The sequence below is a fragment of the Magnolia sinica genome, chromosome 6, assembly GCF_029962835.1.
Source record: "Magnolia sinica isolate HGM2019 chromosome 6, MsV1, whole genome shotgun sequence".
In the NCBI taxonomy this organism is placed as follows: Eukaryota; Viridiplantae; Streptophyta; class Magnoliopsida; order Magnoliales; family Magnoliaceae; genus Magnolia; species Magnolia sinica.
In genome coordinates this window covers 84,381,605-84,453,693 of record NC_080578.1, presented here as the reverse complement: position 1 = coordinate 84,453,693, position 72,089 = coordinate 84,381,605, and the positions used below count along the sequence as shown (strand labels likewise).

The window sequence follows — 72,089 nt, the reverse complement described above, 5'->3', positions numbered from 1 at the left end:
AAGCAAATGGGTTATACACACCTTGGACAGTTTTTATCATATCTCAACCGTAAAAATAGTTACTTGTGATAAAATACAACTATAAGACTAAAAAATTAAATATTATCCCAATGGTCTATCTGGGGTTTACCACAGGATGGAAGATACTGAAAATTCAGTCATTATGAGGTTAGATTTTATTTTAATGTCTATTTTATTATATTCTTCTCATAATTGGATGGTTTGGATTTATTTGAACATCATCATAATCAGATTCTAAGCATATGTTTCCCATGTGCGTGTGTACATATTTCCATAGTCTTCTCGTGTATCAATATTTTTCTCTGAATTAAAAGTGCCAGACGGAATACGAGGTTTGCCTCCGCACACACTCCCAGCATCGTTTACCTAGAATTTCTATGGAGATTCGCGCGAATGGAGATTAATGAGGTGAAACGCAGAATACATGTGAACTTATCAGACGTGTCGGAGATCTGGACTGATGGTTAGGTGATCCAAGAGTAAATATATTATCTCCAAGAATAAATCCAATGGTTACTTGTTTTAAGAAAAGTATAGTACGAAATAAAATATCTAACGACCAATATCCAAGATACAACTGAGGCCCACCTGATGACTGGACCAGCATGAATTTTTTTCAAAGAGTATTTTTAAAGTATTCCCATATCATACAAATTCTGCAAATGTATCCCAACTCCCCTCATTAATCTCTCGTCTTCTAAATCGCTTTAGTTTCTTCTTATATTCCCTTCATTACTTATCATTATCGCCCGTTGTGGCGACATAGGATTCGGTCGTGTGTGCAATGATCGAAACCGTCCCTACTCTGGATTATGCTATGCACGCCATCACGAGGAAGATACTATGGACGGATGAATTTAGAATAATGAAAAGGAAATTTTTAACGGCTCTCATTCAACTCCGAAAATCAAAGGATATGATCATCTGGGAACAGATTGCGTCCTACGACTGCCCGCCTCTAGCCGGGAACGGGCAGATCTGTGTGGAGGCCCACCGAGATGTATATGTTTAATTAGAGAATATGTACAGTTCCAATTAAAGGAAGATCAGAAGTGTGGGTCCCGCCATGATTTATGTTCTATATCCACACCGTTCATCCATTTTGAGAGATTATTTTAGTATATGTGGAAAAAATGAGGCAAATCAGAAAGTAGTGGGTGTTGAAGTAGTGGGATTGAATACCCACCGTTGAAACTTTTGGGGGCCACCGAAAGTTTTTTGGATCATGCTGATGTTTGTGTTTTTACTTCATCCATGCCTGAGTGACCTTATGAACGGGTTAGATGGAAAATAAACATCATGGTAGACACTAGGAAGGTTTAAATAGTGGACGCCATTCTACCCACAGTCTTCTGTGGCGTGGTCCACTTAAACTTTGGATCTAGCTCATTTTTGGGATAATTTCCTAGAATGATCTCATAAAACGTATGGACGGTGTGGATATAGTATATACATCATGGGGGAGCCCAAAGAACTTGGTGACGTCAACATACCCCACTAAGGTCGGTTTGTAGCATGTGGCCCAGTTGGCGGTGACACAAACTGGAATCTCAGTTAAGACAGAAGCAAAACGAACGCCATATCAACTTCATCATCAGCGTAAGCTCAGACCTCAGCATGCAGTACAGGGCTTCGGTGCATCCCTGACCATGAGGCCTAACATGATGTATGTGTCTTATATCTATGCCATACATCCGTTTCATCATACATCGGTTTCATCCCTTCATTTTAGAGCATTAGGCCAAAAAAAGATGTAATACTAATTTAATGTTGACCACACCGTAAGAAACAATGGTGATTTACCATTAAAAACTTCTTGTGGGCCACAAAAGTTTTGGATCAGGCTGATATTTGTGTTTTCTCTTCATCCAGTTCCGTGTGACCATATTAACAAATTGGATGGAAATAAACATTGCGGTAGGCCTTGAGAAGTTTTTAATGCTGGATGTTCAATCTTTACTCTTTCCTGTGATGGTGCACCTGAGATTTGGATCTGCTGCATTTTTTGGATCATGTTGTGAAATGAGCTGGCCAAATGGATCTACGGTGTGGATACAAACTGGCATTGATATAAGACACATACGTTACGGTGGGCCACACAATTAGTGATGGGAAAAAAACACACAAACATATTTAAAGATCCAACGGCTTTCATGTAAATAGACAGGTGAGAAGAAAATACAGGACCAGGACCAGGACTACTAAACCATCGCCAAGCATGCAAGTTCCTTACAAGAAATATTGTGGAGTTCCACTCCTCACGGCAGACAGGGGGTTAATCTGGACTGTGTTATCTGGTGGGCCGCCTTATAGATGGACAGCTGCTCTAACCGTTCTTTTGTGAGCCACTAATTGGTTGGACACTGCAATTAAAGGAAGGGTGTGAAATAATGGGACGAAGATTACCGTCTTTCGTAAGTAAACTAAACCTTGAATCCATGAGGTGATTCTTAAATTCACAAGTAAAAAAGAAAAAAAGAAAAGAAAACTCAAAATTGTATTGAAATATGGTGCTCAGACTTTTAAAAAGAATGACCTAAGCTCTAAAAGAAGTACTAATTAAGCTAAAATAGAAATTGATCGAAATAGTAAAATTTGTTAAAATATAAATGTATAGATTTATCTTACCGATGGATGTCTAGCATGATTAAAAGCAAAATCTAAAAAAGATGAAAATTCTAAACCTATAAAAATAAAGAGATACAATAAAAATATATATTACTAAAAATTTTAAGCTTTTCTTAAAATCGTAATTTTGAATTGGAAGGATGTGTATTCTCACGTTACGGATAGATCAATATTACACATGGTTGACCTCAAATGGCCTGCTACGTAAAGATTGATAGGTCATGTGTCATGTGACGATAATCGGATAAAAAATTACGCCTAATTTATGGTCCAAACTTCAAATGACAATTTTTCTTTTTCTTATCCGGAGTGTAATAACCTTAATCCCTGTAGTGATTTGCACACTATTGCACCCACTTAAATCTACAACATATGAAACTTAGCAGACACTTAGACACACCATTAATCAGGAAGAGTATCCTTACTCGTCCACATGTTGGGTGTGTTTGAATTTTGAGGACAAAATTCTTACAAGGAGAAATGACCTAATATTTTGGTATGCATGCATGCATACTTGCATTCATGTAAGCATTAATGCATATACGCGTCCATAAAGTGTTCAAGTTTTAATATGCTTAATTGATTTATTTAGTGTGTGTCATTTATTGATAATTGTATGATTTTGATGTGTGTGTGTCTGTGTGTGTATGTATACGTACAGTCTCTTTACTCGTAACTTAAAATCAATTGTTCATTCATTAAGTAGCTTAAATCTAACCATGAAACATACACTAAACCCAACCATTCATATGCCGTGTAGAGTATGCGATCACCCACTCATCCTTCCATTTTCAAGATTGTAGTTTAATCATCTATGTCGTTTATCCGACGATCCACCTATATGATCAACTAAAAACTCATCTTGCACCTACCTGAGTATAAAAGTAACCATTAACGTGTATATTAGATTAGACTCTTAATCATTTGATTATTTTACCTATATCTTATCATCCAACCGTACGTTATACCTAGATCCGCCAATTGACCCACCCAAAAATCACTGTGAATATTTTCATATTTATCTGGACAAATTTACTGAAATACTTCTTGCATTGGAACATGATTTAACAAGTTTTAGAGGTCCAACATCCTAATCCATAGCTCAAGTGGTAGACTGAGTGAAAGATACCTCGTTTCAACACTGAGGTCTTGGTATCGATCCCCAGTGGGGGTGGCTAATAGTGAAGTGTGAACTAACAGTGATGTGTACTAACAAGCCAACAAAAATTTAAAAAAAAAAAATTTAGAGGTCCACAAATCATATACATATTTTGATGACAAACTTATAATTTTTAAAGACAAGAATACCATATATGTATCTATACATACAACTGTAAATTCAATGCCTCATATCTCAGAACTGGATAACCCATTCATAAAACCAACTGTACATCTACTTTTTTACTCATGGAGGTACCGTATGATCCACTTAAATATTATTTTCAATACATGTCAATCATCCATATAAGGTATAACTCTCTAATGCAATATATCTTAAACATGTGTAGCATGCCCATTTAAGTTTTAACATTTTAAAAAGTTAATAACATATATTAAATATTATTACTTTTTAGTTTATATATGTGTGTGTGTGTGTGTGTGTGTGTGTGTGTATATATATATATATATATATATATATATATATATATATATATTAACGATAAAGTTATTATCATGTGAGTATTGGATTTAGGAAACAAAAGGCGTTTAATTATGATCAGAAGTCACTAATTTAGACCATCCATCACAATGACCAACCTAACTATTTCAAATCATCCAAGTTTTGTTATAAGATCAGTCAACCACCCATTCTTTAACTCAAACCAACATAATGAAACCGTTAAATTCGTACATAATATCAGCACCGTTCATAGAACTCCTCAACTAGCCATTCACCACTCGAATTCATCCATCAACCCACTCACATGATCAACCATCCATTGTACATTAATGATTTTACATGTACGCCTATGTATAAGTTGCTCATACATGAGCACCATGCACCATATGCATCACTTCATATACACACTTGATGCATTTTGTGTAATAGAAAATGGTTGGTGTTTTACTTACACGACGTGCCATTTAGAAAAAACGTTTTATTCTTTTTCCACATGTGTGCATTATGTATGGTGGGACCCCTCTATTATAAATAGGGTCATGTGCACAGGTACGAGAGAGTCAAAGTATAAGTAAAAATAATAAAAATAAAATAAAATAATGAGAAAAATGAGAAAAAAAAACTTCGCGAAGCTTTTGTCAAGGTGAGTGATCCATCGTTAATTTGAAATTTTTAGCATTATTGTTATCTAAAATTTTTTATCAGTATAATTAATTGATTTTAAATTAAATTTTGTATGAAATTATTATTTATTGTTGATATTTTTATTACTGGAATATTTAGAGAAAAAATGTTCAATAAGATTGAAGTAAAAAAAATCTAAATTAGAATTCTAAATTACTAAATTTAATACAAAATAATTTTAAAGAATCTAAATTATGTACGAATTAAATTCAAAATTATTTTGAATCCAAATTACATTTTAAATTAATTCCTTTGATGTATATCTGTTAGTTGACTTAAGTTATTAATTTCAAAAAAAAATTATTGAAGACTAATTAGAAATAATACTTCAAAACAATTCATGCTAATTATAATAATGATATTTATAATATAAAGTGTTATACGAAAAATATGATGGTTCACGAAAAGAGGTCGAACCAACAACCACTATAAATCAATGAGCCAAATTATACCCGAAAGAGAACTACTGGCTGGGAAGGGCCGACAATAAGGTAGGTCAACCCGATCATAGGTCGATACGACTATAGGTCAGCATGACATTTGACGAACTTTCCGGAACAATAACCTAATAAGGACTGTTAGGCTCAGCAAAGGAAGCCGATGGTTGCTGGGATCGACGATCATAAAGACATCATAAGCCAATTAACATCGGAATGATACCGACCCACTGATAACTCGGTACTACCTGCCTCTGAGGCGTCATCTGCCTCAACCATCCGATCTTGCCTAGGGGTCGAATGGACTTATTGGTTTCTGACTAACGTTTGGTCTTATCCAAAGCAAATGACCCGAATATCTCAGGAGATAAGGTCAGGATCCCTGAGATCTTGGACATCCATGATCTACGGAAGATCTCCAGTGTAGCAGGAGCCCTAAACGGGGAAGATCTCCGACGGTGTGGTCTTCCCTTTAACAGAGAAGATCTTCCACTCATGTGATCTTCCCTCTCGTATAAATAAGGGAGCCCCCAGAGAGATACGCAACTCATAAACTCAAAAAGACTGGTGACTCTTTTCCTTGGGACCATTTTCACAAAGACCCAGATCCTTGACTTTGGTATCGGAGGGTCCCCTGCGTTAGTTAGGGTCTTCCTTTCTTCTTTTATCTCTCGTGTGCAAGTGTCAAAGAGTTCAAGGAGGCTCCACTAGGAAATTGCATCAACATAAGGAAAATTTTAATAATAACTAAAATCTAAATTTAATAATTTAATGTAACTTATTAGAATTAAAAATAAATTGGGTACATTTTTAGTTTGGAAAAACTGATGTTCAATTGACTAATCTAAAATTAGATTTAATTTAACATTATTTAACTTAGTTGTTCATTAGTAATTTAATTTGGTTATGAATTTTATGATTTATAGAATTAATTTTGATTGGGTAAATTTAAATCTAAAAAAATAAAATAATTAATAATTAATACAAATTTTGATTTTTGATAAATTAGATTTTAGATATTAAAAATTAGTTATTAATGTAGATTTTGTTGGGAGACTGCAGAAGCACATAGAGTAGAATAAAAAGAAGCAATCCAATCGCACCAATCAAATAAAAAAAGAACATAGTAATTTAATGTGGAAAAATCCTTGCGGGAAAAAAAACCACGACACAAAGTGACGGATGATCACTATGAAAGCAGAAAATTACAAGAGAAGATAGCTTACCCGATTCGAACAACCTCGAATCAAACACTTGCTACACCCTTGAGACCTTATAACGAATTGGAAACCCTTAGAATATCTCCCAATCCCATTTGCACCCATATTTATAAGCTATGGAAGAATTCCAGACAAAATTGAAAACAAATATTGTAAAATCGCAACTATACATAAAATTGTATGGATTCTGTCGATGGCATCGAACAGTCTTCAGTGTCATCAAAACTAATCCTTTGATGGCATCGAAGCCACATCGATGGCATCAAAATAACACCTCAATTGTCTAGAGAAAAAACATGATTTTTTTGAAAATTCTCGATTGCATCAAGTTATGTTCGGTGGCATCAAACATCCTCTGATGGCATCAAACAAACCGCCTGATAGTCCAGTGACCAACTGGAGAAAATAAAAAAAATTCTCGATGGGATCGAGCATTGTTCGATGACATCGAACAGTCTCTCAATGGCATCGACATTTTCTGTATCTAACTTAATTTAAGACATCAACTACAAATACAACAGATTTTCTATATATGTAGTTATCTGACTTTAATAGGTTGAAATTTAATAAAATAGAAATTCAACTCTTAGGGTTTGGAAAAAAGAAGAAGTGATAATCCAATTAATATGTTTAGAATAGATCTTTCTTACAATCTATTAAAGGAAAACAGACTTTTTTTTTAATTAGTAAAATTTTATTCATATATTTCTAAATTAATTTAATTAGAAATATTAAATATAAATCATACATTAATTTATAGGGATTCGGGATTTAACAAGATTTACGTTTAGGAGTTTCTACGCTTTACTTATTTATAATTTTATAAAAAACTTAATTTTAATTTAAATAAAATAAAATAAATTTTAAATTAAAAATAATCATTATTAAGATTAAAAATTAAAATTTGAGTTTATTAAAAAAATTATGAATTTTCCTTAAAACTAAGAATTATCTCTATTGTGAAATTAATAATTAATTCTCATTATTTTCTTTCGACTTTAAATTTAAGAAATTGACGCAGGGATGAACGTGATGAAGATAACTACTCCGAATCCACGGAGCTTCTCTGGACTCCTCACAGAGACTTCTCGAATCCACGAGGAAAGAAAGTAGAAAATAGAAATAAATTCTAATAAATACGAAATTGATTAATTGATTATTAAAAACGAGTTTACAACCCTTTAAATAGGGCTACCAAGCAATGGAAAAGAAATTAGAATCAAACTACAACTCAAACTCTTAGAATCCGCGACTTACTATAAATAGTAAACTTATTATTTATAGACGGTCGTGATGTCTACTAGTGCGCAAGGTTTTCGGCCAAAAATAGTAAGTGTCCTATTTGGCTTCACCAAACCGTTCTCCTAATTATTCTAAGCTCTTTTCACGTTGGGTGCAACTCCTAAAGCCCGACGGATGAAGAGTTATAATCAAACTAAAACTTACTATTTATAGTAAAAACGAAATTATCCGATCTTGCCTAGGGGTCGAATAAACTTATTGGCTTCTAACTAACGTTTGGTCTTATCCAAAGCAAATGACCCGAATATCTCGGGAGATAAGGTTAGGATCCCGGAGATCTTGGACATCCATGATTTACGGAAGATCTCCAGTGTATCAGGAGCCCTAAACGGGGAAGATCTCCGACGGTGTGGTCTTCCCTTTAACAGAGAAGATCTTCCACTCATGTGATCTTCCCTCTCGTATAAATAAGGGAGCCCCCAGAAAGATACGCAACTCATAAACTCAAAAAGACTGGTGACTCTTTTCCTTGGGACCATTTTCATAAAGACCCAGATCCTTGACTTTGGTATCGGAGGGTCCCCTGCGTTAGTTAGGGTCTTCCTTTCTTCTTTTGTCTCTCGTGTGCAAGTGTCAAAGAGTTCAAGGAGGCTCCACTAGGAAATTGCATCAACATAAGGAAAATTTTAATAATAACTAAAATCTAAATTTAATAATTTAATGTAACTTATTAGAATTAAACATAAATTGGGTACATTTTTAGTTTGGAAAAACTGATGTTCAATTGACTAATCTAAAATTAGATTTAATTTAACATTATTTAACTTAGTTGTTCATTAGTAATTTAATTTGGTTATGAATTTTATGATTTATAGAATTAATTTTGATTAGGTAAATTTAAATCTAAAAAAATAAAATAATTAATAATTAATACAAATTTTAATTTTTGATAAATTAGATTTTAGATATTAAAAATTAGTTATTAATGTAGATTTTGTTGGGAGACTGCAGAAGCACATAGAGTAGAATAAAAAGAAGTAATCCAATCGCACCAATCAAATACAAAAAGAACACAGTGATTTAATGTGGAAAAATCCTTGCGGGAAAAAAAAAACCACGACACAAAGTGATGGATGATCACTATGAAAGCAGAAAATTACAAGAGAAGATATCTTACTCGATTCAAACAACCTCGAATCAAACACTTGCTACACCCTTGAGACCTTATAACGAATTGGAAATGTAAGCCCCGTATCCTAGACCGTACCGTTCCATAGGCTTCCGCGGTCTTCCCGGTCGAATTTCGGCAACCTTCGACCCTTAACCGGTATTTGCGCGCGACCTGGGTTCTCGTGCCGTCAACCTGAGTCGACTCAACCAAGGACTTATACCTTAGCGACCGCGTCGTCGCCGCTGTTCCAATGCCGCGACTTGCGTGCCGAGGCGATACCCCTGGTTGGGAGATGTGGGCCAGCATTCGGTGCGAGAAAAACACCGCGCATGCGAATTCCGAGGAAATCTCTACAAGGTGTCACATTAATCAATCAATCCCATCAATCCCATCATATCAAGTACACATCACCTTTCACCCTTTCCCAAGCAAACCCCAAAGTCAAAAAAGCTTCTTACACCCATCCCTCTCTCCTATCCATCACTCCATCACCCATCACTCCCTCTCTCTCTCTCCCTTACAAGTCTCTCTCTCATTTCAACTCTCCCATAAGCAAAAATCTCATACGTATGAGCCTCTCCCATTCCTCCCAAGCTACATGTGTGGCCCACCTTTCCATCCTTAGATCTCTCATCTCAACCATCCATTTCTCATCTTCCTCCATCTAAGAGAAGCACAAGGAGCTAAGGAAGCCAAGGGAGCAAGAAGATCAAGTGGTGGGTGTCTTGATAGGGTAGTTTTTGATGCTTTTAAGATGGGCCAAGTGAGGCCAACCGATCAATGGTTTGGATCTCACTTTGGACCCTAAGATGTGGCCAATGGCCCACTTGGATCATCATGATCATTCCATGATGGGGCCATTCTCCATGGACCCCATCATGATGTTTATTTTCTTGCATGCTTAGGGTCATCTAGACCGTCTATTTTAGTGGAGAAGGGATCTCCACCGTTGGATTTCAATTTCATGGACCCACATGTAATGGGACCCACTTGATGTATGATTTAGTGCAAGGGAGGGCCCATAGTGCCGGGGTCCCTTCATCACGCGGATCTCATTCTCTATCTCTCTCTCCTATCTTTTCGTTTCCTTATTTTCTTTATCTTGATATGATTGTGTGGCCCACTTGAATGGACCCCACCATGAAGCATGTATTTTGTTTAAGACATCTATAAGTGGGGCCCACCTTATATGTGTAGTACCCACACCATTCATTAGTGGTGGCCCACCTGAGCAGGACGTTTAATGGGAAAACACAAATACTAGCTTGGTTCAAGACTTTGGGTGGCCCACTCATGTAGGCCCCACCTTGATGTATGTATTAAATCCATGCCGTCCATTCCTTTCCCAAGATTGTTTTAGGCGTTGAGCAAGAAGATGGGACCAATTAGACTTCCAGGCGGGCCATAACATGGCAAACAGTGGGCATACCATTGAAACATCCCCTATTACTTCTATACACTGAAACAGGCCCAATATTGGGCTTGTTTTGCCTGTCGTGAGGCATGGAGAGCCATTGGACGGAGTGGATTTGCAAGATGTGGACCCCACCTGCAAAATCCATGAAAAAACTAAAAATAAAATAAAAAATAAAAAACCATAACGCTGCTGTGTCGAGGACGGCAGCAGGCGTCGCCTGCGCCCAGCGTCCAGCGGACGGACGGTCGGGCAGCCACCCACGGCTGTAGCTGTGGGCCCCACCTTAATGTTATCTACCATCTAAACCGTTCATAGGGTGGGCCACTACCTGACGTGGGCCCACCCCAAAAATCAGCCTGATCCAGGACTCAGGTGGCCCACACCGTAGGAAATAGTGGGATTGGACCTCTACCTTTGAAATCCCTTTTGGGGTCCACAGAAGTTTTGGATCAGGGTGAAATTTATTTTCACTCTTCATCTAGGCCCACATGGCCTTACCAACGGCTTGGATGGAAAGCAAACATTATGGTGGGCCCCACATGGAGCCCACATGGATGTGTGTATTTTATTTCCACCGTCCGCCTGGACGGTGGAGCCCACTGTGATGTGTGCGCGTGCGTGTGTGGGTGGGTGCGTGTGTGCGTGCGTGCGTGCATGCGTGTGTGTGTGTGTATATATACATATATATATATATTTTTATATGTATATAAAATATTATATTATATATAATATTATATGTACTACATATATATTATATATTATATCATATTTAATATACCGGTGGTGGGAGGCCCACCTCAGTGTACTTGTGGCCCATGGTTGAGGCCCACTTTGATGTATATGTAAGGCCCATGGGTCGAGGCCCATTTAATGCATTAGGGGCCCATGGGTCGAGGCCCATTAAGATGTAATGGGGCTAATGGGTTGAGGCCCATTTGATGCACGTATGGGCCCAATTGGCAAGGCCCATTTGATACACATAAGGCCCATGTGAGTAGGCCCATTTGATGCACTCTAAGGCCCACGAGTCATGGTCCATTGCAATGCACATAAGGCCCATTGGTGCGACCCAATGATGTGGCCCACTTGATGAATATAAGGCCCATATGATATGGTCCATTTGACGTATTTAAGGCCCAATGGGATGTACCTAAGGTCCATTGCAATGTACGATCCCAACATGGGTTATGTAATGATGTTTACATCGGGTTGTACCTTGGGAGCAATGGCGGTTTGACGTCCCCATTGCAAGTATAGTGTTGGTTAAATGTCCGCATTATAACTTTTCCTAGGGCCCATTGTTAGACTCGTACGTGTTATGTGTAGGCCGTCTAGGCCCATCTTCGTTATGCACATCATCCATCCTATATAACATGTTTAGTTCCATGATTCATGATCATATGCATCATACGTATGCTTGATATGAGAAATGATGTGCCTTCGGGCAGATTGTTTAGGGGCTCCCGTACAGGGGGTGTTGCCCTACATGAGCGCACGATACGCGCAGGATTGCTGCATGACTGAATAGTGTGATTCATGCATTCGTATTCTGTGATATGGTTACTGTACGCTCTAGCGACATCAGGGCCGTAGCCTCCACAGACGTATCGTGGTTGGCAAGATTGGATACCGGAAATACCGTTCTACATGGGGTGCGATAGATATCCCTGGGTGAAAGTCCCTAAACCCTTATGGTACCAGGAGGTTGCTCCAACGTCTAGACCGAGTGGATGCATGAGCGCTGAGTGCCGATTACCAGACGGTTGCGCTTTCCACTGTGTCGTGGTCGGTTGGAAGGGGGTGCGGCCTTACCCGCCCGAGAGTAGGGGGCAATGCTAGGCTGAGTCTGACCAGCTCGAGGAATGGGTTCGCTATTGACGAGCCGAGCCTGATATTGGCAGGCGGATAGTGAGGTCTTTTCCACTCACCTTATTGCGCGCGATGGGGCAGCAATCTGGCTTGGAGTGTACTAGACACCGGTGATATTTCAGATTTTGAGTTGTATTGATATGTGGACTTAGATGAGGATTTGCATGCTTGAGTTGCATTTCGCATTGCATGGCCTTGATATGGCCGACATCATTCTTTGCACCGCATGGCCTTGGTACGGCTAATGGTATTCTTGGCATTCATCAGCATGTTCCGCATTACTCTAATACTGCATAACTGCATTATCACCTTAAGCATACCTTTCACCACCCTCTAAGCTTTCTATAAGCTTATGCACGACCGTTGCGTGCAGGTGACGTTGGATCGCAGCAGCGCTGAGGCTTGGGCGCGTAGCTGATCTTTTTTGGAGCTTTTGGTCTATCATCATTGTATTTCCCTTATGCTCATTGTACTTGTAAAGTTTTTTTATTATAATGGAAATGTGATGGAGTTTTTGGTTGTTGTTTGTGGGTTATGCCTTTGGTTATGCTTATTATGAATCAAACTGATGTTGAAAATCCTCCTTGTAGCATCCCAGGATCAGAACCTGGCGAATGGGTGTTGGGAGCCGAGAATGGGGTTCTACGGAGGCTGTCGGCGCAGGATTCGGCGATCGAAAATTTTGTGAGCCCGGTTTCCGAGTTTGGGGCGTGACAGGAAACCCTTAGAATATCTCCCAATCCCATTTGCACCCATATTTATAAGCTATGGAAGAATTCCAGACAAAATTGAAAACAAATGTTGTAAAATCGCAACTATACATAAAATTGTATGGATTCTGTCGATGACATCGAACAGTCTTCAGTGTCATCGAAACTAATCCTTTGATGGCACCGAAGCCACATCGATGGCATCAAAATAACACCTCAATTGCCTAGAGAAAAAACATGATTTTTTTGAAAATTCTCGATTGCATCGAGTTATGTTCGGTGGCATCAAACATCCTCTGATGGCATCAAACAAACTGCCTGATAGTCCAGTGACCAATTGGAGAAAATAAAAAAAATTCTCTATGGGATCGAGCATTGTTCGATGACATCGAACAGTCTCTCAATGGCATCGACATTTTCTGTATCTAACTTAATTTAAGACATCAAATACAAATACAACAGATTTTCTATATATGTAGTTACCTGACTTTAATAGGTTGAAATTTAATAAAATAGAAATTCAACTCTTAGGGTTTGGAAAAAATAAGAAGTGATAATCCAATTAATATGTTTAGAATAGATCTTTCTTACAATCTATTAAAGGAAAACAGACTTTTTTTTTAATTAGTAAAATTTTATTCATATATTTCTAAATTAATTTAATTAGAAATATTAAATATAAATCATACATTAATTTATAGGGATTTGGGATTTAACAAGATTTACGTTTAAGAGTTTCTATGCTTTACTTATTTATAATTTTATAAAAAACCTAATTTTAATTTAAATAAAATAAAATAAAATTTAAATTAAAAATAATCATTATTAAGATTAAAAATTAAAATTTGAGTTTATTAAAAAAATTATGAATTTTCCTTAAAACTTAGAATTATCTCTATTGTGAAATTAATAATTAATTCTCATTATTTTCTTTCGACTTTAAATTTACGAAATTAAATTACTATTAATTAATAATGTATGAATTTTGATTAAATTAATATCTTCTAAATTCTTAAGTTTAACATACTTGAAACAACAAATTATTAAATAATTTAGATTCGAATATAAATCACGAAGAAATCTGGTAATTTGAATTGATATCTCCAAAACTACACCCGATAATTATATGTGATTAAAACTGCGTTGCAGTGCAATATTAAAAAAATTATAGTATCTTTTATAATTTTTTATATAAATTTAGTAAATCTTCTTGACTGTAAATTATTATTATTTTTTAATTTGAGAATTTTGAATTCATAATTTATTTTGAGATTTTTTACTTTGTCTCTTAAGATATTTGTGTTGTGATCCACTTTTTCTGTGCACCATTGTACGTTATAGTAAATCTCAAGGAATATGCTGTGACAATTTTTAAAAATTAAAATTTTAATTATTTAATTACAGTCATTACTAATTTAATAATTATCAAACTTTACAACGGTTTATCTGCATAATTTAAAAATAACAAAGAATATGTGATGTAATATTATATAGCTTGTAACTAACCTGCAGTAAGTTATATATTTAATAATTCCAATTTGAATAAATGGTGATCACTCATATTGTGTAAATATTTATTTTAATGCAAGTGTGTTGCCTCGAGGATGTCCTTAAAAGACATAAGCAAGTAGGATAATTATGTCTCTTAATGAAAGACCTTAAAGCTAACAAGTATGACGATTGTGTCCTTTGATTGGAAAACTCTAAAGTCAGCAAGTAAACGACTATGTCCCTCGAGTGAAACACCATATAACCCATTGGATCCTTTAAAGTCCCATAAAGTGCTTCACGTGGGCCATCGCCAAGGTTGTATATAGCTGATGGATGGCTGTTGTTCAAGTTAACTCAGACTCGATCGATTTAACCTGGGCCACCCCAGCTGCCCAACCATCAAGGAGCCTGCCTGCACGAGTCAGATCATTATATCGTGACCTATCAAGTGGGCCACACTGACAGCTCAATACACCTATGCTATCCAGTTTTAGGCATGCATTAATACAAACTGTATAAAGCTGATCCAGATTGAAAAGGATGGGTTTATTCAACAGAAGGATTGTACAATGCTCGTCTCCCAGCCGTCCAGTCTTTTAGCCTGTTCAAGTAGGGCCCACAGTGCAGTTATGCAACTTGCGAACCATCAATATGATCTACCCCACTGTGGATATCCAATGCGTGAAAAATATCCCAACGGGAAATCCTGACCCTTCAATCTTTGGCCGGAAATAATAAACGGTTATTAAAATAGGCAAAATATTTATATATACCGGATGCTATAATATGGAAAATTATAGGCATGGGCCATTCCAGGTGAGATCCATAACATCAACGGTCTGGATCACCAATCCATCTGGCCATTTGCACAAACCGAAAAGCCCGAATCTACTGTACAAACTCTCCACTTTTGAGTACGGGGAGTTGGTGAAATGTTGCAATTTATACCATTGAATGCAGAAGTTTCTATTCGTACGACATCAGACTCGTCCGTACAATTATGGCACATGGTTTGGTGATCTATGTCATTAATATTCTAGGCCCTATAGCTGAGGATCTAAACCGTTGATTCTAGGGGAACATGCACGTAGCTACGATCTTTGGGGAGATGATCAGAACCGTTCAAGTCACTGATCCAACTATGGACAGAACACCCAAATTCCATTGAGAAGATTACATTAACAATCTTACGTTCTCCTTCTAATTTGCGCCATGCACGATTTTACTTTTAGTCGTCCATTTCATAGCCATCAATTAGACGGTCAAGATTGCTTGATAAGCGTCATTTTACTACACATGTTTCATCCGCAACCAACAATTTGGTTGGTCCCGATAGCTGTCCATCAATGCCACGTGTGAGGAGGATATATCTGTGTATACCATGCTCTACGGTTCATCAATCGTTCACCTATTCAGTAGTGACCCCTCCAGTACCGATGTAGGTGCTGGAAAAGCTCTGTGGGCTCCACCATGATGTATGTGTTCTATCCACGCCATCCATCCTTGTTTTCAGCTCATTTTAGGTCAGAAGCCCAAACATTACGCAGGTTCAAGTTTCAGGTGGACCACATCATAGGAAACAGTGCTGATTGAACTCCCGCCAATAAAAAAATCACGAGGGCCTTAGAAGTTTTGGACCAAGTTGATATTTGTTTTTTTCCTTTATCCAGGGCAACGTGACTACATGAACAGGATGGTTGGAATATATATATATATATATATATATATATATATATGGAAAAGGTACTATGCGCTCGACCTCACAATTAGCTCCCGTGAGGTCGAGCTGTGTGGGCCCACCGTGATGCGTGTCGACCATCAATACCGTTTATTTGATGGGTACCCTCTAAATTATGTAATATCCCAAAAATCAGCCGTATAAGAAACTCAGGTGGGCCATACCATCTAAAATCATGTGAAACACCATTAAAATATATAAAAGCACTTGGTGGGGCCCATCTGAGTTTTGAATGCTGCTGAAACTTGGTCTGAACCCTAATGAAAGTGGTAAACACATAATGAATGGGCTGGATTGGTAAACGACATCTCGATGAGCCTAAAAAATGGATTATGAATGTTTTAATGGTGCGCAGCCCCTCCCCACTTCTGTATGTGGTGTGGCCCACAAAAGTCAGGGATTGACTTGATTTTTGAGACCTAGACTCACGATGGAATACTGCATCTAACTGATGGGTTAGATATTTGAAACGCATCACGGTGGGGCCCACACAGCTCGACCTCATGGGACGGACTCGTGAGGTCGAGCGCATAGTACCTTTTCCCATATATATATATATATATATATATATATACACACACCGCGGCGGGCCTAAGGAAGATTTCAATGGTGGGCATCATTATCGCTACTGCTTCCTATGATGTGGTCCAGTAAAGCTTTGGATTTGCTTCATTTTTGGGCTCGTGCTCTAAGATGATCCGAAAAAATGGATGGACGCGTGGATAAGACACATACATCATGGTGGGGCCCACATAGCTGAATCCAATCCCCATCAATCTAGACCATTCATCAGGTGGGATGGGTCACTGGCTGAAAATTACACGGTTATGATCATCTCTCCCCTCCAATGAATGCACGCATTACGTTGAGTAATGCTTGTTGCCACAATTATTTTCAGCCGTCCATTCGTAGGTTATCGGTTCCAAAGCGTCCAATCAATGAGTGGAGCATTCATGGGAGGGCCCTCCAACTCCGTATAGATCATGGAAGTAATTATGTCCACGTGCTACTCACATGTTAGAATCAGATATCCCTCGGACGGTGAAAGCCATGCATGCTGTGAGCAGTAGACCGTCAATGATAGGCCCATCAGATGGATGGTTGGATCTTGACAACGTGGACCATATGTTGAATGGCAAATTAGCACGTGCTTTAGAAGCGTGTGGAATGGTACAAGTTTCGAACTGGGCACATCTAAGATGGGCCCACCGATGGATGGTCGGATCTTTTCAACGAGGACCACACACTCAACGGAGATGATCACGTGGATGATGGGATGTCCACTGGATAGAGAGCAAAATACTTGGATACTCTGGAAGAGTGAGATGGATGATATGCACATACTTGAAATTTATGGAGAAATTGCATAGTCGTAGCATACAAATAATTTAAATTAAACCGTCTAATTTATATTTGCTAGTTTGGATGTATCATGTGCCCAAAGTTACTTTTAGTGGGCCATCTAACTATTACATTGGTGGAGACTCATTGGTCAGTTAAAAGATGAAGAATATCCAATTGTATTGTTAAAAAAATGTTTCCACCAATGAGAGGTTGGGATTGTCCAACTAATCTCAGTGGGTCTCACAATCTAATCTATTTGAGGATTATTACCCAAAAAAAAAAAAAAAAAGTCTACCAATAAGAGGTTAGAGTTGTTCCATCAATTTGAGTGGGTTCCACAATCTAATCTATTTAAGGGTTGTTAAAAAAAAAAAAAACTGAGTGTCTAATAATAAAAGGTTAGGATTGTCCAACCAATTTCAGTGGATTTCATAATCTAATCTATTTAAAATGGAATTAAGAGTAAGCGGGGCTTATTTGAAATATGATGAAAATGAGTCCCTTAGTATAAAATGCAATGAAATTTATTTTTGAGCTACTTTGGAGAGGCATACGAGTAAACAACGGTGTTGTTATATTTGCATTTGTTGTACGTGTGACATATTAATTGTTATGGTGAAAATAAATCAACCTACTATTAACGGCCAGGTCAACAATTCAACAGTTTGAGGCGATCCAGTGGTCCGACCACTTTGACCAAGTATGTAGAAAGGCCAAGCTCAACCTCCTCAACAAAGTATGGAGAAAAGCCGAGCTCGACCTTTAGGCACAAGGTTGATACAGTTATTAATCAACTGCGATCTAAAGTGAGCTAATGCACCTCAAGTCGGCAAGACCCGTCTTGAGACGAACGCACCATCGACTTTGGTTGTGAACCAGGTCGGACTACTTCAAGACAGCTAAGCCCGCCCTCTGTGGGAACCGACCTGACCTCAATCAGGTTTGTCCGTGTTCTTAGCCGAAGATCGCAGAAACCGACTCCCACACGAATCAATCCGAGATTCTAGCTAAGGATCTAGAAAGATCCGCCGCGCAAGGAGTCCGAACCTATTATAATCAATCCATACCAAATAGGGATAGATGCCCTCTATGACACCACCTCTCTTCACCTACAAATAAGAAAACCCCCAAAGGTGAAATGTACACACAATCTTTAGTCCTAAACCCTCAATATTCAAGTAGATCCAGATTCCTTTCTTGACTTAGGCATCGGAGGGTCTCTCGCACGGGCTAGGGTCTTCCTTGTCTGTCCTATGTGCAGGTTCGCTGGCTCAGGGATGGTTAACCAGATTTCTGCATCAACATTAACGATACTCCAAAACAATTTAATTATTGGCCAATAACTAAAATCATACCAATAAAATGATCCAAGTTGTCTAAATATTTGCCATTTAAATGGATGACTTAAATAAATGGGCAAATTGCTTGTTTGTGATCATTACGTGTGTGGCCCACCCAAGGCTTGGAAATCCCTCGTGGTTGGGTAAAATATATATTTCAATAGGTTTATTACAATCATTCCATCAAATATCACATGTGTACACTAGATTGGAGTATTTAAATTGAATTTAGATATCATATATTCTTATGTGAATATATTGAAAATTCCAATGCATTTAAATTCCTCACATTTACTCCCATAAATAAATAAATAAATAAATAAAAACCTTGAATTACAATTGTTTTTTTTTTTTTTGCTCACATCCAAATGCAATTAAGTTATTTATTATAAGCTCTCAAACGATCCCCTATTTTGGGTTAATATTTTTTATATTTACATTTTTTAAGTGCCTACATGTTAAGCCTTGCATGCATCTGAAGTATCAAATAACTTTGGTTATCTGTTACATAAGGGCCTAGTTAGCTGTAAATAAAAGTGCGGCGTGGTAAATAGGTAATTATGGCTTGGTATTTACTATCAATAAAGACGTTAACATGTACAGTTTAAAAAGTGTATCATGTAAACTCTACTGGGCGGCCCACCATAATGTATGCGTTTCATCCATGCCGCCTGTTGCAATCCAATTCAATTAAATAAGACAATTCGTATAACCGAGAGCTTATATTGGATACATGTGTGTGAGTAGGACGGGCGAGCATGCCAGTGTCTGCCTTACTCAATAGTTGATTGAATTAATTGTTAATGTCTCATTCACCAAGACAAACAGATTAGAGCCTTGGATCAAGAATCCAAAGTCTTATTGGGCACCAAAATTGTACTTCGCTCCCGCGGCTAGTGAAAAGAAACAAGGCAAATCATTCCAAATGAGTTAATTTTTCTTTGTGACAATATATCAGGGTCTACAGTCTCAAGGACTTATTCTTTCACCAACACTTTAAGTTAAAAACACTTTTAAAATGAACATAGATACATATTCAAATTAAATAAATGTTAAATGTTTTCGATTTCATTAAATATTATAAAATAATGTTTATTACAACTCACAACTTATGAGACAGCCAAATGAATAAACAAAAATAAAAATAGATAAATACCTGATACACGTATCGAAATAGATGAATCGTGGCGGGTGTGACTAACTAAATCGGAACTTGGAAGAAGCACGATCTAAATTGACTCTACTCTTAAGGTATTATAGCAAGAGCTTGCTAGGCAGTAGCTAAACTAAGCTAAAAGAAAAGATAAATAAAACATAGACTAATGTGTGTGGTGAAGGGCCTAATGCTTTTCTTCGATTGCTCCTTTTCTAGATTGTCGAGGTGGTGAAACCTTTGTTATGGTCTTCTGGCTACTTTTGAATCATTCACACTTGCGTCGCCGGCTTGGATATGAAAATCCTTGATTGATCCAAAACCATCGACTTACATTGGAAAGACAGAGTCCAACATCAACCCAGACTTGCTAGCTTCTTAGATCTTCATTTCGAAGTTGATTTGTTGTAAAGATCTTTGTGGCCCACTAAAGATAAAGCCCGGGATCACAACCAAAGTTCCTTTGGACTTAGGCCATTAGGTTAGGTTTCGGGAACCTCATGGGTTGAGATGGAATGGACCCCTTTAGGAAATCGAGATCGTTTGCTTACAGGATCCACCATCTTGATAGTTTGAAGTGTGGGAGGGATTAGATGAGTATGATCCATCACATTAAGATTCTCAAACCTTTGGCTAGGGAATGGTCATGCTAGATTTTGGATATAGTTTTCTCATTTTCTTGATTCCAATTGAGGTATGTGAAGAAAGATATGATCAGATCAATAAGCCTATCTCTCCTGATATGGGTCCAAAATATATCCGCGTTTTTTTGGACATTGCTCCGATATTCGTATATTCAAAAACTGATAAGTTGCTACAATCTCTCTAAATGTCTTTGGAAAGATCTCCTATTTTAGAAGGATTGTAAGAAACGACCTCACCTAGAGAATCATCGTGAGATTTGGGATAAGTTTTGATCTCTTGGCGGATTTCTTATAGACGTGATGGGCACATTACCTCATTAATGTGCACGATAATCGTGGCCACATGGCTTATGTTGATTTTCTCTCCTAAATGCCTACCTAAGGGCTCGTGCCTCTACATTGATCACATAATGCATATCGCTGAAGGAAATGCTAACAATGATACTCTCAAGTGAGAGTATATCTTGTGCTAGTTACGATCTCGTGGTGTTGATATACGACGACTTTCGATTGGCCCACGTTAGGGTGCCAAAATAAGTGTAAACACCATACATCTTTAAGCTCATGGCCTAAAATGACATGAAAAATGATTAAACGTGCGGATATGCATCATGGTAGGCTTACTTGTTACAGTGCCAAGTTTTACTCAATTTTTGGAATATAATTCCTACCAAACATGAAGCAATAGTCATATTGCTTGTTTACCATCGTTTATATAGATTTCCAACTAACCAAAAAACCCTTAATGGGTAGGTACTTGAAATGGTACAAGTGGATTGTGAAAACTACCCTAATTAAGTCGAGCTTTGAAAGTCAGAATTTTTTTCCTAACCTTTGATTCCAAAACACTTGTTTATTTAAAATAAGGCAATTTAATTATTAGATAAACAAAATTAATTTTTACCCATAATTTGGACCATCCATTTTTAATTTCTTGCATGCCATGCATGCAATTTCTCAATAATTTTTAATTGCTTGCGCGACATCCACCACACTGTCTCAAGGATGGATTAGGCGCCTTCCCAATTAACACTGAACTCAATGAGGCTCTAATATGGCATCATTTCAATGGCCCGCACATGTTGATAAAAAAGGGCCCACAACTCTCAGAAGATCGTTTGGTCGAGTATGTTCTCATCCTTCTCTGACGAGTATCTGCAAAAGGCAATGAGAAAATGCCATGTTGGCCGTCACTGAGTTTTGTTTTATTGGAAAACATGTAATCTAGACTGGTTATCAAAGTATTTCTATTTATAAAAAGAGGTTTTAAGTCCAATTACTTGGACTAGAAGTTATGGTCCAACCACTAAATATTTCTAATCTTGCGTAAATGTGTCATATATATCTAACCCCTCCGGTAGGTTAGCCCCATTGTGAAAATCACCTTTTCCAAAAAAATAAATTTTTCCACATCTACTTATAGAGTGGACGAATTTGTATTTTTCTATTTATCAATGGCTAAAATTCTTTTTAAATTTTTTTTTTAATGGTGTGGCCCACCTGATGAGTAAATGGAGCTGATTTTTTGCATTAGGTGGTCATTATGGTAGGGCCAGCTCATTGGAAGGGTTGTATGTCACATGAATCCGGATCCTCTGCTTCACACAAATATGAAAATCATGTTTTGGTATATTGTGATTGGTCCGTGCCATCATCAACATTATTAGCACTACTGCATTAAATGATGATGTATTGTGGTACAATCAAATTGTAAAAAGTAAGAAATTTTTCTTTATGGAAAGCAGAGAATCCCAACTCATAGAAGCAGATAGGCTAGTGTTCCACGTGCCAGCGATTTGGCTGGTGCGGGTATGTATCGCTTGAAGACGAGCTTGGCCGAGCTCCAAGTTGTACGAACGGTTCAAACTTACGTGGCCCCAAAATGATATATTTATTATATCCACACCTTTTTTAAATATTATTTTAAAACATGATACAAAAAATGATTCATATCCAAAGATTAAGTGGACAACACCACCGGGACAATGATTCTCACCGTTAAAACATACATAAGGCCCATCATAGCATTTACTTTCCATCCAATCTACTCATAAGGTCACACAAACCTGATGAAGATGAAAAAGAAATACCATATTAATCCAAAACGCCTGTGACTCCAAGAAGTCTTTCAATGGTAGAAGTTTAATCCCCATAGGTTTTTTGCATTGTGGTTAACTTGAGCTTTGTATCTTTCTTATTTCTAGGTTCAAGTCCATAGACGAGCTCACCAAATGAATGGACGGTTAGGATATAACACATGCGTCATGATGGGACCCACAGACTTGGTGACGTCAACATATCAGCCAGATCGATGGTGTGTTGCACCGTCCAATCGGCTTCCCAATTCATATCACATGCACTGAGCAGGTTGCTGTTCGATAGCATGTGATTTAACGGAGAGAAGAGTTATCACAGATGGAAACTTAGTTATAACTGTTAACATCCCATGCGTAAGTTAGAATGTACCATCATGACCCTACATCACCGTCACCATCCATATGGAAACTTAGTTATAGCTGTTAACATCCCATGCGTAAGTTAGACTGTACCATCATGACCCTTCATCACCGTCACCATCCATCCACATCATCCCACGCATCAAACTACATCCTCATCATAATCCCGATGTCCAAGCCTCGTTCCCACAGCTCCCAACGGTACCTCCAAAAGAGCCTGCTAAGGTTACTCGCGCAAATATGACTACAATCCTACTCGCGGCTGACGTGTCAGTGCGGAATGCATTGGCGAGAGTGAGGCCGTTCAGCGTCTGGCCCATCTTTTACTTCTCCGCTTCCGACAATCAATCACGTCTGTTCATCAGCTGGGCCACACATGCATCAAAGCATGGACAGACGTGGATTGGACTCAGTCCTGGTAGGGCTTTGTGGGGCCCACAGTGATGTATGTGTTTTATCAATACTGTTCATATATTTTAACAGTTCATTTTAAGGTACGAGCCAAAAAAGTAGGCAGAAAAAAGGCTCAAGTTGGCCACACCACACGAAGCAGTGTCCACCGTTGAAACCTTCCCAGGCTCACCTTGATATTTATTTTCCATCTAAGCTGTTCATAATGTCATATATACCTGGATGAAGGGAAAATACAAATATCACCGATATAAAAAACTTCGGTAGCCTCAGGAATGTTTCAGCGGTAGATGTTCAATCTCCACTGTTTTCTATGGTGTGGCCGACTTGGGCACTAGATCTTCTTATTTTTCAAAACTTTAATCTAAACTGATCTGTTAAAATGGATGGACGGTGTGGATAAAAGAATTACTTCACGGTGGACCCCACAGAGCCCCGAGGACCGAGTCCCGCGTCCATCATGGGCGTTGAACTTACAAGCGCGGACACGAATCTTTGCAACGTGGAATACAGGTGACACCCACGCCAGTCGTTATGCTGGTCCCACCATGTAGATAGCCCACGTAAAAAATGGGCGGATCTGATCATCCAGTTCTTATATGCACTTGTAGGTGTCATGGGCCATCTGATGACCGGCTTGGATCGTTCACGCGTTTGGCAGGTGGAAACGCGTTTGCAAGACTGCACTCGCTCCAGTTCACATGACCCTCTCGCACTTCCAGGTTGGAAATTATAAGATAGAACCGTCTCTACTGTGATTCGATAGATCCCATCTCACACCGTACACGTGGAAGTATAGAAAATAGATCTGAACCATTCATCATGTGGGCTTCTCTTGAGATTGCTTATGCTTAAAAATCCACAAATCAAAACATCTTTTTCACAACTACCGTCCATTTGAAGGCCACGAGATGGATCCTTAGAATTACCCGAGAAGGTTGGTATTCTAACATGATCAATCCGCAAAAGAACGAATCAGTCAGACGGTCCAGATCAAGCGTTTACTCTACAACTGGATGACTAGCATACTATGACAGAGACAGCTGTATCGTATCATTTCATGAACGGATGCGAGTTTCCAGGACGCGGATTGCGCGAAGCCGGCCGTTCTGATGCGGATCCTCACTTACACTGCCAGCAGCGACTCGCTGATCTGTGGGCCCACTATGATGTATGTGTTTAATCCACGCCGTTCATCTTTTTTCCAAACTCATTTTAGAGTATCAGCCCAAAAATAAGTTGGATTCGAATCTCAGGAGGACCATGCCAAAGGAAAAAGTTTTGATTGAACGCCCACCGTTAAAAATTCTTGGGGCCCACAAATTTTTTTGATCAAGTGATATTTGTGTTTTCCATTCATCTAAGTATTTGTGATATAATTAACAAGTTGGGTGGCAAAAAACATTACAGGGGCTTGGGAAGCTTTTAATGATGGCTGTTCAATCACCACTGTTTTCCAATGGTGTGGTCCACCTGAAATTTGGATCTCTTCAATTTTTGGGTCATTTCCCTAAGACAATGATCCAAAATGAATGGACGGCGACTCCACCCACTATGGGAGTGTATATACATGGGCTCACAGTACCGTCCAGTCGCGACTCCACCCACTATGGGAGTGTCAGCATGCAATCAGCCTTCTGAAAAGCTACGTGGTGAGAGGACTCGGTGGGCCCAACGTGATGTAAACATTTTATCCACGCCGTCCATCCTTTTATCAATATCATTTTAGGATGTAACCCCAAAATCGAAGCATGTCCAGATCTCAAGTGGACCACACCACGGGAAAACAATGGGATGGTGATCTTCACCGTTAAAATATTCCTATGATACTTGGTGATGTTTATTTATCATCCAACTCGTTCCTAATGTTACGCAGTCTTAAATTTAGGGAAAAAAGTAATCAAATATCAGCTTCATCCAAAAACTTTCATGGGCTAAAAAAGATTTTAAATCCTAAATGGGTATTTGGCGTAGGGTGTTAAATAGTAGTAGGTGAGATAGAATTGCATTTGATCCCGTGCAAAATTCATTCAGCACATAGGAAAGATGAGAAATGTTAGGATGAAATTGTATTTGGTCCCGTGTATTTACATTTCATACCATGTGAAATTTTTGTTAATTTTTTAATCTATTACATATGTAAGGGCCTACATTGATGTACATGTTTTTCCATGCCATCCATCGTATACACAATTTACATGTGACATTTTGGTTATACATGTGCATAAGTGAACAACATTTGTTGTAAATTTAGTCCGATAATTACAATTCCAAAGTCAACCAAATATAATTTTGCTTAATTTGTCTGGAACATAATATTGAAGGGTTAAAATATTATATAATTTCCAGACATGCAATTATTGTACAAAAACGATGTTAAAATTCGTATCTCTCAATCATTGTGCAAAAACGATGTTAATACCGTATAATACAATTCAATGCTATTTTATTCCACAGACCAGGCATGCCTTATTCGCTTCTTCTTCTTCTTTTTTAATGGAATGGCGTACCATACAAAGCCCTGTGCAGCCCAGCGAGATGTCCCGGTATAATCAGCTCCGTCCATCAGTTTCACCAGCTTATGTTAAGATTCAAAACAAAAAAATGAGATGGAAGATTGGAGTGGGCCACATCGCAGGAAACAATGGGGGACTGAATGCTCGGCAAATAAACATCACGGTAAGTTTCGGAAAGGTTTCAATGGTGGGCGTTTCCACCTCCACTATTTCCTGTGGTATGGCCTAGTCAGGTTTTATATTTATCTTATTTTTTGGATATTATTGTATGATGATCTTTTGAAACTGATGAACGGATCGGATTTCACACAGACATTTATGTGGGACCCACATGACTTTGTGTTGTAGCGACTCCCTGCACCACCATGAACTGACTTGATATCACTACCTGCCCGTGAGTAGGATTCTGATACTAGACGTGATGTGCGAGTACTTAAAAGTAGAAAAACACAGCGATCGAAGTGGATTCAAAACCCAACCTCTTCTCTCTCCCTCTATTTCTCAAGACAAACAGAAGAACGAGAGAAGAAAAAGAAAAAGAAAATCCCCGCAGAAACCCTAATTTCATCATCATCATGATCTCCTTCTCAGAGACTGGAAATTCCAAACCTAATATCTAAATTCATATTCTTTCACAGAGATATAAGGAGAGAGGGTGGGAGAGAGATAAATAGATAGCGATATGCAAAACCCTATAAATATTTGGGTATTAATTAGGAAAGCAGTATGGAAATGGCAGAGGATTCTCATCCTCTTACTGCTCTTTATCACTGTCTTCGCTCAGATCCTCGTCTTCCCCAAGAACATCACAACCTTCACATCTTTAAGAGGTTTCTTTCTCACCCTCTCTCTATCTATTAATCTTGCCTGATCTTTTCATGTTCTTCATTATTATTATTATTATTATTATTTTTGAATTTTAACGTTTTGATCGTTGCTGATGAATATGCTGTGCAGCGCATAAGGAATTTCTTGAGGATATCTCCAGCTTTGTAAGAAAAAGCAAATATTTCTTTTATTCTGAATTTTATTTTTTTGAGGTATTATACAATGGTCGGGTAGAAAGGATGTAGGTTGCCGTTCGTTTTTTCAGTTTATTCAAGTGGGGCCCATCGTTCAGTGATCCGAACCGTTGATATGAGTGGCCTCATGGTGGATGTTTTATGTGCCAAAAATCCGCAGGAATAGCTGTATAAATTTTGGCCTCTTTCTTGGTTAGATGTGAGCTGTTGCTGTATATTATCTCTTAGGGTCTGTTTGGGTGCTACTTAAAAATGAGAAAAATGAGTTCATTTCATTTTATTTAATCGTGATCTCATCGTTACGATTAACTAAAATGAGAGACTCATTTTTAAGTGGCATCCAAACGGGCCTTTATCTGTCTATTTGTTGATCACCTGTTGAAGTGTTGGAATTATTCCAATCTAGGGGATTGTGGTAAATGGGCCATCCATAATGGGGCCCATGATATCAACTGTTTCTATCACTGAACCATGAGCCCAACTTAGCCACCTTCTAAAATATGAAACCCCGTGCAGAACGGTGCAACCTTCGGGCCGAAGCATTTTATAACACCTGCTTTTCAGGGCTATTATTTTTATTTTTCGTTTCATTCTTCATTTCTGTTAAATAAGAGATTTGAAGATGGATTTGTTTATGGGTGCAGAAACACACGGGTGATGGTTTGAAACTAAATGCAATCCACCAGGTTCTCTTTTTTCCATTTTTCCCTCTTTTCCTTATTTTGATTTATTTTAAAAATTATTTAAATGTAACAAAAAAATTTATGGGGAGTTATTTGATACTCTGGTTGCGTATGATGTTTGATGCACATGCACTTAAAAATGGTTCACGTAGCATACATTAACTCAAATTGAACTGACCATATTGTGGACCCCATTGTCTCTAAGTCACAGTCCAAATATCAGATTGGGTGAACAATCCTAACCTCTGATTTGTGGACACTTGTTTATTGAAATAAGATCATTGGATTTTCGTCAATTTTAACTGGCAAACAAGTCTCTGCCAAAGGGGTAGTATGATAATTACATAAGTGTAACTAAAAAGAAAAATAAGTGTAATTTTTTATTTTATTTTTGGTTCATGATACATCTAAAATGGTACATATAACTTGAATTGTTTAATTTGAATTGCTTGCATGCCATGTCTAGAACTTTTAAGTGCTTGCATATCATCCATCACACCTTCCAGAGTATCAAAGTTTTTCTCTAACTTTATTCATAGAATAAAAGGAAATACATCAAAAAAGTGGCATCAAAGAGCTGATTTCAGATTACCCTCTCAGCACTTCCTCTTTGTTAAAAAATTGGCTACCTCACTTGCTGTCCTTGTAATGTTAGGAAAAAATAAAACAAAACCCCTCCTATAGGCCAAAATGGATCTGAGTTTGGAAATATAACATGATATTTGAAGTTCCATTCTCCTTGCTGGATTGCCCGCAAAATGACATTATGTGCGGTGCCTTCAATTATGAAGTCTCCTTGGAAAGATGCCGTGCCGACAGATAAAGCATCCAATCTCTTATAGCTTTTGATCCCTGCCTCATTAGAAATGGCCTGGCAATGTGGAGTGCATTAAGCTATTAAATTAGCATGTTTGTTATTTTGCAAGACACCCCCCGCTCTGGCCAATTCCAGGTTGCCCAATAGAACACCCTTCAGAATTGAGATTTAGAAACCTGGTGGAAGACGGTTACCAAACAATCTTAACAATGTCTCGCTGCTCGCACCTCCCAGTTTCAGATAAAGTCTGTTCATTCTATTTGCTGGAATTCAGGTCTCACCATCTCTGTCTCCAAAAGAGAAACAAATTTTCTTTTGATGGTTTCTGCCAAGACTGCCTTGTCTCTGAATGTTCTATTGTTTCTTTCATTCCATTGGACCGGACATAAGGCACCATTCTCCTTGGGATTTAACCCACCCTAGGGAACCTCTTGGATGATCCAACCTTTGATTTATAGATGAAAATATGTAATGCATTCAGCTTCCATTCTTTTTGTGTGGTCCCTGTGTTTTAGAGATCCAGACTGCTTGTGGATGCTGCCTGTGGACAAGTGGTGGATGCTGCAGACCACTCTGCAATCTAAAAATCCTAGCCATCAAATTGTTGGCCCAAAAAAATAGACAGTTAAAAGCAGCCTAGCAAATGGTCCATATGCAATGGGGAAAAGTCCAGGATTCTTCTATGGAGGATTCCTTTGGTTCATCCCCCATCCACATTTTGGAATACTGTTTTAATAGTCGCTATAATTGTGAGACAGTTCTGAGCCACTTGGAATGCTGCTTTGCATGAAAATGCTGGTAATTCAGGATGAACATTTTATTGCATCTCCTTTTATTTATTGTGCTCTTGGGGTTCTTATAATCCAGGAATTGGGTGAAGGTTTGAAAGAGCCAACGAGAATTGTTTATAAAGATGAAAATTATACGACCGTAGTTCGTGGGAATTCTTCTGGTGACAACTTCATCACTAAGGATGCTGGCAAAACTGAAGAGGGTGATAGTTTATTGGAAGGAAATGGTTGGCCTTCGTACTAACATAAAATAATCGCATTTTGTTTGCTATTTGATGGCGTTTGTTTAAAATTCTTACAAAATGATTTTAATCACTCAGTTTCTTCCACTTGAAGGTTCAGGGATTGATAATGCAAGTGGGAGAAAAAGTCAACCCAAAACTGAATTGGTCCCATTTGGAAGGAAGGTACAATCTTTATAAGCTTGATATATATATATATATATATATATATATACTTTTTCCTTTATAGTTCTTTGAATTGTAGGTTCTTCTACTTAAATGGGGATTCTATGAGTTTGTCAAAGGCAAATATGGTTTCGTATGTGGGTCTGCAGGATAGAATTGTACTGCAGTGGTAAAACAGCCGAACTTTAATATGTATGAACAAAGTCACCAATGGACTTACTGTGTGGGCTGTGGGACGGTCCTTGCATGACTTGTGATAAATTTCTTTGTCAATTGTCAATCATGTCTATGAAGTTTTTTTTTTTTTTTCTGAAGGACATACATGAGAAAAGAATGATCTCTCCTTATTCTCACACTCTTCAAATCTTGAGTATCATTCCTTTCCCATGTTTTGTTGATTTGTTCTTTTTTTCTTTCTTTTTAAAATTTTTTTTTTTTTAATTGATCATCAGAATTTTTTTTTAAAAAGAAAGAATTATTCCAATAAAACATGAACGTCTTCCAGCATCCTCCTTTGGTAAGGTATTGCTGATCCCTTTCATGCCACCCTGTGTGAGTAACTATACGCTTGGCCTAATAACTAAATCATGAATTGTTGTAGGCCCATGGTCCACCATAGGGCCTAACATGCGCTGATTTTGGACTGTTTATTTAAAGATTTGGGACCCTAAATATGAAGAACCGTAGCTTGCAATTATGGGAGATATGGGGCTGATTTAAAGATGTGATTGAAGATTTTGAGGATTATTTCCTAGATTTTCTTTTATTGTTATTAGGCTTTTACCATCATAGGTAGATTAGATTGATTTGAATAAACTATGACTGATTTGAAATCAATCTCTTGGGGGGAAGGTGGGGGTAGGCATTCCAATATTTTATTTTCTTAAGTGTGAGTTTTCTTAAGTATAATAAGAAAAAAGTTTGATATCAATAAAGTTCTCTCTCCCTCTCTACTCAAATATTCCAGTGGGTGTACTCTTGTCCATTTCTTTGCGATTTGGGTGTTGAGATCTCATTGACTTGATAGCTAGGTTGCACCGTGAATCTTGTGAGAAATAAATAGATGCCGATGCTTGGAAATGCTTCGGAGCACAAGACATCACTATCCAAGGTCCCTATCTAATCATTGACTTTCCAGCACAAAATGTTAGGCGAATTCTCAACCCCATCTAAGGGCCTTTACCGTCATTTCAATGTCAAAACTCTGCTAACGCAGACAGAATATTGAGATCTGACTCTTCAAAATAATAATAATAGTAAAATATTGACATCCGTCCATTCTTTTGTTTTGTTTTTTTTTGTTTTTTTGTTTTTTTTATAAAGCAGGGGCAGCCTAAACAATTGTCTGAAGGAGGAGAACCAAATCGGCGTACCCTGTCTCGGAGTGTAACTGATGAAAAGGTAAGGCAGATGAAAGATCAGCTGATCATGGCCAAGGCATACTTGAATTTCGCGCTAGAGAACCGTAACTCCCATTTGGTAAGAGATTTAAAACAGCGGATAAAAGAGGTGGAACGAGCAGTCGGTGCAGCCACAAAGGATTCAGATTTGTCTCGGAGGTAAACTTTCGATGCACATGGTGCTTCATCCCTTTTCCCACCATCCCCTTCTAGACCAATTAGTTAAAAAGAAATTGTGAACAAAAAGCCTTTTTTGAATCCAGGTTCAATCCCTGGTAGTTGTTACCTTTCAAAAAAAAAGAAAAAAAAGAAGCCTTTTTGGAATTGAGTATTAAGAGAGAGCATATGACCTGTCAACCACTTAATCAAAAGAATATGAAAATAAATACCGGTGGGTTCCATCATTTATTAAGTGGGGGTTCCTAGATCGTCAATCTTATGTTTTCTGTTCCAAATCATGTAGTTTGAATTATCGGTCATCTGCGATCCAAAATGCTTTAAAAAACTACGAAGTTATGATTCTGTACTCTTATCATTGATTAAGTAATAGCATAAATGTATTTTGAGAATGTATTTATTCTTTGATTTATACAATAATAGGCACACAAAAATAATACTATGCATGCAGGATCTACAGTAACAATATTCAAAATTTCATTTATGAGTTACAATATCAATTTGTATCATTGTCATCGTCATCGTCATCATCATCTAAGCTTATACCAACTAATTGGGCCTGTTCCGTCAGGTTGGAAGCCAGAGTTACAGTCTCAATTTGTGTATATAACCATATTGCGGATGCTCAGTAGCATGTATTGGAGCCACTAATTTGATCTACACCAAGCATACCAAGTATTGTAGGAAGTGGTTAACTGCTCGTTCCCGTACCATGTACCATAGTGATCCATGATCCAAATAAACTATGCGGGTGATTCATCTACCATACATGTGGCATGCTTCTTGTCAATCCAGACCATGTCAAGAAAAAAATAAAAAGAGTTAAGAACAAAGCAACCTTATTTGAACTGATTATTAAGAGAGAGTGTGTTACTACTACCACTTCAAAATAAATAGGACAGGAAAATAATTTAAAAAGGGTGCCATCTTTTCAAAAAGAAAATAAACAGGGTTGCTTTTCTTAAATCATAGTGATTCATCCATCATATGATGGGGACATCCTGCCCCCCCTACACACATACGCAAGGAGGAGGAGGGCCCCACCATCGATCTGGATCAATGACGACGTCCAGGGAGGGCCTCCTAGTTAGAGGACTGCGTTTTGGTTCGTTGGAGTGGACCCGATGGTCACGTGAATCCCACCATGAGTTCTCATGATCGTGGCCCACTATTCTAATTAATCTAGTGCTTATTATTGTTATTAGGAATATCATGGACAGTTTAGATTGCTTTGATTAATTGTTATTTTTGATTACTTCGTTTCCAAGTAATAGGTTGCGCACATGGCGCGAGTTCTGGGGAATAGGGTTTTATTATAAATAGACACCCCTTGTAGTCTTTTTTTTTTGTTGAAGATTAATACAATTTCTACGTTTGTTTTTTTGCTTCTCTGAGTTTCTGAGTTGTGGAAATCTATTTGGGTGTGAAACCCTCCCTTCTTCGAAGGGCTGGCTACCGTGGTGCAAAGCTACACTCGTCCTGATTCGCCCTACCCTTCTACCATCCATATTTCTCTTCTCCTACAGCCATCTCCCCTACAAATCCATCAATATTTTGCAGGCTTTTATTTTCTACAGCAGGTTTTTTGAATCTAACCCTGCAGGAGGGCTGAAACTTCGGCGGAGCACCACGTACAGACCGATCGTCAGATCGTTCTAAAACTTGGGGGTTTTGTGGTCCACCCCTGGCCGACTAGGGCCAAGCTGGCCTTTTTCTGATTCGTGGACCCCACACATGTGCGGGTGGGATCACATGCACATGCGTCTGGGCCATAGCTGTTGTCCACGTGGGCGGTGCTTCTCTGGTTCATCTCTCTCATTTTTTTCACTCCTCTTTCACCCAAAATCCCTAGACCTAACCCTAAATTATTCAAATCCCCAATTTTATGCCCTTTCTTCAACTTTAGGGTTCCCCGAATTGAAATCTGTGAATCCCTTGGATTGAGGAATTATTTTTGTGCATGTATGGATGAATTTACTCTCGTCTGATTATTGTTTGGTAAATAATTTTGATTGATCCTACCCTAACTTGTGTAGGCCTGGGCTTGCATAGATTCCCCTTGATTGAGTGCTTGAACTTTTGTGTGGGATATGGAATTTTGTGTAATTATTTCTGAACTAGTGTGATCTAAAGCCTAAAAATCTTGCACATCATATTTGAATTTCATGTCCTGCATCAAATTTGGTATCAGAGCACAAGGTTTTTATAGGGGAATGCATTGCACGTTTAGGGTTTAGTTTATTTGTGTCCATTATGCATCAAATATCATCATATAGAGCTGTTTAGAGGTCCATAATTTATGATATAAGCTGCTGAATTTTCTGCTATCAGAAAATCCCCATATCTCTTTGCTTAATTTTCTGTTGACAAATTCTTTGGGCAAATAATTTGCTGGAAATTAAATAGTATTGTGTCGTTTCCCCCATATAGAGTCCTATAGGAGCATTTAGTCTCATCTAGGCGTATAAAGTCGTATTAGAAGGTCCTTAAGTTGAGTTAGTAGTTGTATACCCACACGTACGGGTTGTGGTTTTGGCTTGCACCCTATACTAGACATGGAGCAATTGCAAGAGTCAATGAACATGTTGACCCAACCAACTAGAGACCTCCGCCCAGACAAACCCCACCATTAGGGAAGATGCCCAATCTCATGTAGTTGATTGAGAGGTTAGACCAAGGAATGAAGGTGGCCAAGGAATTGGTTAAGGGCGCGCACCCGTGCCCCCACCCCGCGAGGGACATCATGATCAATATGACCCAGATGTGCAACTCAAGGGAGTTAAGAGTAGATGTTGCTACATTTGATGGCCACTTGGACCTGAAAGCCTTTTTAGACTGGCTGGTAGATATGGACCACTATTTTGAGTGGTATGACATGTCGGATGCTCATCTAGTCCGATTCGCCAAGATGAAGCTTGTGAGCCAAGCAAAGAGGTTTTGGGCTACTATAGAGTGAAAGAAAGGAAGAGCGAAGGAGCTCCCAATACTCCATTGAAGAGAAATGAAAGAAACCCTTAAAGAGAAGCACCTCCCTTTCTCTGCTTATGGTTGATTAAGGAATGACAGTCTCTTCGACAAGGTTCCATGAGTGTGGTGGAATACATTGAGAAGTTCGAAGAGTATTTGACCAGGTGTGAAGTTGATGAGGATCCCGTACTCACCCTTCTTCGATTTAAAACGGGCCTCCGTTCTGACATTAGGAGAGAATTGATCACCAAAGACAGACATTATTGAACAGTTATATCAAGTAGTATTGGAGGTTGAGCAATACCTCAAAGCATCTGTGGGAAGGTAGTTTGAGTTTCGCAATTCTAGCGCTAAGGCCAACCCTTTTGAGGCTAAGCCTAACACTGGATACCAAAACAGACATTCCAGTAATTCTCAGTCCAGGCCCAAGGATGATAAGGGTAAAGAAGTTATCGGGTCTAGCTCGTATAAGAGTGGAGCAAGTAGGTGTTTTAGGCGTCAAGGGTTTGTCACTTTGCCCACCAATGCGACACGAGAGAGGGCACCAAGGTGCTCCTTATTGATGGGCAAAGAGAAGTAGTGCCCCCAAAGAGTGACGACGAAGAGGAAGAATATGAGCCAGTAGAGTTACCCACTGAGGCCGTTCAGGTAGTGCATGATTTTCGTGATGTCTTTCCTGATGATCTACCGAATGAGCTTTCCTTGTGAGAGATATTCAGCATGCCATTGATTTAGTCCCTGGGGCGACTCTACCAAACCTCCCTCATTACAGAATGAACCCAAAGAGCATGCAGAGTTGAAGAGACAGATTGATGAGCTCCTAGGGGTTTCATTCGAGAGATCATAAGCCCGTGTGCCGTGCCCACCCTTCTTACACATAAGAAGGATGACACATGAAAGATGTGTGTTTATATTAGGGCCATCAACAAAATCACAGTCAAGTATCAGTTTTCCATAACGCGTCTTGATGACATGTTGGATATGATGGCCAATGCTACTATTTTCTCGAAAATTGACCTCAAAAGTGGTTATCACTAAATCCTTGTACGCCCTGGTGATGAGTGGAAGACGGCTTTTAAGACGAAGGATGGGCTATACGAGTGGCTAGTTATGCCTTTTGGGCTGACTAACGCCCCAAGTACTTTCATGCGTGTGATGACCCAAGTATTGAGGCCCTTCATGGGGAAGTTCCTGGTCGCATATTTTGATGATATTTTAATTTATAGCATGAGCAAGGAACAACACCTCAACCATGTGAGATAGGTTTGTGGGATTCTTAGAGCCGAGAAATTGTATGCCAACCTAAAGAAGTGTGCGTTTTTGTCTAGTAGTGTTATCTTCTTGGGTTTTGTTGTGTTAGCTGAGGGCGTATCGGCGGATCCCGAGAAGGTCAAGGCCATCGTCAACTGGCCTGAATCCCGCAATATTCATGAAGTGCGCAGCTTTCACGGCTTTGCCACCTTCTATAGGAGTTCATTCGAGGCTTCAGTTTCATTATGGCTCCCATCACGGATTACATAAAAAAAGGAGAGTTTCAATGGACAAAGGCAGCCTCGAAGGCCTTCAAGAAGATAAAGGTAAAGATGACTGAAACTTCAGTCACACGACTTCTGGATTTTTCAAAAGCTTTTGAAGTTGCATGTGAAGCGTCAGAAGTCGGCATAGGACGAGTACTTAGTCAAAAAGGGCACCCTGTTGCCTTTTCTAGTGAGAAACTGAATGAGGTGAAAGAAAAATATTCCACCTACGACAAAGTTTTATGCGGTAGTGTAATCACTGTGCCATTGACGTCATTACCTATTGTCGCAAGAATTCGTCTTTTTCTCAGATCACGAGGCCTTGAGATATCTGAACTCTTAGAAGAAATTAAACCCTAAGCACGCCAAGTGGGTACAATTCCTTCAAGAGTACACTTTTGTGTTTAAGCACAAAACGGGTGTAGAGAATAAGCCTGCCGATGCGTTAAGTCATCGAGTCGCGTTACTCAATTTCATGAGTGTCAAAGTTACGGCCCTCGAGCGCATCAAAGAAGATTATTCTAAGTGTCCAGATTTTGGAGTTGTGTACGCATCGTTGTTAGAGAGGTCGTCAGGAGCTAGCAGTGAGTACTTATTGTTAGATAGATATTTGTTTAGGAGTGACCGCTTGTGCATACCTCGCACCTCCCTCTGCAATTTTCTTGTCTGGGAGTTACATTCAGGAGGGGTCGCGGGTCATTTCGGTCGAGACAAGACCATTGCCCTAGTGGAGGATAGGTTTCATTGGCCAAGCCTTAAGCGAGATGTTGCCAAAATTATAGGATAATGTTGTACTTGTCAACTGGCAAAGCAGAAAAAGCAAAATACAGAATTATACACACCTTTGCCTGTTCCATTCATTCCTTGGTAGGACATCAGTATGGACTTCGTGCTTGGAGTCCCCAAGACTATTCAGAAACATGATTTCATATTTGTTGTCGTGGACCGTTTTTCTAAACTGGCCCACTTCATTCCTTGTTCTGAGACCTTCGACGCATCTCATGTTGCCAAACTGTTCTTTAGTGAGGTCATCAAACTGTATGAGTTACCAAAAACCATAGTGTTTGACCGTGACATGCGATTCATGAGTTAACTTTTTGAAGACACTATGACACATGATGAATATTAGGCTCCAATTTTCTTCTGCCTACCACCCTTAGACCGATGGTCAGACTGAGGTGGTCAATAGGAGCCTGAGGAGTTTGCTTAGATGTTTAGTGGGGGAGCACACCAGGACTTGGGACACCGTACTACCTATAGCCGAGTTTGTGTTTAATAGTTTTGTCAATAGGTTCACAGGTCGAAGTCCTTTTAAAGTCGTTACTGATTATAAGCATAGGAAGCCTATTGATCTTGTCCCTACGTCACTGTCCCATGGGCCATTAGAGTCTGCAGAGTCCTTTGCGCATCACATTCATTCATTGCATCAACAAATCAGGCGAAAGATCACTACTAGTAATGATGAACATTACAAATTTTCTGCAAACCGGTATAAACGTTTTAAGGAATTTAATGTAGGGGACTCTGTGATGGTCCGCATTACGCCCGAGCAGTATCCTCAGGGGGCCGTTTGTAAATTATACGCGCGTAACGCTGGACCCTTCAAAATTATAAAACGAAACGGTCTCAATGCGTATGTGGTAGATCTTCCACCTTCCATAGGAATTAGTTTCACATTCAATGTGGAACATCTAGTTACTTTTCAGGGAACCACTGATATTTTGTCCGGACCTTCACCCACCCATCTTGGTTCTCCAGACCTGTCCCTTGATCCATGGCAAGGTGTGCCAAATCAGTTACGTATCGGCCGTATCGGCCGATACGTAACGGTAACGGTGGAAACCGTTACCCGTTTCAGGGCCGTATCGGCCGTTACGATTTTTTGTCTCTGTATCGGCCGATACGGGGCGTAACGGCCGTTACTGGCCCGTAACGATTAGAAACGGTAACATTTTTTTTTTTTGCATTTTAAGCTTCATTTTTGCTGTTTTTTTGAAACTTCTTGCTTCCAAATTATTTTTCACTCCTTCTGCTACTAATTTCGACCAACCTTGGCTGGATATTTGAGGAAAAAACACATTATATTGCGGATTTTGTTGAATCAAAGCTTGGTGGGCCATTTTTCATAAATTTGTCAAAAATAGGTATTTATATTTTTTTAATATGTTTTGCTGTTTTAATCATCTCATATGATGTGTTAATCATAGTAGAACATGTTAATATGCATTTTACAGATTTGGGGTACCATTTAATATTTTTTTAATATTTTTTTCTATTTACGCATGAATTTTAACCCTTTTTTTTTAAAATTCGAAAAATCAATTTTTAATGGTTGTTTTGTTGTTTTAATCATGCCATATGATGTGTTAATCATATTAGAACATGTTAATGTGCATTGTACAGATTTGGGGTGCCATTTTATATTTTTTAAATATTTTTTTTCTATTTACGCATGAATTTTGCCTCTTTTTTTTTTTAAAATTCAAAAAATCAATTTTTAATGATTGTTTTGCTGTTTTAATCATGCCATATGATGTGTTAGTCATAGTAGAACATGTTCATGTGCATTTTACAGATTTGGGGTACCATTTTATATTTTTTAAATATTTTTTTCTATTTACGCATGAATTTTGCCCCTTTTTTTTAAAATTCAAAAAATCAATTTTAAATGATTGTTTTGCTGTTTTAATCATGCCATATGATGTGTTAATCATAGTAGAACATGTTAATGTGCATTTTACAGATTTGGGGTGCCATTTTATATTTTTTAAATATTTTTTTCTATTTACGCATGAATTTTGGCCATTTTTTTTTAAAATTCGAAAAATCAATTTTTAATGGTTGTATTGCTGTTTTAATCATGCCATATGATGTGTTAATCATAGTAGAATATGTTAATGTGCATTTTACAGATTTTGGGTGCCATTTTATATATTTTTTATATTTTTTTCTATTTACGCATTAATTTTGGCCATTTTTTTAAATTCGAAAAATCAATTTTTAATGGTTGTTTTGCTGTTTTAATCATGCCATATGATGTGTTAATCATAGTAGAACATGTTAATGTGCATTTTACAGATTTGGGGTGCCATTTTATAATTTTTTAATATTTTTTTCTATTTACGCATTAATTATGGCCCTTTTTTTTAAAATTCGAAAAATAATTTTTTAACGATTGTTTTGCTGTTTTAATCATACCATGTGATGTGTTAATCATAGTAGAATATGTTAATGTGTATTTTACAGATTTTGGGTTTCATTTTATAAATTTTTTCTACTTTCGAATTAGTGACTTTATGTTTTTATTTGCTTATATTGGACAGGTTTTGCCTTGGAGCTTCTTAGGGTTTAGTTAGAATATAAAATCATCTTTATTAACATAGGTCATACACTCATACTCATATCTAATTATCTAGTATTTACCTAAACCTAAAGAAATGTCTGAGTCTGGCCAACGACAAGTAAGTGATGATATTGGATGGCAACATTGTGAGAGGGTTGGTGGTACTAGGCACCAAATGAAGTGCAAGTATTGTGATAGACTAGTGACTGGTGGAATTACCCGTCTCAAACAACATTTGGCACATCGAAAGGGTCAAGTTGCGCCATGTAGTAGAGTACCGAAAGAGATAATGCTTTTAATGCAAGCTAGTCTGGATGAGTCGAAGGGTAAATGTGCTGCTGTACAAAAGAAGAAAGATGATATTTTGGATGCAGCTCGACAGGAAGTGTTTGGTCTTGAATATATGGGCATTCGTGATGAAGATATTGATTCGGACGAAGATTCAGATCGAGAATTTACTATAGCTAGGAGAGAGCTTGCGTCTAGCTCATGAAGAGGAAGAACGTCGCTGCATGTTTGGCACACATGGGTCAGTGCGTGATACTTGTACATGCCAACATACCTCCTAATGCAGCCAATTCTCCATATTGGCAGGTGGTAATTGATGCAGCAGCAGAAGCAGGTGAAGGAATAAAAGCTCCCACGGCTAAGGAGATTAGGGGGAAATGGATAGATGCAAAGTATGCGGATGTGAAAGCATACGTGGCTACCTTTAAACCTGAATGGCAAGCCAGAGGATGCACAATCATGTGTGATGGTTGGACTGGCCCAACCAGACACAGCATGATCAACTTCATGGTATACTGCCACTTAGGAACTATATACCACAAGTCAATTGATGCCTTAGAGGCAACAAAAAATTCTACTTATATTAATGGACTAATGGATAAAGTTGTGGACGAGATTGGAAATGAGAATATAGTGCAGATTGTGACAGATAATGAAGTAACATATAAGCTTGCAGGATATATGTTGATGGATAAGAGAAAACATCTTTTTTGGTCACCATGTGCTGCCCATTGTATTGATCTTATATTAGAAGATATTGGGAAGAAGAAGAATGTTAAGGAAATGGTCTAAAGGGCAAGAGAAATGACGACGTTTATTTACAACCATAATCAAGTAGTTGCAATAATGAGAAAGTTCACGAAAGGACGAGAGTTGTTGAGGCTTGCGGCGACTAGATTCGCAACAAACTTTATAGCATTAGAAAGTTTATTCCAGCATAGGGAAGAGTTGAGTGAGATGTTCGCTTCCCGAGAATGGCTCAACACAAAACATGGGAAGAAGACATCAGGGACACCGGTCGAAGTTGCGAACACCATACGGGACAATAAATATTGGAAGAAGGTCAAGGTGATCCTAAAGGTGATGGAGCCACTAATGAGGGTACTCCGTCTTGTTGAATCCGATAAAGCACCTACCATGGGCTTCCTATGTGATGCCATGGATAAGACAAAGTTTGCAATTCAACGTGATTGTAGAAGTTGGGAGACTTATTGGAAGATGATTGACAAGAGATGGACAAAACAACTCCATCACGATCTTCATACAGCAGGTTACTACCTAAATCCTAGGTATAGATATGCCCAATCATTTGTTGCGAATGATGAAGTTCGTGTCGGGCTAAAAAATGTGATAAAGAGATTAGAGCCTGACTTAGATCTGCAAATAAAAGCATTGAATGAATTAGATACATTTGGAAATCGCCTTGATAGCTTTGGAGATGCTCTTGCACAGCATGCAGTATCTAGATTGCAACTGGCCGAATGGTGGATTAATTTCGGAGAGAGTACGAAGGCTCTCCAAAAAATTGCAGTAAAAGTTTTGAGCCAGACAACATCTTCCTCTAGCTGTGAAAGGAATTGGAGTTGTTTTGCGCTCATTCATTCAAAGAATAGGAATAGATTGCAGACTAGAACATTAGATAGACTTGTCTTCATGCACTACAATATAAAACTAAGAATGCGATGACATCATAGGTGCATTACAACTGCTGATGACGGAGACTACTGTCTAATAAACTTGGACAATATTTATGATGAGGATGACCCACTTCTACCTTGGTTGGAAATAAGGGGAAAACAAATTGAAGAGGATAGTAAAGAATTGGAAATTGATGACCCAGAAATACGCAGAGCGCAACAAGAGAGTCGTGCAGACGTGTTGGACCCAGTAAGAGGGGCAGCGTTTATGCCACGTACGGATACGGCTCAAGATCAACAAAAGAATACGAGCAGTGGTAGCGTGACCGTGTCAGATGATGATGATGACCCCCCTGCCCCTGGTGCTGGCACTTTTAGTGTTGCTTAGCGCCCTATACAGCCGTCTACAGATCACGATGTCGATGAACATCGACAAAGTGGTACACGAGGTCGGACTTATGAGTGTACCGAGTCACGATATGGCCAGCATGAGGTGGGTACATCTAGTGGTGCACCGGGTCTGGGAGGTCCGGAACATCAACAGGCTCATGGTCTTGGTTATTATGATGGATATTCTTATGGTCAATTAAATTATGATGGTTATACTGAGCCTGTTCCATCACATTCATGTTGGAGTAGCCCTCCCGATCAATATCCATATGATTATAGATATCGAGATCTAAATCCAAGTTATTCATCACAGCAGACGCACTCTCAATCTCAAGATTCTCAACAGCCTGAGTATGGGCACCAGAATGGCTATTCGACGGGCACTGGTCGATATCCTTACTCCGGGTCAGAGTCGTTGCCTAGTTAGGATCAGTCATCCTCTAGTTTCGTTGATCTAGTATTTCCTTCTGGCACTGGATATTGTGGATATGCAGCACGTATACCTATTGGACAGCCTCAGCCTGATGGTGACAATGACGATGATGTGGAGGTTGAGCAACCACAAAAAAGCAGATTTTCATTTTGGTGGTGACTTGTGATTGTGAGTATATATTTGTGTTAAGGTAAGTATTTGCAGCAGACAGCTCACAATAGTATTATTGCAAGAAGCCATGCACACACTTGACACTGCCGAACTTGTATTTAAAATAGCTTCCCTGACAACCAATCAAGTAATCCTTAATCAAGTTGCAGGGGAGTATATCAGACACTACTAATTATTATTTTTAAATATTCTTGACTTGAGGATGACAGGTCATAGATAGGAATCACACTATCACAGTCACGTGCACACTGCACAGGTATGTTCAAGAAATTCCTCAAAAATAATTGCAAACACCTAATGTAAGATATTTTCATTTTACATTCATTCTAATATATCTATCATTGATAGTACGTAGTTAGAAAATTAAATATATGAATTTTGTAGTCAAATTCAGGTTATCTGGTTCATAAATTCATCAGACAGTCCGATACAACTTCTCACCAAAGAGCGGACCGTTACACCACTATAAACATGTTCCAATTTATAAATGAATGCATATTTGGAATGCTTAGAATATTTTGGATTTAATCCATATTTTTTTGGCAAAAAATTTTTTTGCGCCGTTACGCCCCCGTATCCGTATCGGTTTTGGAGGACACCGTTACGCCAACCGATACCGATACGGGACACCTTGATCATGTCCTCAATGACTGCGTAAGTACATACACCCATCTTCAAGCACCAAGCACAAATGCACCACGTGCTAATGTGGTAGATATGTGCAGATATGGGATGTTCACAGACCTGGTTAAGTGGAAGTCATGCGCAGTTTCAGACAGTACGTGGCTCACTAAGGAGGAGCTTCAGAGACTTGATCCTGACATCTTGGAGCAGTTTAGGAGTTTTGTTTCGCCAGTGGCGAAATCTTCGCAGCCGGGGAGAGTTGATGGAGACATCATATGCACACGCATGCCCCCTACGCACGTACGCAAGGAGGGCCCCACCATCGATTTGGATCAATGACGATGTCCAGGGAGGGCCTCCTAGTTAGAGGACTGCGTTTTGGTTCGTTGGAGTGTACCCGATAGTCATGCGAATCCCACCATGGGTTCTCATGATCGTGACCCACTATTCTAATTAATATAGTACTTTGGGTTTTGCTTATTATTATTATTAGGAATATCATGAACAGTTTAGATTGCTTTGATTAATTGTTATTTTTTATTACTTTGTTTCCAAGTAATAGGTTGTGCACATGGCCCAAGTTTTGGGGTATAGGGTTTTATTATAAATAGGCACCCCTTGTAGTCTTTTTTCTTATTGAAGATTAATAAAATTTCTATGTTTGTTTTTCTGCTTCTCTGAGTTTCTGAGTTGTGGAAATCCAATTGGGTGGTGAAACCCTCCCTTCTTCGAAGGGCTGACTACCTTGGTGCGAAGCTACACTTGTCCCGATTCGCCTTACCCTTCTACCATCCATATTTCTTTTCTCCTACAGCCATCTTCCCTACAAATCCATCAATATTTTGCAGGCTTTTATTTTTCTACAGCAGGTTTTTAGAATCTAGCCCTATAGGAGGGCTGAAACTTCGGCGGAGCACCACGCACAGATCGATCGTCTTGAAACTTGGGGGGTTTTGTGGTCCACCCTTGACTGACTAGGGCCAAGCTGGCCTTTTTCCGATTCGTGGACCCCACACACATGCGGGTGGGATCACATGCACGTGTGCCTGAGCCATAGCTGCTGTCCACGTGGGCGGTGCTTCTCTGGTTCGTTTCTCTCCTCTCTTTCACTCCTCTTTCACCCAAAATCCCTAGACCTAACCCTAAATTATTCAAATCCCCAATTTTATGACCTTTCTTCAATCTCAGAGTTCCCCGAATTGAAATCTGTGAATCCCTTGGATTGGGGAATTATTTCTGTGCATGTGTGTATGAATTTACTCTCCTCTGATTATTCTTTGGTCTATAATTTTGATTGATCCAGCCCTAACTTATGTAGGCCTGAACCTGCATAGATTCCCCTTGATTGAGTGCTTGAACTTTTGTGTGGGATATGAAATTTTGTGTAATTGTTTCCGAACTAGTGTAATCTAAAGCCTGAAAATCTTGCACATCATATTTGAATTTCATGTCCTGCATCACCATACATATGGCATACTCGTTTGTCAATCCTGACCATCCGACTTGTGGACACTGTTGTGGATGAAACTGCCAGGATCTCAATTTGATGGTCATAACCATTTGATTTTGATTTCATGGTGTTGAATTTGGAGCTGACTATTTTCTTTTTAACAATGGATAGAATAGACTAAATAATTCAATCACTGTACTTGTCAGTATTTTCTCCGCTCACAGTGGGTCATGGTCTGGTTCACGTGCATGCATACCATAAATATGGTGGGTGATGGGAACTTGTGGCAATGCACTCTAGAGTCTAGCTCAAACTAGAATACTTGTTGAATGATTTGAGAAGAAAGGAATTCAGGCACTTCCTTTGATTAAAGATTAACAAATTGTGCAGGGCTTTGCAAAGGATGAGATCCATGGAGGTGACCTTGTCCAAAGCGAGCCGGGTTTACCCTGACTGTTTTGCAATGGCAATAAAGCTGCGTGCTATGACCCACAATGCTGAAGAACAGGTTCGGGCACAAAAGAATCAGGCCAGCCATCTTGTTCAGCTTGCTGCGAGAACCTTTCCCAAGGGTCTTCACTGCTTATCCATGCGGCTCACTGCTGACTACTACTCTCTGCAGCCGGTGGAGCGGGAGTTTCCCAATAGACAGAATTTGCAGCAGCCAGATCTCTATCATTATGCTGTTTTCTCTGACAATGTCCTTGCATGTGCAGTTGTCATTAACTCCACTGTCTCCACATCTGCGGTGAGAACTGCATCTGCTCTTTTTTTTTTTTTTTTTTGGTAGCATGTTAGCATTTTTCTTTTAATCTCATGCACTCACACACCCACGCACTCACACGGGTACTCAAACCCATCACCTCATGTTGAAACTCTGGTGTTAACATTTTGCTGTTTCATGTATGTAAAATGTTGCAAATTTGACTGAGACTGGTGCTCTGTAACACTCAGGCACTTGCATGCATGTCATGAGAAGTCTCAAGGCATATGATGTGCATATGCATTACATATGCACATGTACACTCACTGCCACTTTCGTAAGGCATGGAATACAAATACATTAGCCATTTGATGTTATGCACAAAGCATGCGAATCTGCCACATATTTATGCAGTATGCAAGGATAATACTTGCCTATGTACATGCTTTAGGATTCTAAAGAAGCCTTAAATTTCATGCTGTAAATGTATAGTTACAGAAGCTTTTCTCTTCATGGAAAATTTTAAAGTTCCAGTAATTCACCTGCTGCGATTCTGACCAAGTTTTACTCTAATCTGGAATTTGAGTAAATCATAAGTGTTCTGCTTTGCATATGATTGACTGGAATATGTTTTCTTTTCTTCTTTCCCCCATGCCCTTATTATTGTTTTTTTTTTAAAGTCAGAATAGCCAAGCCCAATTAATCTTCAGAAAAAAAAAAGGGCCAGCCCAATTAATTGGGATAAGGCTTTAGATGATGATGATTTTAGTCAGAATCTGTAGCATGCCGAACCACACTGAACAATCAGTGCTTAGTTTATGAAAATTGTATAAACCTATGAAACCCTGGTGCTTAAAAGACTTAGATACCCAAAATTGGATGCATGAGTCATGAAAGAGGACAAGGTATCCCACATCTGTGAGACCTGGATTCTGGATCTATTAGGGTGTTGAATGCCTTACCTACTAGTTATATAGAATTTAGAGTGAACGTGCCAACTTGGCTGTCTACTGGGAACATGGTTTTAAAAATGGTTACAATACATTTCAAAAATAAATAAAAATAAAATAAAATTGGCTACAATGCAGCTGTATTGGCCATATTGTAACCTTTTCGGTCCAACCATTACGCAATGCAAGGATAAATCGGCTTAGAAAGCAAGTGGGCTGTATTGGCTTGCATTGGTCAATCGGGGCGGTATGTTCAGTTTGCCACCATCACAGGCTGAAACATCTGATATGGGCTGATACTTCCATAAAGGCCTCCATTGGTTTCGTTTTTCTTTTCTTTCTTTTTATATTTCTCTTATTTTTCACTTTTTTCTTCGTTTCAACCCTAGAGGAAGCTTATGAACTTTTTAGACTCGTTTGAGGCCTATTTTGGGAATCAAAACACAATATTTGAGTGAGATTTGATGCATCAAATTGGAATGGATCACTTTCAAAACCCAGGAAAAGGGATAAACCATCATTTTTTATTCATTTTTAAAAATCTTTTTGTTATATTTCTCTGAAATGTATCACAATCGACTAAATCATGCTTTATTTGTGTTAGTTAGGGCCTAGCTGGTTGGCTTTCAGCAAGTCATGCCAACAGAGCCTTCTTATCAAAAGAATAGTTGGGTACACCATTAAATACATGTTAAAAATGCTAAGTGATACATTCAGGTGTTTTACATGGTTCCCATTTTGTTATTAATCTTTCAAAATATTATTATGTGCCAAATTTTTTATTTTGGCCAATATAGGTATGATATGGTCTGATATGCCCTGTATTTTATCATTGTTTGCGCTTGGCCAATATGCCAACTGATACTGTTATTCAAAACCTTTCTATGAAAAAGAAATTTATTAGTAACAAGTCCTTGCTTTTTTCTTGAGAATGTCAGATTTAGAGGTCATATACTGTACTTGATATGCTTACTGTACCTGGCTAAGATAGGTATATTCATCTAAATGTATGGAGTTTGAAGTTAAAATCATGTCAATGCATCAATTTTATTTTATTTTATTTATTATTATTTTTTAAATAAAAAATTCCTCCCGAAGATTCAGTCTCTACAGAAAAAAAGGGCTAGCCACAAATTTCAGTATTGTCATCCTGATTAGTACCTTGTTTTCCTAGATTCTGGATAAATTCCATGACTGAACTCATACGAGTAAAATTCTCATGATGACTTGTATATTCCAGATAAATAATGAGAAGAGTGTCAAACTGATATACGGTTTACGATTAAATACTGAAGTCATTAATGACACCTGTTGAAAGACTTGAACACAAGCCTGTTTTTATCACAAGAAGTGCAAGTGCCAGTATGCACTATGTTGGCAGAGGAATGCTCAACATATTTACTCTTGATATAGGGGTAGTGACGAGAGGGTCACTCATTGTGGCTGCCCACCAGACATCAATCCTCCTCCTCTACCTTGGCTGGGAACTGGCTGGTGCAGTTCCTCCCTACTGATAATGGAGAAAACAATTACTTTTAAGCCTTTTTAAATCACCAAGGTTGATTCCGATTCCGTTGAATCTGGTTTCTGTTAAATTTAACTGTTGTTTTTTCCCTCGTCAAAGAGAAACAAAAAAGGGAAGAAATATAAAATATAGCTGGACAAGTTTCACTTGTACGGTGGCGCTGAGGGTGCTGCTGGTGTTTACTTGCTGTGAGAGCAGATGTGACTGGATAAACTACCGTGTCTCCCCTTCAGGATATAAGACTCCATGCCAGATTTTTATGAGGAACTGTTATCCTGTCAAGGCAAGTGCACTGTGATTCAAGAACCTTCTGTGCGGCTACTTTCTTTCTGTCAAATTTGTTTCATTTGGCGAAAATGTTTTGTATTGGTACAAGAACCAGTGCAAGTGCAGGTACATTAATGTAGTGGATCCTCTTCCAATCTGGTTTCTGCCATTTAGGTTTGTTTCCAAAATGTTTCTGTGCAATTTTTCCTATATATACGTTTTAAAAAAAATCTTGATGCCTCGAGGGGAATTCCATTAAAATAACGCCCCCTCCCAGTTGAATTGGAAGATTAAAAATGTGTAGCCTAAAAGAGAGTTCCTAACCTTTTAAAAATAAAAGATAAAAATTCGTGCATATTTTCTGAAACTGAATGGAAATAACCAAATGCTGAATCCATCCATTCCAGTTGGAAAAATGGAACAACCACTGGTAAGGGAAAAGGAATTGATAACCATGCTTATTTTTAGGTTATTAGCTGCCATGTTGCATGTTATGGGAAGCATTGTACATTAGTGAAGAGTCTAATGGTTGGTGCTAATCCATTTACAGGAACCAGAGAAAATTGTCTTTCATGTGGTGACTGATGCTCTCAACCTACCGGCAATGTCAATGTGGTTCTTGGCGAACAGTCCTGGTCAAGCAACAATCCAAGTTGTGAGCATGGACAATTTTAAATGGCTGCCTTCGAGTTACAACTCAATGTTTACGCAGCCAAACTCCCTCGACCCAAGATACACTTCTAAACTGAACCACCTCCGTTTCTATCTGCCAGATGTCTTTCCTACTCTCAAAAAGGTAGTGCTCCTTGACCATGATGTGGTAGTCCAGAAGGATCTAAAGGGATTTTGGAGTGCTGATTTGAAGGGGAAGGTAAATGGGGCAGTGGAGACATGTGGGGAAAATGAATCATTTCATCGGATGGATATGTTCATTAACTTCTCAGATGCATCGGTGGCTAAGAGATTTGATGCCAAGGCATGCACGTGGGCCTTTGGGATGAACGTGTTTGATCTGCGTGAGTGGAGGAGACGAGATCTGACTGCAAAATACCACAGATGGCTGCAACTGGTAGGACCATTTGCATGCATTTACTTTTACATGCATTCATTGATGCTTTATGTCGATACAGGAAAGGAAAATTGGATATCCTTGGTGAGGTGATTATGCAAACATTGGAACCTCGGTTTCTTGATTTTGAAAGTTAAATGATAATGCTTTCTGTACCTAATGAAGCTAAAATGTGCCACTCCGACCTATATGAACAGAATTTCAATGTTGTTTCCTGTTTGGATATTATTGGAAAGAAAATTTTCCTTGCAGAATTCTTTCTCATTGCACTGAAGGATCTTTCTAGCTCATGATTTGTTATAATGCCTTTCTTTTCTTTTCGTTTTTGTTTTCCTTTTCCCCATAAAGAAATTCTGGTATTGTCATGACCTTTTGAAATAAAATCTAGCGGGTGAAGGGGTGTACATATCTTTTGTTTTGGGGATTACCTTTCATCATATTGATGGATCTATGCTTTTTCCCCTGCAGCTGCTTCTAATTAAAGTTTTAGCTTTATCACTTGGTTAAAAATAAATAAAAATCTGTGTCTTTGCAACATGGTGTTTGGCTTATTTTCATACTAGTTTATAGGTAGCTTCTTTTTCCTAGAGAATAACAAGTGTATTTGCTGTTCATTACTCCTAGCAAATATATTTTTCATGGCTAACTGTTGAAACTATTCTCCTTGATGTGTTCCTGAAAAAGAAGTGTTGTTTCTTCAGAAAAATTTATTCAGACATCTCAAGTTTGATACCCTTAAAAAAAAAAAAAAACACCATTCTGATAATGTGCATCCTGCATTCACTATTCTTGCACCATTTTAACTCCCCACGCACTTGTTGTGCATGCATGGTGTAGTTGCACTTTTGAGTTGTAAGCCCACCTATACAGATGAGCACACCAGTATACTCACATGGCCTAGTTGACATGCACACACATTGGTTAACAGATGGATATACGCATGTGGAGAAAAGTTTGGTTTGACAGCATGCACCTATTGTTCTATACATTCTGTATGCTTGTTCTGTATTCTTTTGCATCCACCTATGCTTGTTCTGATGCATCTCTCCATGCAAGTGAAGCTAGGGGTGCAACTCAGGCAGGTTGGGCTCAGGTCGATGGGTCGGGTTGAGGGTCAACATGAGCCCAACCCCGCCGCAAGAGGACCCAACCTGAGGTTCCCAACCCAAAGTCCTCGATACTCAACCCTAAACCAACCCACTCTACATGTGATTATTACCAACCTGACCTGAATTTTCTCTGCCTGAACCCTATCCAAATTCAAATCAGTTTGGCTTTGTTCAACCCAAACCCAACCCGACAACCTTGTCAACCAGAGCCGACCTTGGGTTTGGTCAGTCAACCTGAACCAAAGTTGTAGCCCTAAGTGAAGTACGTTTCTCAAATCAAAGGCTCACTCCTCCGCCTTGTGTGAGTTATTGCAATGTATGTGTCCATCTTTGTATGCATGCATTCCTGTTTAGTCTTGCACTCTTGTTTGTGATTGTTAGGGGAAAGGGAGCATATTTGAAGATCATTTGAATGCTTGCATGTGCATTTGTTTGAGAGTACTATAACATTCATTCACTGTCCATGGATGTGGTTGTAGGGAAAGAGGAAGCAGTTATGGAAAGCTGGGAGCTTGCCGTTGGGCCTGCTGACTTTCTATAACCACACAGTTGCTCTGGACCGACGGTGGCATGTCCTCGGACTTGGATACGAGTCAGGCGTCGGCCGAGGAGAGATAGAGAGGGCAGCAGTCATCCATTACAATGGAAACATGAAGCCATGGCTGGAAATCGGGATGGGAAAGTACAGAAGTTATTGGAGCAAATTTCTCAACTACGACCATCCTTACCTGCAACAATGCAACATCCATGAGTAACAATGGTGGTAATTAACTCTGCAGCATTTCTTCCTCGAGTATTTACTTGAACCTGCGTTCCCATTTTCTAAATGGTGACGACTGATCGCCTGTACACATCACATGCATGTATGGAGCAATCCGGACTGTTCAAATCATGGGCCATTCTGGAGAATAGCCAAAATCACACTGATGACAATCATAGCAGTTGATTTTGCCTGTTGAGTGTGGGCAGCGGACCAACTTATTTCAGCTGTCTATTTAATAATAAGCGGATGTTAGGATCATTCAATCAGTTTGATTTCATCTGTTGTCCCATTTGATGGGCCTCATTTGGACAGCCGGGATTGATTTACATGCATGCCATGCATATGGTGGATGAATCACTACCATTTGGAAAATGATGACTGAAGCCAAATTCATTGTAGTTATTCTCGTGTAAATTCCCTTTTAATTTAAAAAAGAAATTCCTTTTATGGGTGGTAAATTTCCAGAGTTGGATCAATTCAACTAATTAATAGATGGAGATGGAATATCGGAGGGTTGTTTGGGTTTTTATTTTTAAATTTTTTGTAATTCTAGTTGCTGGAACTTCCTGTACAGAGACCTCACACCCTTTCCTCTTGTTTCAAATCAAACATCTCTTCTATATTAAATTTTTTTCCCCCTTTGAGCATTTTCTTTATTTCATTTTATTGTTCTTTTACTAGCTTTTAGAGAAGTGTGGAGGCGATCTGTGCCAGGAATGATTAATGTGAGGATCTGAGGAACATGTGTACGGGTCTGCGTCACTTATCAGGTGCAGGGCTTGGTGAGCATGCCATGGTGCAAAAATCGAGCTGATTTGATCCTCAGGTGGGCCTGATGCATTTTATACTGTTGATGCCGACCCCGACCCCCCCCCCCCCCCCCCACAATTCTGTCAGAGAGGTTTCTGGGCTGATGGTGGATCCTTCTGATTTTTAGGCCAGGGCATGTTCATGATGCCCCTCACTGGATGAATGGCATGGATCTTGCACATATGCCAGTAATTGCCTCTTCAATCTTTCTTGCACAGGTGCCCCGGGCTCGGCTTTGGTGGATTCCCACATCCCTTGATCCACCGAGGTGGGTGGTGGGATCCTGGCTGTGGGGCCCATTGTGATGTATGTGTCGTATATACATGTTGTCCATCTGTTTTGAAAACTCATTTTGGGGCATGATTCCAAAAATGAAGCAGATCCAAATCTTAGGTGGACCATAATACAGGAAACAGTGGCAGTGGGACCATTAAAACTTCTCATGGGCGACAAAAGTTTTGGATCAAGCTGATATTTGTGTGGTCTCTTCATCCAGGTCTTTTGGTGGCCCCCATGAATTTTTTTAATGGCGGGGATTCAATCACTAGTCCCTACTGTGACCTGTGGTATGGTCCACCGAAGATTTGGATCTGCTTCATTTTTGGCATTATATCCTGAAATGAGCTTTCAAAATGGATGGACGGTGCGGATGTTAAGGCACATACATCACAGTGGGCCCCATATTTAGGGAACCACTGACCTCCACCACCCAAACTGCGCCCGGGCATCCCACCTTATGGTGGACTGACCTGATTGTGTAAACAATACACTAAAGTGGACAAACTCCCTCGGAGAGGGGGGGCTCTAATGTTGAGATGATAAACATCAGCCGCGGCGGTGGGCTCTACTGTTGAGATGATAAACATCAACGGCGGTATTTCACTCTTGCTAAATCTTCGTCTTATAAGTGGGTCCCGCCAATGAAGGGGCCGACTTCCCATAACCGTAAGATCTTGGTGACGCACGAACATGAAGGATGTGCGATGGGCAGCACTCATTCGTTGCAAGCAGTGTATTTTATGTCGCATGCTTCCAAACGTCATGGATCTGATAGTACTTGCGCATTTAGAAAGGGAATCGAGGATATGCTGACACGTGGAGGACTTTGATTGGTTTTGTGAGGATGGGATTTAAAGGCTGGGCTATCCATCATCCGTCTTTTGTGTGGTGTGTGGTGCAAGGCAAATGGTGGTGGGTCCTGTAATGAGATCTCATTTCATATATTTTCCCCTGAAATAGACATAGCTTCACTTCACTACAGCAAAATGTCCCTTTCTCTGCATACACAAGGCAGTTGCTGCTCTTCTTCCTCCTTCCTCTCTCCTTCCTGAACGAAAATGGCCACCATCATTGCAAGCACTCCCACTTCATCCGTAGCGGGTGCTGCTGCCCTTGTTCGCAAGGTGAAGACCATGGCCTCTTCGTCGTCGACTGTTCTTGGTAAGATTCACATTCTGCAAACCATTCTTGACCGTTGATGATATTGATCTAGATGGGCCAAATTCGCCAAAGTATGAGATATCTTTTATAGCATGCAAAGTTCATGTAAATACTAGTGTAAGGCCCACTGCATGTGTGCATTGCATCCAATCTGTCCAGCATGGTCTACCCCTAATGAAAATGGAACGCCCTGAAAATCCGACCGATCCAACAATCAGGTGGGCCACTCCATAAAAAACATGGGACAACCTCCCAAAATCATGCACAGCCCGACTGATGGTTGGATGTGGCTAAGTTTTGTGAGTGTCCCATTTTAATGGTAGGGCAACCTGCTGGGACTGTGCACGCGAATTCCAGCCCATGAGCCACTCTTCATGGTGGGGCGATCTGCTGTGTCCACCCTCTGCCCATTAGTCAACTGACTAAAACTCAGCCCTGGGGTCCAAGCAATGATCCTCACGGTTCAAATAAAACCCAGCCCAAAGCAAGCCGGTGTATGGATGGTCAAGGCCTGCCCAGACCATTTGTCACCTTAACCATTTCCAATTCCATCCAATGAATGACCATTCATTTTATATTTTCGTCTGACATGGACTTATGGGCTTCAGGTTTGCCAGTGATGGCGAGGGGGCGAGTGAGGTGCTCTGCAGAGGAGAAGCCATCCACATGCCAGATGGGTATGGATATGGGCATGAGTGCTTCATTGATCCCAGCAGCATGCGCAGCGACCATGTCGGGACCAGCCCTAGCTCTGGTGGATGAACGGATGACCACTGAAGGAACTGGGCTTAGCTTGGGCGTGAGCAACAACCTCCTTGGGTGGATCCTATTGGGTGTGTTTGGCCTCATTTGGACACTCTACTTTGTGTACACTTCCACCTTTGAAGAGGATGAAGATTCAGGATTGTCACTCTAAGTGGGCCCCACTAGTGTAAAAAGACATTTGATATAAACAGAGGGCTTAAGACCTTGGTCCCCTTGTATGTTTGCATGAGACCGTCCAAGTTGAAATCATGTGATCATTTTACTTTTTCGCAATCCTCTCGTGGGTAGCTGCTGATAAAGGTGGAATTGTATTCACATTCTATGAGTTGAATGTCTGGTTATCAGGACCGTTATTGCGATGGGCCACCAGTTGTATGTTCCAAGCCCCTAACAATGGTCTATCTGATCAATGGTCTGCAATAGGAATGCTGAGAGCAATGGTCCACATTAAACTAACAAAACTGGCAAATGGACGGCTGGAATTGCCCAGCGCTTCTATTTTTGGCCTATAGCACATCCAGAGGGTGGCCCACCAGATCAACAGTCCCAACCACCAGAAATGTTTGCCGTGTGTGCCTCTGGAATTTTTACTGAACGATCTGCATATAGCATAGAGGTTTGCAGGGCAGGAATTTGTGCCACTGGAGCCACTTATATTTATGATACAACAAACAGTCTAACCATTGATCCGGAACATCCATCATGTGGCTCCCACCCTTCAAAAGATCATTTCGGTTGGATAATCCTATCCGTCTATCCGTCTCTAGAGATGTGTATGGTGCATAATAATCATGCTACAAACCGTCCAATCATTGATATAGACCATCCATCATGTAAGCCCGCCTTTGATTGGCCATTCCTGTAAAAGATAAAAAAGAAAAAGAAAAACCACTTTAGTTTCGTGATCCTAGCTGTCCAATCAATAGCAAGGGAAATGGATGATCTATATTGACCTCACCACAAACAGTGCTATCATTGATTTACACCATCCATCATATGGGTCACACTTTTGTTTACCCATCTCTTAAAAAAATCACTTTGGTCACACATTCTCCAACTTAGATTGTCTATCCTTCTCAAGAGGGTAATCATGACTAGAAATATGATATCCTTATTTTTCCATGGCTATTGTGATTTCCTAATCTTAGATTTCCAACAGGCATTTAAATATTTGTGTATTCCAACATCCAACAGCCCCAAATATTTATTTAATATAGGTTTAATCAAGCAGGAGTCTTTTGTGATAAGGAGGTTTCAAGCTCTTTTGTGATAAGGAAGTTGACACTATTTTTATAACTTTAAAGGTTCAAAAGGATTTTACTATTATTGTTATTATTCAAAATGTATATGATTTTTATTAGGGCTAGGGCTTAGTAGACTAGGTTTAGGCTAGTGCCAATTCTAACTCCACCCTAACATGGCACATTGCCATCTCAAGTAGGATAGACTTGTTTAAAACAGAGTAAAATATTAGATCATCCGTTATGAGCATTTTATAACGATAGATCTGTTATTTCAAGTATATATATGCTTAATAACTTAACATAATATCATCATCATTATCATCATTATCATTATCATCTAAGTTTTATTTTAATTTAATGGGGTTTCGATGCCAGGAAGGGTGTGAGGATGAAGATCAATGTCTACCTCAAGTATCTAACACCTTGAATCCACAATCCACGAGATAAAAAGTAAAATTCAAAATTTTATTATTCAATAATAACCAGACTTTCCAATCACATCACTTATAAAGAAAAAATAAAAACCTTTATTAAGAATCCTAATTCGACTAAATTAAAATTTACCTAAAATAATAAATTTTACTAAAAATAAAAAGTTCTAATTTAATCATACGAATGATTCCTAACATGATTAGGAGTTTTTAGGAAAACCGTATATATTAAACTCTAAAATAAAAGAGATATGTACAAATTAAAACTTATTAAAAATAGTAATTTTTTAAATTAAAATTGTAATTTTAAATAGGAAGAAATCATTTTTCTTGTGAAACAGACTGATGTGACCCATAACAAGTCAATTGACCCCGGATGGTTATGGTAAAACTTCATAGGCTGTGCCTCCCGTAACAATACATGAATTAAAAGTTATGGTCGATTTATGGTTCACACTTTAAACAACAATTTCACCATATTCGGAATGAATTTCTTTGATTTGGACATGCCTGAAGCTCAATTATGTCATGCCCTATGTAGGATTGAGCCCAGATCTGACGGACTATGTCCGCTTTCGTTCGGACTTCTTTCAGTCCAGCTGTGCCAAGAATAGATTCTCGGCCTGCTCTATATTAGGTTTGTTACATGAATCTTGTTTTGCCATTAGTTAGGTTTTTCAAAATGTAGTGTAAAATAAAAGTTATCAAAAATTCAAATTTTAATTTACAATCCTGAGGATTCATGTTTAATATTGTCAAGTTTTTAAAATAGAAAAACATAATTTTATAGATTAAAATTATCTTTAATTAATGACATCGAAAATTATTGATACTTTAATCTAAAGGCTCTCTCTTAGATATCTAGTCAATGCAAGGATGAAGTATATTAGATAAAGCAAGGAATTAATGAGCAATTGAGTAATTAAAAAGAGAAAGAGAGAACATCTACCTAAATCAAATCAAACAACAATAAAGAAGTATCGGCTGATTGTTGAAGAAGCCACAACAGCCCTCCAGTGTGGTAAAAGCCTTTGCTAGTTGCCTCGGATATGCCATGATAAAGGTGGCAGAGCACAAGTAATGCAAGGTCTAACTGTCACCTTGGGCGAGCGCATTGGCCAGATGAACATACTCTTTTGTGATTTGCACAACACTCATGCAAAGTAGATAACAACATATCCACATTAACAGAAATGTTGTATTTCCTAATCATCAACAATGGCATGTATTTTGTGATGGAGTGACATGAAATTGGAATAAGCCTTGCCAATCTTGTCTGGAAGGGAGAAGTAGTGTTGTTTGCCCTGTGCGAAGTTGGGAAAGACTAGATCACCAAAATAAAGAAGGTGGGTGAGCGTACAAATATTCATGATTGTATGACTCATTGGACCACATCCAAAGTGAAAGGTGTTGGTCAATTGACTCTAGAAGGTCGAAGCCATGGCAAGAAGAGAGGTGCCTGTTGCATATTTATGCAGAGACAGGTTGATATATTCATTAATGCTAACCTATCTCCATGAATCGCCATGTTGTTGAGATACACAAGCACACCATTCTAGCCATCCTTTTAATGCTTTCGGCCAGGATCTCGAGGTGTTGAAGGCATTTACAGGGTTTAAAAGAGAGTCAAACTAAGTGAGGATCTATTCGCATGTACATCAAGGGAAGAATTGATCTAATAATTGTAGCTGATTAAGAGAGATTTTAAAATGAATGCTGCATCGAGCATGAAAAATGCTCTATTTACATCAATAGGGGTGAGGAAGATAATGTTGTCTGACATTTTAGATGAAAGTAGCTCCAGTTCTCTTATTAAATCTTCCCGGTGGAAGGTTACAAGGCCAGATGAAGAGGACACAACTATGACAGTAGTAATCTCAGTCGGAAAGAGCTTAAGAAGAAGAAGAGAAAGAGTCGTGTAAAAAGAAAAATTGGTTTGAAATGGCGTATATATCGGTCAGGGACATATACATTAATGAGAAGATAATCATGATTCATTGTACGATATGATTGTGTGCTGCATGTCATGATGACACCACTGGGATAGGCAAAACCGTCATTCGATTTTTGTCTCGATCAGGTATAATCGATGAGGAGATTGCTACATTGAATGAGCGGACGGGCGCATTTATTGCATAGGATAATGAGTCAACGTCACTTTTACCTTTTTGTCAAAGACGAAGTGACGTAGGAGGCAATGTTATACCATATTCATGACCATTCCTAGAATTACCGATCAAAGAATGATACGTGTTGTTGCACAAAGAGGATATAACACACGGAAAGATCTTCGAAGATATTTGGAGCACTTTTATAGAAGCACAACTAGTGTTGAGCTGGATAGTATACGTCATCTGATAACAAGGCACGACCGAGAGGCTCAAAGGACAAAAAGTTATCGAGAGAAGATGAACAATTAGAATAATACAAAGAGGTAGAAGGATTTGGAAGACTAGCGTGGCAACGATTCAACTGTTGTAACCATTGAAATAAAGAGAGAAATATCTAGAAAGCATAGAAAAAATCTATAAATAACAGGAAGTTTAGCAAAGCAAATCGTCTCATACCAACCAAACAAACCAATCAATTTATCTTTATTTATCGTAGCTTTAGCTCTATCTTAGGAGTAATGATAATCTTTAACGATAATTGAAATTGCGCGAGGCGGTAGTAGGCTACTGAACTAAGCGTGCAGAAGCTTGGTGGAGCTAATAAATGAATGACTATGTCCTAAAGATGGGATGAATATGACCAATTAAAAATTATGCCAATTAAAACATAATTGTCTGACTTAAACTAATTTACCAATTAAACTAAGTAAGATAATTTAAGACTAAGGCTTCCAAGTCAATAGTGGGTCCAATCACATATACTACAATAGATACACTAATAAAGCTACTAGTCTATAGTAAATAGTGTACTTTATAAGTTAAGTGCCCAGCATACAATTCAATTCAAGCATTTAAGTGATTCGTCTAATCGAATACATAAGCATGAATTAAATATATACGCAATTCATAATCCCAAATATGTACCGATATAATTATTGAAGGTTTTAAATTAGGTTCTTATTATGGTGCGGGCAGGTAACACCCAAGACAGTGCGGCTCTTATTATGGGGCCTACCACGATGCATGTATTATATATGAATCTGGATCATATGCTTGCCACAAGCAGGAAAATTGTTTTCCTGTATCGTGATCAGTAATGTTGTCGACGCTGCTGCATTAAATGCAGTGTGTAATGATGTGGCCTAATTAGATTGCAATAATTAGAATTTTCCTACTTACAAAAACCAGAGGATCCCGATTCATTATAAATTCTAGCCATTTGTCTTTCTTTCTTTCTTTCTTTCTTTTTTTTAAAATGTAGATCCATATCCTAGATGAACCATACCATAAGAAATAGTGGTGTTTGATCATTATCAACTTTTAATGAGTTGTAAAAGTTTTGGTTCAAAATAATTTTGTTTTTATCCCTTCATCCAAGTTTATGTGACCTTATTAGTAGGTTGGATGGTTGGTAAACATTATGGAAATATTAAGGTGGACCATATGAACTTTTTAATGGTGAAACGTTCAATCACTATTGTTCCTTATAGTGTGGTCCACCTAAGATATGGATCTACTTCATTCTTCTGTAAGATGATATAGGAAATTGATGGAGAGAATGGATACAATATACATACATCAAGGCGGGCCCCACGGTAAGGGCCGCACGATCTCGAGCCGGGCTGGCTAGACCTGATCTGCATCCATTCTAATACCGAAAAGGACCCTGATTGCATCATGAGTAAACTCTGTGAGGCTCACCATGATGTATGTGTCTTATCCATGCCATCCATCCATTTTTTTCAGCTCATTTTAGTGCATGAACCGAACATTGAAACATATCTAAAACATAAGTTCACCATATTATAAGAAATAGTGGGGATAATAAAGTCCAACTTCCTAGGGCCTACAATGATGTTTATCTGTCATCTAACTTGTTCATAAGGTCACACAGATAGATGAAGGGGAAACACAAATACCAGCTATGTCTAAAACTTTTGTGGCCCTTAAGAAGTTTTCAATGGTAGGCGTTAATTCTCATTGTTTCTTAAAATGTGGTCCACTTGAGCTTTGGATATGCTTCAATTCTGGGCTCATGTCCTAAAATGAGCTGAAAAATGGATGAACGGCCTGGATAAGACACATATATCTGAGTGAGCCATACATCATTTACTCAGTACGCAATCTGCATCCATCTACCTTGCAAGACACGGTGGGCCCTACAACATTTACAAAGTACGCAATCGCAATCGGTGTCCCTCCACCTCGAGCGCCAATTGGGTACTACCGCTACTAGGACCTAGCCAGAGACGGACGGTCCTGTCAAGGGATCTGTGGAGCCCACCGTTGTGTAAATGTTTTATGCACACGGTTCATTCATTTAAATAGATCATTTAATTGCAAGAGTCCAAAAAGAGGTAGAATGAAGGTTCAAGTGGACCACACCACATGAAGTAGCGGGGAGTAAATCCCTTCCGTTGAGAACTTCCTAGGGCCCACCGTGATATTTATTTTCTATCCAACCAGTTCATAAATTCACATAGACATGTACCAAGGAAAAACATGACTATCAACTTGATCTAAAACTTCTGTACCCCCAAGAAGTCTTCTATGGTAGGAATTTAATCTCCACTACTTCCTATGGTGTGGTGTAGTCTACTCAAGCCTTCAAGCTACCTCCCTTTTAAGCTCATGCTTTAAAATGATCTGTCAAAATGAATGGACAACATGGATAAAAAATATACATCGCAGTAGACCGCACAGATCCCCTAGTAGGATCGTCAATATGTAATTGAGGTAGCACCCAATCTATCCAATCTGCGCCATCCACCTGGCATTTCTCAATTGGGAAGTATCGCCATACACGGCTAAAAGTCAGGCGGGTTCAACCCGACCGACCAGTGAACAACTCGACATTGGGTAGGAAATTTCAGTGCCTTCAAGTTTCATTGATCAACGTCATTTCCGCTAACAAGATAAGCCAGATTTCTCCCTCCCAAATAGATTGTGTTACAGAGCACGACTTTTAAAGGAGTAATTGTCCTATATTTTAGCTTGTTTGTTTAGTAAAAATAAAGTACTTTACAATAAATAATTATATATATATATATAGAGAGAGAGAGAGAGCTAGGCATCGGACCGAGTCGGATCGGATTGGGCCCAACCCGATTCGGTTCGAAATTTGTAGGGTCAAACCCGAACTCGATCCGATCCGGTACCGAGTCTGGGCCATCTTACTCGATTCGATCCGATCTTCTTCTGCCCTGAACTGATCCGAGTCCGACTCGGTTAGGAAAATCGAGTCGGATCGGATTGGACATGGTTCAGATCGTTCATTTTTTCCAATAGTGTGAAAATTATTATTCTCATTGTTTCCTATGGTGTGATCTACTTGATTATTGAATATACTTAAAATTTAGTATCAACCCCTAAATTGATATGGAAAAATTGATAGACGGTGTGGATAAACTAAAAAATTCAAGACGGGCCCCACATAGTTTACTCAGTAAGATAAAACCGTAAAGCTCACGCCAGCTACATAGCTTGTTGAAGAAGCTTATACCTACTCCATGACTTCCTGAAGAAGCTTCAGTCACGTGCTCGAAGAACGTGCACTCTCTGGAAATAGGTTGCGTATAGTACTGAGTAAACTCATTTGGGCCCACCTTGAATGTATGCGGTTTATCTAATCCGTCCATATTTTGTTTCAGCTAATTTTATACGTTGAGCCTAAAATTGAATCATATACAAGGCTCAAGTGAACCAAACCACTGGAAACAGTGGGAATAATGATTTCGACCGTTGAAATCTTTCTAATGCCCACAGTGATATTTATTTGTCATCTAACATGATCATAAGATTAAAAATACTTGGATGAAGGGAAAGATAAAATATCAGCTTGATCCAAAACTTCGGTGGCCCCTAGAAATTTTCAATGGTAGACACTCATTTCACACCATTTCTTGTGGTGTGGTCTATTTGATCTTTGAATATACTTTATTTTTGGCATATGAAAATGAAATTAACTTTTAAAATGGATGGACGGTGTGGATCAAATAGATAAATCACGATGGATCCCACAGAGTTTACTCAGTACGCTTAGCATACTGAGTTACTCAGTATGCAATCCGCTTCCCACTCTTTGACCTAATTCAGACAATCTCACTCTTGGTATCCGTGTTTGGCAGACGCTGACACCTTCGAAACCAATGGATGGTCATTACTCGCCTGTTATCACTCGCCTGTCACATGCGCAACTACGTGTATACTTGTGCAATATCCAAGCCGCTCATCACATGGGTCCCATTACTTAGATTCCTTTTCTGAAAATCTAGGCAAGTCTGTCATACATGTACAAATACATGTAGCATTAAGAGTACTAGATAAACGTTCCAAATTGTGCCGGCCCATCTGATCACGGGGTCAGCTTCATTCATGAGGAAAGTCATTTAATTGGTAAAATACACCTAATGAACGACTTAGATCTTTCGAAGGTGTCCCATGTCCCCATGTGGATAGAAACTTCAAAGAAACGTGTATGCTCTCTTTGTTAATTTTTATTTTTTACTAGTCACGAAAAGCCACAGTAGATAAATTTAAAAGAGAGACTTTATAAGATATAGGCTCTGTAGCTACTAGCTAGCTAAAACCAGCTTATACTGCTGCTCTAGGTACGTGTCACTTGAAGACGAGCACTGACACTCCTCGAGCTCTGAGTTGTACGAACGGTTCAAAGGAGATCAAAGTTACATGAGCCTTACAGTGATGTATTTATTATATCTACAACGTTCATCTATTTTCAGAGATCATTTTAGAGCATTATCCAAAAAATGAATCATATCCAAAGATCATCTGGACCACACCATAAATAGAAGCGGAGATAATGATTTTCACCGTTAAAAAATTTGTGGGATCCACCTACTAATATGAGATATAGGGAGGGATAAACTTGTAATTTATTAATTACTACACCCGGTGCAGTCCGGATCGAATCGGATCGGATCCAAACGGATCGGATTTCGATTCGGTTCGATCGGATTTACTATGTACCCGAATCCGATCCGATTGCCGTTCGGATTTGACTGCTCCTACCCGAACCTAACCGATCCAAGCCATCGGTTCTGTTCGAATCAGGACGGATCGGGTTCATTTTGCCCACACACACACACACACACACACACACACACATATATATATATATATATATATATATATATATATATATATATATATATATATATATATATATATATATATATATATATAGTTAATAAAATCACAGGTACAGAAAATAAGATGTGTATTGAAAATATAATAGACTAATATAATAACCACGCTTGGGTTGAGCTTGGGCTGGGAATTCCCAACCTACGGTTGGGTTGGGTTGGGTTGGGTTGAGTTCGATTGAGGTATAGGAACCTTGGGTTGGGCTAGGGTTGAGCATCCCATGGAGAGAAACTGAGGTGCACGTTAGGTGGATCTCCAGATCCACCAAGGTGGATGAGACCCCTTAATGTGGGCCCACCTTGATGTATGTGTCTTACATTCTAGCTGTTAAAGTGTTTTGGAACCTCATCTTAGGGCATGATCTCAAAAATGAAGTAGACCCAAATCTTATGTGGACCAAACCAAAGGAAGAAGTAATTTAATCCCCATCATTAAAGACTTTGTGGGTCCACCTGAATGTTTATTTGCCATCCAACCCGTTGACAAGGTCACAAGGATTCAGATGAAGAGACCCCATAAATATCATCTTGATCCAAACCTTTTGCGGCCCACAATAAGTTGTTAGTGGTTAATTACTAATGATTCCTGTACCATGGTCCATCTGAGATTTGGACCTATGGATCATGTCCTAAAATGATTTTTCAATTAGCACGGATGACGTTGATATAAGGAACATGGAAAAGGATTAGCTACTCCCCCTGCCCTCAGCCAATGGCTCGCGGTCGGTGCTCCTTGAGCCTCACCCTGTCCATCTATTTTTATAGATCATTTTATGATGTGAGACCAAAAATGAGTTATATCTCAATCTCAAGTGGACTACACTACAGGAAACCGTGTTGAATAAACCCTGACCATTAAAAACTTTTCGGGGGCATAAAAGTTTTGGATCAAGCTGATCTTTGTTTTTTCCCTTCATCTAGGCATGTATGCCCTAATCAACGGATTGAATGTCAAATAAACAGTACAATGGGCCTTAGGAGGATTTTAACAGGTGGATATCCAACCACTATTGTTTATATCCCTCTCATTTTTTGGATCAATCCCTAAAATGATCCTTAAAAATGGATGAACAGAATGGATGAAACACATACACCATGGAAGGGCCCACGGAGCACCGACAACCAGCCACTGCGCTGGTGGCAGGGGGAGTAGCCAATCCCAAGGAACATATAGCAAGGTGGACCCGACAGTCGGGGTCCCATCCCCTCGGTGGATTTGAGGATCCACCGAGCCACGGTGGAAACACTGAGGCCCGAACGTGCCAATATGGGAGACGGATTGGCTACTCCCCTTGCCACCGGCCAATGGCCGGTGCTCCATGCTCTTTGGGCCCCACCATGATGTATATGTTTCATCTATGCCATCCATCTATTTTTATAGACCATTTTATGGTATGAGATCAAAAAGAGGTGTATCCAAATCTCAAGTGAACCACATTATAGGAAACAGTGTTGAGTGAACATCAACCGTTAAAAACTTTTTGGGGGGCATAAAAGTTTTGGATGAAGCTGATCTTTGTTTTTTCCCTTCATCTGGATCTGTATGACCTAATCAATAGATTGGATGTCAAATAAACAGTACAGTGGGCCTTAGGAGGATTTTAATGGTGGATATCCAATCACTATTGTTTTCCTGTTGTGTGGTCCACCTGAGATTTATATCCCTCTCATTTTTGGGATCAAGCCCTAAAATTATCTGTAAAAATGGATGAAGAGAAGGGATGAAACACATACATCATTGTGGGGCCCACAGTACCGACAATCAGCCACCGGGCCGATGTCAGGGGGAGTTGCCAATCCGTTTCCGCCAATATGGTTCCATCTTGAAGCTCGCTCGCTCGCCCGCCCAAAGATAAAGCTGCTCAACCTGAATGGTGGTGTCCACGAGATAAATGAACGGTTAGAAAAAGTTTTCAACGATCTATGATGAGTGGGCCAGGATACTTACAAGGTAAGTCTCACCCGATGAAAACCCCTAAAGGAGTACATAGCAGATGAACGTTCTGGATTGTCGACACGTGCGCCACTTGTACGTAATAGTGCATCAGCAAAGTATTCCGCCCTGTGACGCGTCAGAACAACTCCATTTCAAACTCTCGCACTTTTCTCTGTGAAAATTCCAATCCCATCAAGCCACGTTTCATCTCTGCAGTTGCCAAACCCTAATTAGGGTTTTCCTTTCTACTATTTTCTCAGAAAGCCATGATTCCAATTCTCGAAGAATCTCTCTTCCATCGTTACCCCATTCCTCGGGTTAGGGTTAGGGTTAGGGTTTCTCCCCTCTCCACAACCCAATCGGAGAAACCCTTGAATTTCCCATAATTCCCTCCCTTGACCCTCGCATGGATTTCGTCGAGCTGGAATCCATCGAAGGCCTCCGATGGCCGTGGAATGCATGGCCATCATCAAGATCCGAATCGTCGACGCTGGTGATCCCCCTCAGCGTCATGTGTACCCCACTGATGAATTTCCCGGACCTCCCATTGTTGCCGTACGATCCCCTCATCTGCGCTCGATGCAGGGCGATCCTGAATCCGTACGCACGCGTAGACTATCAATCCGCCCAATGGATCTGCCCCTTCTGCTCCCAGAAGAACCCGTTCCCTCGATCGTATGCGGGAATCGGCGAGCACAATCTTCCTGCTGAGCTCTTCCCCACCTACAGCACCGTAGAGTACCAGCTCGGCCAGAGAGGCGGTGGGCCCGCTGTGGGGATATCGTCGTCGTCTTCTTCGTCGCTGCTGACAACTTCGTCTGCTTCTTTGAACTCTTCCATGTCGTCGGCATCATCGTCGTTTGGTTTGGATTCGAGGGCGCCTGCTTTTGTATTCGTAATGGACACTTGTATGGCAGAGGAGGAGATGCGGGCGGCTAAGAACGAGGTGCTGCACGTGGTGGCGCAGCTGCCGGAGGATGCTTTGGTGGGGCTGGTATCATTCGGAGCTATGGTGATGGTGCATGATCTCGGGTTTGGGGATTGCTTGCGGGTCGTGTTGTTGCATGGCGAGCGGGAATTGTCTTCGGATCAGGTAATTTCAATTTGATTGATGGTTGCTTCTGTAGTAGGAGTTTTGAGTCTATCTGCTGCTGCTTCTTTCTTTTCTTGAAAGGTGATCAATTCCATTTTAAAAATCAGAAACATGAAGATAGAGTCACTCAACGGCTAATAGAGAATAACGCTTTTTTCATTCCTTCACAAAGGAGTCTGCTGACCTTTTCATTTGCATCCCTTGGATTACATGGGCATGAAGCTCCCATCTCCGCCAAAAGAGGTTTTTTTTTTTTAAAGGAAAGAAATACAAGATGAGTCTCCATGGCCCCCGGAATATCGAAATCGGGCCTTGTTAAGATTGTTCAATAATCAGCTTCGGTGAGGAGGCAGTGAACAAAGGTTACCTCGCTACATGAACCAGAGCAAACCATTGTAATTTTCCCACTATCATTCCTCAAAAGATGGCTAGTCCCAGCTTGGCTATGATCATCCCTTGGGTATCCATTGATGTTGAGTTTTAAAACACACTCAGGGAGGTGGGTCCCACTTCATTTTGGCTTTCATCTCCATCCCCTTCCCTTTAAACCCCACTTTTCAGTATCCAAAAATGTGCATGAATTAAGACCTCTTGAACTCGGGTCTGACCATAGGCCAGCCTATAATCATGGAGGTTGTTGTCCTTTTAATTGAATCCATGATGATGACTTCATTCTCAAAGATCATCATCATCATCATCATCTACACCTTATTCCAACTAATTGGGGTCTGCTACATGAATCCTTTCCTGCCATTCCACTCTATCAGTCGGAATGTTATGTTGTTCGGATTTGTGTTTGGAAGTTATGGAATAAGTTTGACTCCTGCTGCCAACCTGATGCAACCCTCTTTTTATTCGGGCTAGGGCTGGCAATGAGACTGTAACAAGTAACAATCCTCCTTTATACGGGGCTGGGGACTGGCAATGAGAGCATAACAACCCTCCTCTATCCAGGCTGGGAGACTGGCAATGAGAGTATAACACTCCCACAGGCACAATGTGATATACTATTACATAGGTTGATTACCATCAACACTATCTAAGAGCCTCCCCATCCTACCTATTTCCTTTTACATCTCCAACCTCGATATATTTAGAGGCATGCAAGGGAACCACACCCCTTTATTCCCAAAGACACCTGGAAAACCACATGATGTCTCGCTAAGCTCGTAGAAAGTCTAAATGTGATGAAACAATGGGAAGCACGTAGATGAATGGACTTCCCTTTTAAAAAATAAAAAAATAAAAATTCTTTTCATATAGTCCAAGTCCATTCATTATTCTCCTAGAAAATGAAATCCAAGCTTTAATTCAGAACATTCTTTTCATATAGTCCAAGTCCATTCATTATAGCCCTTCACAGTATCTATATTCCTTTTTCAGTTGTGCCATAGTACCTGCAGTAACCACTAGCAGTAAGCATGTCCTGTTAATTTTGCTCCTGAAGACTTTATCCTTCTTGCTTCTTGCTGCCTTCAGATAATTCATTATTGTGTGTGACAGCCCACCCAACCTCTTCATTGATGGTTTTCCATATTTTCTTAGGTCCAGTGCCCATTCATCTGTACTCCAAAGGTCACGGGGTAGGTAGTAAGTTGAATGGCTGGTTGAATTTTTCTAGAGTATTCCTTTGCCTTTTCTGATCACGGGTTTTATCAGCACGGTGATGTTTCTTTGTTAGCATTCTTCAGTTCATACATAGGATCTCTCATCCCACAAATGTCAGGTACTGCTGCAATGGAGATAGGTTTGATAGATGTTATGCATGGATTTACATGTGATGCAATCAGGCCTACAATCTGACAGGCTCACCAGTGATATAGCAGCTGGTGATCAATGTAATCCTACCACTCAGATGGACAAACTGATCATGCAGATTGTTCAACTCTGTCCTAGAGGTTTACAGTTGTGACCCAGTCATTCATTCCAGTTTATTAAGTAATACTGGCAGTTCATTAAGGCTGGTATATATGGTGTTTTCAGTCTTTTATTTTATGTAGTTTGCCATCTAATTAAGGTCCTAGTTTGGTTAATATTACTAGTTGCTCAAGTTATTTGATTTTGGAAGGATTAAGGTAGCGGAGTTTATAAATACATGGTGTGTAGACTCCATGTACTTAACGTATTTATTTGCTGGAAGAGATTTGAGGTTACAATACCCCTCCGTTCATCTGTTGTGCTTCATAAATTCTTCCCGAGTAAGAAATATCAACAATTCCTACCTATATCATGCAAAGTAGTTGTTGCTGGAATTCTGTTATTTGGTGATTAATTGTATGTCTGTCGGATTCCATTCAACACTTGAGAGCAACACCTTTTCTTTTCCTGGGATAATCGAGTTTCTGGAACTTTAGTTTTACATGCATCTAATGCACCACAGTTGCCAGAAATCCAGTTTTTGGGTGGGTGCACGTGCAGGAGCAGGGGGGGATGCACGTGCTTGTGGGTGGGTGTGCATGCTGGAGCAGGTGGGTGTGTGGGTATGGTTGTGTGCATGTGCAAACTCAGGACTGATTGTTCAAATCAATCGTCATGTTTGCTGATAATCCACAAACAGACAATCCTGAGGAAATAGAAAGCTGCAGATTCCTACAATAATTCTGTCACTTAGTTTGGTGTGTAACTTTCCATGGAAATGTTTAAAAGTTTGTAAAAAAATGGCCAAAGCCATCTGTTGTAAACTCGGAAATCTACACTTAGCAGGGTTTTATATATATATATACACACACACACACACACAGAGAGAGAGAGAGAGAGAGAGAGAGAGAGAGAGAGAGAGAGAGAGAGTCATCCTCACTTGCGCACCTATGCACGTGCGGACCTTTGCACATGTGTCATGGGTGTCTAATCTGAATGGTCCATGTGATGCGGAATCCCATGAAACCCCATGTGACAAATTTTCACCCTGATCTAAAATTCTGGTGGGCCATAGAAAAGAGAAATGCAAATCAAGGGAGGAAACTGTTTTTATTTTTCATGGCCCATCAAAGTTTTAGATCAAAGTAAAACTTGGTCCCCGGGGGTTTCATGAGGTGCTGCTTCACATGAACAGTTCAGATTTTGGATCCACATCACGTATGATGGGTTCTCAAAAAAGTTCACACCAGTTCCGTGCGAACTGGCTCGCAGGTGAGCATTTCCCTATATATATATATATATATATATATATATATATATATCCACGGATTTGCTGAAAAGCATGGAAATTAAAACTGATTTCCACAGCTTTTCTTTTCACCCTCAAACAGGGGAAAACTAGTAGCCATGGAAATCACTCTTTTCCAAAGTTTTTTACTGTCCCAAACAGGTGGAAAGTCTTCAAAATCTAGCAATAACATAGAGAAACCCTCAGAAACACATGCCTCAAAAGAATTTTGGGGCTTTGACTTTTAAAAGAGTTGAGCATATTCTGTAGCTGTTTCCATCTATAATTCAACATAGATGCATCTCTACTTCTGTGGCATGCCATTAACCATTTAGGTGTGACTGTGTCCATCTTCCAGGTCCAAGATTTCTTAGGCATTTCTCGCCTACATCACCGTAAGTTTGTACAGGCATCATCTATGCCAAAGCAGGGCTTTCTGCTACCAGTATCGGAATGCGAGTTCAATATAACCACTGCAATTGAAGAAATCAGTTCTTCAATGCAGGCTGTGCCCCATCATCGCCCTCAAAGGTGCACCGGTGCAGCGATATCAGCTTCAGTTGGACTTCTAGAGGGATGCTTCCCCAATGTAGGTGGCCGGATCATGGTTTTCACTTCCGGCCCTGCAACTATTGGCCCCGGAATTGTTGTAGATACCGATCTCACTAAGGCCATCCGAACCCATCCAGATCTCATTAATGGTTCTGCACCATACTACAAAAAATCTTGCAACTTCTACAAGCAACTGGCGCAAAGGCTATCCAACTCATCCCTTGTTCTCGATCTGTTCGCCTGCTCTCTCGATCAGGTTGGAGCAGCAGAGTTCAAAGTTGCAGTGGAGAGCTCAGGTGGCCTCATGGTGCTAGCAGAATCATTTGAGTCAGGTCAGTTCAGGAAATGCTTACGCCACATTTTCAAGCATGACGACCATGGCCACTTGAACATGAACTTTGATGCAACAATTGACATAGTGACCACTAAGGAGGTAAAAATATGTGGGGCCCTTGGTCCATGTGTCTCTCTCCAGAGAAAAAACAGCTCAGTGAGTGAGCATGAGGTTGGCCAGGGCGGCACCAGTTCATGGAAGTTGGGTACACTCACAAGCAAGACATGCATTGCTTTCTTTTTCCAAGCGAGTCACGATCAGAAAGACCAACCAGGTGCTGTGTTCTTCATCCAGTTCATGACTCGGTACCGGCATGGAAACTCTGGGATCCGGTTAAGAGTGACGACTGCGGCAAGAAGATGGGTTGGGCCTCGGTCAGCAGAAATCGCAGCCGGGTTTGATCAAGAAGCTGCTGCATCAGTCATGGCTAGACTCACTATCCACAGAGCTGAGCAATGTTATGCCCGAGATGTCATCAGATGGCTTGATAAGATGTTGATACGGTTTGCATCCAAGTTCGGGGAGTACGTGCAGGAAGATCCTTCTTCCTTCCGCCTCTCATCGAACTTCTCACTGTATCCACAATTCATGTATTATTTAAGGAGGTCCCAGTTCGTTGATGTCTTCAACAGCAGCCCTGATGAGACCGCTTTCTTCCGTCTGATGTTGAATCGAGAAGGGGTTGTTGGTTCTTTGATCATGATCCAGCCCACCCTCTTCCGGTACTCCTTTGACGGCCCACCTGTCCCAGTTCTTCTTGACGTCAACTCGATCTCTCCAGATGCCATTCTGCTCTTTGATTCCTACTTCTACGTGGTCATTCATTACGGCTCCGAGATTGCACAGTGGAGAAAACTTGGGTATGACAGGGACCCAAATCACGAGAGCCTGAGGAAGCTGTTGGAGGCACCGGAGCTCGATGCTGAGGCTCTGATAGCAGAACGGATCCCAGTCCCGAAGCTTGTGAAATGCGATCAGCACGGTAGCCAGGCTAGGTTCCTGCTTGCTAAGTTGAATCCATCTGTTACGCAGCACAGTCAGGTTGCAGAAGGATCAGATGTTATATTCACCGACGATATTAGCTTGCAAGTTTTTATAGAGCATTTGCAAGCCTTGGCAGTTCAGGGCTGATTGTGGCATGGTTTTTGTGGTGTATAGGGGTTGTTTCTTTTCAAATTTTCCTGAGGGCCATCTTTATTGTTGTATGCTAAAGATAGTGAACGGGTGTGGAGCTCCTGTTTCTGCTTTAGAAGAGGGAGTGTTGTAGCCTGCTGAGGGTTGGGTGAGAGGTTACAGTGTGCTTGGTGCTAACAGGATAGAGTTGAGAGGGCCCTTGGAACCTTTGCCTGTGCCGAAGAGACTGTAGGAGAGTGTCTCAATGGATTTGATCTCTGCTTTGCCAATGGTGGGGGAGTTTGGGTTGAATACTCAATTGTGGCGAACTGTTGGCCACGTCAGCTCGAAAATCACACTAACTGGATGTTTTTAACCATCCAATTTAGTGGGGCATTGTTGCGGCCCAGGTCTTTGCACCATAGAGGGATTTAATTCTGACAGGTGAGTGCCTGTGTCTTGTTGTTGTGTGCCAATGAGGACGGACGGAAGGACGTTGCACCAACAATCCCACAATGAAAGATCCTAGCCGCTCCTTGAGTCCCATATTAGCAGGCAGCTCTTGGGAAGAATAGAGAAGAAAATCTGAGGCACCAACTTGGGGCTTTAAATATTCAGTAGAATGTGGTCGATTCCTGTATCTCTCAACTGTGGATTTTTGTATGATGGGGTGATCTGGATTACCAAATCATGTGGCCCACTTCTCAGAAGAAAAAAAAAACCCTGCGTCATTATTATTTCTCAAGAAGAAATGTTCATGTGTCTTCAAATTCAGGCTGTTGGGATTGTTTGATAGGTCCGGTCCACCCATGATGATTTAGAGGGTACGACGCATATGTATGTGGTTTGATGTGAGGTCATGTCTTTTTCTTTTCGTTTGTTTGTTTGTTTGTTTCTTCTTCTATTTTTTTCTTTTTTTTAAAAAAAATTTAAAAATTAAAAAAATTAAAAAAAGAAAAAAGAAAAAAAAGAGTGGGAGGAGCATCCGTTGTATCAATGACTCCTGTTATAGTTTTACTGGGCGTAGTTTGGCTAGTCATCCCACAACACCAGCCAGCTAGTTGGTGTCAAAGCTCTGTGGGCCCCACCATGATGTTGTATGTGTTTTTATCCACCATACATTTTGCCAGCTCATTTTACGGCATGAGCCCAAAAAATGAGACATTCAAATCTCAGGTGGTCCACAAGCTTTGGATCAAGCTGATATGTGTGTTTTTCCTTTTAATGGTGAAAGCTGATATGTGTGTTTTCCTTTTAATGATGAACGTTCAATCAACACTTTTTTTTTTTTTTTTTTTAATCCCTATTGTGTGGTCCACCTTAGATTAGGATCT

At 39.6% G+C, this 72,089-nt stretch overlaps 3 protein-coding genes across 4 annotated transcripts; all 3 read left to right on the top strand.

Annotated features, from left to right (window-relative positions):
- Positions 1-26,563: 26,563 nt before the first annotated feature.
- LOC131248967 (probable galacturonosyltransferase 6) lies at positions 26,564-51,257 on the top strand. Of its 2 annotated transcripts, none has more exons than XM_058249497.1 (9): positions 26,564-26,943; positions 27,071-27,105; positions 27,780-27,821; positions 29,503-29,653; positions 29,763-29,833; positions 31,160-31,392; positions 44,621-44,978; positions 48,226-48,744; positions 50,333-51,257. In XM_058249497.1, the coding sequence occupies exons 1-9, from the start codon at positions 26,796-26,798 to the stop codon at positions 50,606-50,608; spliced, it is 1,833 nt and encodes a 610-aa protein (XP_058105480.1). In that variant the 5' UTR covers positions 26,564-26,795; the 3' UTR covers positions 50,609-51,257. The 2 variants fall into 2 exon arrangements, with proteins under 2 accessions (XP_058105480.1, XP_058105479.1); XM_058249496.1 differs by having other exon boundaries at positions 31,157-31,392.
- A 978-nt stretch (positions 51,258-52,235) lies between these two features.
- On the top strand, positions 52,236-53,857 carry LOC131248968 (photosystem II reaction center W protein, chloroplastic-like). The gene is made up of 2 exons (XM_058249498.1): positions 52,236-52,866; positions 53,475-53,857. The coding sequence occupies exons 1-2, from the start codon at positions 52,764-52,766 to the stop codon at positions 53,780-53,782; spliced, it is 411 nt and encodes a 136-aa protein (XP_058105481.1). The 5' UTR covers positions 52,236-52,763; the 3' UTR covers positions 53,783-53,857.
- Positions 53,858-64,660: 10,803 nt separating this feature from the next.
- Positions 64,661-70,911, top strand: LOC131248966 (protein transport protein SEC23 G). Its single transcript, XM_058249495.1, has 2 exons — positions 64,661-65,611; positions 69,115-70,911. Exons 1-2 carry the CDS (start codon positions 64,925-64,927, stop codon positions 70,771-70,773), a joined length of 2,346 nt encoding a protein of 781 aa, XP_058105478.1. The 5' UTR covers positions 64,661-64,924; the 3' UTR covers positions 70,774-70,911.
- Positions 70,912-72,089: the final 1,178 nt, after the last annotated feature.

What these genes read in the sequence shown, in the direction of transcription:
- LOC131248967 (XM_058249496.1), top strand. Translation starts at nt 26,796, where the DNA reads ATGCAAAACCCTATAAATATTTGGGTATTAATTAGGAAAGCAGTATGG. An exon ending in AACTAAATGCAATCCACCAG is followed by an intron (nt 27,822 to 29,502) that starts GTTCTCTTTTTT and finishes CTTATAATCCAG; the next exon opens with GAATTGGGTGAAGGTTTGAA. An exon ending in ACCACAGATGGCTGCAACTG is followed by an intron (nt 48,745 to 50,332) that starts GTAGGACCATTT and finishes ATGTGGTTGTAG; the next exon opens with GGAAAGAGGAAGCAGTTATG.
- LOC131248968 (XM_058249498.1), top strand. Translation starts at nt 52,764, where the DNA reads ATGGCCACCATCATTGCAAGCACTCCCACTTCATCCGTAGCGGGTGCT. An exon ending in TTCGTCGTCGACTGTTCTTG is followed by an intron (nt 52,867 to 53,474) that starts GTAAGATTCACA and finishes TATGGGCTTCAG; the next exon opens with GTTTGCCAGTGATGGCGAGG.
- LOC131248966 (XM_058249495.1), top strand. Translation starts at nt 64,925, where the DNA reads ATGGATTTCGTCGAGCTGGAATCCATCGAAGGCCTCCGATGGCCGTGG. An exon ending in GGGAATTGTCTTCGGATCAG is followed by an intron (nt 65,612 to 69,114) that starts GTAATTTCAATT and finishes TCCATCTTCCAG; the next exon opens with GTCCAAGATTTCTTAGGCAT.